We start from the raw sequence: 72089 nt of genomic DNA, 5'->3' as shown, positions 1-72089 counted from the left end.
AAAGAGTTTATTTTTTTATTTTTTTTTTGTTTCCCAAGCCATTCTGCTCAACTTCTGAAACGGAAGATTATTTTGGGAGTTAAGTAGAAATTGTCTCTCTGTAACAGAGCACTGGGTTTGTCTTGATTTGGTTGATTTACCTGGTTCTGTTAGCAAATTGCTTGGCTGAAGTTCTTGTTAATATTCTGGATGAGGTTATTGAATATTTATTCCTCTGAGGCATAATAATGAAAGCTGTGTTGAAGGCTCTTCTGACATCTTGATCCTGTGGGTTAACTTTCAGCATTGTGATACAGGTGCTCACTTGATTTGTAACAAGAAATCAATTATTTTCTTTTTTTATTTTGTTTTTTTTAACCCTTCCTGGTAAAAAGTTTTACCATGTCCTGATGTAAGAAATGTAGTTCACCTAAACATATGCAATTTCTTCACTCTATGTCCCAAATCCCTAAGAAATTATTGATCTGAAACCTGACATTGAAGTAAATTTAACATTGCAACAAAAACTAAATACACTTTCAGTAATTGAGAAGTTCTTCAACTGAAACATTTTATTGTGGTTCACAGATCTTACAATTACAAGACATCAAAATTAACTCTTGTATAAAACCAGGCTTTTGTATTTTTCTGAGTTGAAATACAGTATTATAGCTTTAGAGAGAAAATATAAATTCAATATGTGTTAAAAAATATTTTATCCAGAATGCTCTACAGTTTAAGTGTTCTATTAAAATGGTAGATTTTGTTGTCAAAATGCATAAAATACAAAATTTATTTCCAATACATGTCATCTATCTTCAACTTCTTGTCAATTGATATTTTTTTTACTTAGAAGTGCATCGTGGTCTTATGTCTTTCCCATATATTTTTACTAAAAAAATGCTTTAAAAAATCTACTATCCAGTTCTTTTGAACCCTTAGACATCCAGTAAAACTCACTGGTGGTAATTCTTCACTTGAGGTTAAACGCTGAAACCTCCCTTAGAAATGTTGAGACCTACACCAGAAAAAAAAAGGTTATTTCAGAAATAAAATAATTATTTATTTCATAGATAAAAATACTTAAAATGTATGTAAATTTTAGGTGATCAGAGAGAATTTTAAAAAAAATTAGGACTTGGGAAAAGTATAAATTTTGGCATTTATGAGTCATTTGTCTTTCACACATAATTACCACAAAAAAACTTCATTGCAAATCTTTAAATAGTTTGCCAAAATCCTTTCTCCAAACACTAGTTCTGACTGGCATTTACCCTACAAATTTCCTTATATTGTTTATTAACTGCTTCAAAAATCAAAAGTCCAGTTTAAAAATATTGTCCCATCTTTCTCCCTCTGCTGATAATGAGTCAATCAAATTAATTGATTTCTGAATTGTCTGTCTAGTTCTCTCTTGTAATTTCAGGTGGACTCTTCAAAGTTATTTTCACCTGCCTGAAATAAGAGGCAACCACAATGTTGTCTTTAACACATCTTTACAACAGGACATGATTTTAAAAAAAATAATTAAAAAATAATACTGAGGCCATCTATACCACTCCAGAGTTTATTTTTTAATGGCAGATTAGCAGATGGGGATATTCTCTAAAAAAGGCATTACAAGCCTCTTCTCTTTCAGCTCTTCTTGCATAAAAATCCAAAATGTGCTGAAAACAAGGTGCAAGTACATAGCACTACCTCAGACTGAGTGGAATGAGACAAAACCTGCTGAGAAACCAGAAAAGAGAGGTCTGTAAAAATATTCTGTAGTACAGAACAAAACCTGCTCTGTCATGACAATCAGAGGTTCACTATCTTAGGAAAATATTGGTGCACAATGAGCAGGTGAAATAAAGTAATTCATGCCTGGGCTTGAACCAGCAAATGCGTGCAAGAGGAATAATTTTTTTCATCTGGACTTGGGAAAAACACAAACAATCTCCAAGCACAGACTGTCCCTTTTTTTTTTTTTTTTTTTTTTTTTTTTTTTTTTTTTTTTTTCTTTTCACCTCAGAGCTCACATTTCATTTCAATTAACCACTCAGGAGAAGAAAGGAATCAAGGGGGAACATTAAACTAAAATTACACTTCAGGATCACTGCCTAGTGGTGGTGTAAGCTTCCAGACCACTGAGAATATAAGTCTCAGGAAAACAAACTGTGGCAAATCTGATTTTGACCTGTGTCAAAACTCTAGATAATTTTCTGTATGATATACAGTTGTTCCCCATAATCAGTAAATAGATTGATAACATGAGGAAGTCCAAGAAAATCTGTGAAAATCTGTGAAAATCTGCTGTTCATTTTTTTTTTTTTTTTTTGAAGTTGATGTCCTGAATCTTTTTTTGACCGAAGAAGGCTGTTCTCAAGCAAAACGTCCACTTGCCTTACAATTTGAGAGACTGAGACCTAGCAGATTAAATAAATAAATAAATAAATAAATAAATAAATAAATAAATAAATCTTTCTAATTTTTAAAACAACTGTGTGGTTTTTTTTGGTTGAGACAAGGCCTTCCATTTTTTCTGATAGCATACAGATGGAAACATTGGAATAATTACTCTAATGGTAGAAGTTTTTCATAATCTTTGCTTTGTGAAACCCTGTGTCTTGGTGCTGGAAAAGACTTTGGTGCTTATCTCCAGGAGGATCACAAACAAAAACCCTGAATCCCAACCCCCAAACCACCCAACCAAAAAAAAAAAAAAAGAAAAAAAAAGAAAACAAACCCCAACCAATCAAAACAAAGCAAAACAAAATAACCCTTAAAACCAAAATAAAAAAAAATAATTCTCGACAAAATGAGTATTTTTCCTTCTAAGGAATAGTGTTTGTTTAAGTTGTTAAGCTTCTTAAATGAAAGATTAAAAGTGATTTGGTTAAATCATAGGTGTTTTGGTACCTATAGAAAATGTTGACTTTGGATAATTTTTCTGTGTAGCTGCCAGGACATTATAAGCCATCACCTGAAAAACAAAGGTCCATTAGCCAAGAAGATAATTTCTGCAGACAGGAGAAGGACACAGTCCTGGAATAATTTAATCCAGTGTGGGATTTTTTGTTTATTTTGTTGTTTTGGGCTTTTTTTTTTCAATAATTGTGAAAATAAAGAATGCAAACTAACTTTTCCACCCCAAAAACTCTGTAGTGAAGGTTGTTGCATCTCACCACGTCATGAACTACAAAACGTTTAACAAACTTCTGTTTCATTTTTGTTTCAGTTGGCTTTATCGTTTGTCCTAGGAACTGTTTGATAATTTCCTGGCAAAGAGTGGACACACTGTTAATTATCTTTAAACTTTCATATAAATTAATACAGATTCTTTACCTTTTCCCTTTTAAGGACCACCTGGACTGTATCTGATTAAATAGTAAGGCATATAATTCTTAAAGACTTCTCTAAATACAAATCTAAACTTACTTCAAATTTTTTTGAGCATTACTCTTATTGATAGAGTTATTACTATTTAACCTTGGCCTACATTATTAGCTGAAAACTTTACTCCAATAAATAACTCAAATGATTCTGCCACAGACATACCATTATTTTTGTGAGTTCATTATTAATTGTAAGTAACAGTTTGCATACTATAGCTTTAACAGGTCCATATTATATTGCTGTCAAATAAGCATTTTTTTAACAGGATCCCTTAAGATCTAGTTTTATTGATTTCTTAAGTTTTTCCTCTGATATGAAAAGGCAAATCATTAGAAATAAAATTAAGGGTGCTGTATCCATACAAGGAAGTGGTTCTGCCTAAACCTCAGAAAACTTTTTTCCTCAGGAAAATGAGGAAATCAGAGCCTTCTACTTGCATTAGGGGTAGAAATAAATAACCACGGTCTTGTACAAGTTCCATGTCACAGGTGAACAGGAGAAAATTTTATGGTATTACCTATATTCTTTCTTTTTGAAGAAATACAATGAAAATATATTGTCACAAGCCTATGTGCCTTAGTGTTAACACAGGAAAAGATCCCTTGTTGGAGGGAAAAGTCTTTATCTCTGCTATATCCATAAAGGATTTCCTTTATGAAGAAAGAAAAGAAGAAGAAAACAAAGAAACACACATCTGAAATGCATGGATTTGTTAAGTGCAGAGGAGTGTTTGTACTTCGCTGGGTATCTTCAGCACAGTTAACTGAAATATTTTGTGAACAGCTGTGTTAAATAAATGCTGGCTCAGTATAAGCTCCATTTTTAACTCTCAATGAAAAAGAAATCTCATGTCATGAGCTCTCCCATAATTTAGGCAGTGTTGATTCACTGGATTCTTCATTAAAATACTAGAGAAAAGTGACCTTGCTTTTTTTCTTCTATAGAATTAGTAGCAGTTTCCATCCTTAATTTTATTAACTTTTTCAGGATGAATGGGTTTTTTTGTTCATTCAGGAAAATGCAACCTCCATTTTGATTTCCCCAGTGCTTATATTGACACTATTCCTGCCCTGTAAATATTTTATTTTTTAAATTTTTTTTATTTTTTTTTTTTTAAATCAAAACTCACAAAGATTAAATTGACAACACTGTGTCTAGGAAAAGAATACTATGTTAGTTTAGTATCATCTAGCTTTGGAAAACTCCTGTCTTATAAAGCGGCATTTCACGCCTGATGCAGCATGAAATGAATTCTAATAGTTCCCCTAGTGACATTAGTCAGAAGTAATTGTTGAGGTAGAAGGTAATTTTAGTTGAGTGGAAATCTGCCTGAAATGTAACATCATTAATTTTTATTTTTTTTTATTATCTACAAATTGATCCTAAAAAAAAAAAAAAAAAAAAAAAAAAAGAACAGAAAGAAAAAAAAAAAATCACGGTTTGTGGTACAAGCTTCCTCCATTTAAATCCTGGGCCAGTTTGGGGTTAATTGGGTTAATCTGAAGTGTATTCTAGTACAGTCAATCTCTTGATTCCTCCACCTCTATTTCCCAGCTGCTGTTTGAGCACACCCAGTCGTTGACTGCTGTTGAAATTGCGCAGTGGAATCCCAAAACTGACATAAAGTTTGTTACCCATGTAGGATTACTGGAATGTTCCTGTCTGTGGTCCATAAAGTGCTGAAATGAAACAAATAATAGTAAGCAGCCTCCTGGCCACTTTTAGACATTTTTTATATTTCCAGACGCCTTTTTTTATGAAATCTAGCATTCTAGATGCAAGTGTTCAATAATGGAGTGAAGAGAAATTAAGTGCCTGTAAAAAGCTTTTCCCCTTAAACCTCAGATTACACATATTTGTTACCAGCCTGGGCAAATTTGGCTGTTCTTTACCTTAGCAATACAAAAATTACATGGAGATGAAAACTTCATTACTTTGACTGCACATTTAAAAGATATTCCACCACAAGAAATGCAGTTAAAAAAAAGGGGGGGTGGGGGGGGGAGAGAGATAGAGAGAGAGAAAAAATTATTAAATGTATCAGTTGAAACACAAACATGAGAGAGAATGCTATTTTGGTAGGCTAGAATGGAGTATGAGAAAACAAAGAATGAAGGAAAAAGACCACGCTAAAATTCAGCTTGGAAGAAGAGGAAAGGGAATGCTGTTGGATCCTCTTCTGTGCAGTTTATAGATATGCCTGATGTCACAATACCTTTCTACAAAATCTGAGTGTCTTGAAGCAGAACATGCAGCAAAGAAAATGCATCCTAATTTTTTCCAGATTCATCATCTTTGGGGAACAGCTATGAGTTCACATCTCTTGGTGGCATGTATGGAAGAAAACTCACTGTTTTTGTTTCACTCTGCTCGACTGTAGGGAATCTGTGTGGGTGCAGTAAAACAGACAGAACTATAAAATCACAGAAATTAGCGATTCCTATGGCGCAGATTCATGAGATACAAATTTCCTTTCTTTTCTAAGGGAATTTTCCTTTCGATTTACATAAATTCCACAAGCTGAGCTGCTTGCCTCGCTTCAAAAGCTGAGATTGCTGTGCAGAGTGTCAGAAGGCTCCATCACCTTTTCAAACGCAGGCACGGCGTTTGCCATGATGCCTTTTTTGGCCCAGATGTACAAACATATAGGACTAGTTTTATAAAGACTTGTCTGGTTTTGAGGAACACTTCAAATTTCCCTCGTGATTTCTGAATTGCGGCTTTTGCTGTTCAAACATGCACAAACCAGAACAACAAAACAAGCTACTAATATAAAAAAACATAATTTTCCTACAAGTTCCTTCATTAAAATAAATAAGTAGAGTTTAAAGGATATACAATCATTGCAGGAAAACGTTTCTTTTTAGCCTTGACACAAGACACTTTTCATGCAAAAGGAAATTTTACTATCAATCAGAATCTGGATGACTGAGAATTTATTTTGATTAGACCAATGTTCTTAAATTCAAGAATAAATATAACTTCAGGCTTTCTTTAAACTTGCCTAAACAAATAGCATTGGACCCATTATAGTGATGTTTAGGCAAAACATTAATGTCTTCTGCCTTTAAATTTGAAAATCTGATTATCTTCTCCTACTTCCAGGAAATTCTCAATCTGTCACTTTTTATTTTTGTCCTGTACTTGCCTTTCAACTTTTTTTTTGTTTGTTTGTTTTGCTTGCTTGTTTTTGTAGTTTTTTGGGGGTTTTTTTGTTTTGTTTTTTTAAGACTAATTGAGAGATAAGGTATTCTGTAATTCTGTGAAAGTTTTAGAACATACCTGATGAGGATTGTAAACATTTTGCCCTGATGGATAGTGATAAATTAGACTTACATTTTGCTCACCATTATTTGGCATCCATATTGGGTGTTATGAAAATAATCTTTAAAACATTTTCAAATGTTTTCCTGTGGCTTCTCCAATACATCTTTATCTCATCATTAGGATGCAACAACATTCAAACCTTTAAAGCTGAAATAACTTTTTGAAAAGTTTGAAAAAGGCATAACATGTAAAAAGCAATTTTATTTTACAGTGCCCCTGATTTCTCCTGCTGTGCTTCTCAGCCACATCCAGAACATCTCTGAAACATTACTTCTGCTTGATCTCAGAGGTATTTTCACAGAATCATAGAAGCATTTAGGTTGGAAAACACCTAAATGAAATCATCAAGCCCAGTGCTTGAGTTACCACCCTCTTGTCAACTAGACCATGGCACTGTATTTCTAGCAATATTTTTGAACATTGACTTGGACTTTCCAGAGTAATTTCTTTAATTCTGTAAATTTCTCAGGTCCTATCACCTTCCCTTCTTTCTCCTTTTTTTTTATAATGGGATTTTTATTAGCCCCATTTAACCTTCCGGCTATCCTGCTGCATGTGCACCTGATTGTTTTTGCATAAGAGGGAGGAAGATAAAGGTGCAGAATTGCCTGTAGCTGGTTGTGGTCTTCTCAGGTGCTCTCCACTGATGCTCATGAGTTCTTAATTAAGTTGGGAAAGAGATCAAAAGCAAAAGTTGTTTGTGACTCTGCACTGACTTTCTAAAAATTAGGAGTTTCCTGCAAAATTAGTGAGATTTAACATGAACACATTCAAGGTCACCAAATATTTTAAGATGGATTCTGTAGTTTCACTGGTTCAAACTATATCTTTAGGTCTATGCTTGGTTTTTCTTCTGTATCTTGTATATTTACTGGGTTTTATACAGCAAATAACCAGTGTACATGCATAATTCCTTGTATGTAAGTTCTCAATAAAATTTTAAATCAGACATATTTGTTTAAGGCTCTTCAATATCAGACTTTAAAATAAAATAAATAAATAAAACCCACAAAACCCCACATACATACAATGAACCTTAAAGCTCTTTGCTTTAAATAGAAATTTAACTTTGGATACTGCAGACCATAATCAAAAGCATCCATCTGCAAGACCAACTTGAGCATTTTAGTTATAATTCACAGGTCATTGGCTCCTTCATTACAGGCAGCCCTTGGCAAAAGCAGTTTTTAATACAAAGGCACCTACAGTAACCAAGATGCAGTTCCCCTCTGACTGCAGGGCTGGAATATGCACTTAATAAACATTTGCATTCCAACTTGATCTTGCAAAAGAAAAATCAGCTCCTGCTGGGAAAAGGAAGCGAAGGAAGGGACAAATAAAACCAGACAACACTCTCAGTGCATTTCAAAGTACCATATTTTGCAACATTAAGCTTTAGTGTCACTGGAGACCCATAGTGCTTTTATGATCAAAATACTTTTTTTGAACACCAAATGTATGGAATGGGAAAAATTTTCTCAGCACCTGATTTCTGACAGAGTAAGATAAGCAATGTACTTCATGCTCAGTAATTACTTGCATTGATGTCATTCTTCTTTCAGTTTTGCTGAAAAATTCTGAGTATTTTTAAACTTTTTTTTTTATTTTTTTTTCTCTAGAGAAGTCTGTAACTTAAGGCAGCATAAAAATGGAAGCAAAATACTGTGCATTGTAAAGACAATATTTTATGCAGCCTGAAAATAACTTCACCTGCATATGCTCTGTTCCAAGGCTTCAGGAGGCAGCAGATGTGAAGGCAAGCAAAGCCACAGTCCTGGTGAGGATGCTCTGTGGAAGGGAGGCAATGCTACATCATCAAAAAAAAAACCCCACTATATTATTCAGCACAGTCCAGAGGTCACAGTATTTATGCTTCCACTACAGGGAATAAATTTTAGACAGCAACCAGAGTTTAAGTAATTTTTAACTCTCATTCTTAATTCTCCATCATTCTTCCTCCTTTTGCATGGGTATGTGATGACCCTGTATAGAAAAGTGGTTTGGTTTTCCTAATTATTTTTTCTTAAGCTAAATCACCCTGGGTCGGCATACCAGATATTCTCTCATATAAACTTTGCAAACAAGGAGGAAAGTTCTGTGACTCACAGAGGTCTGACCACAGTATTTCACTTTTATGGAGTGTCAGACATGACCACAGGGGTAGACATAAATGATAAAGGAGATTTTTAGTCTCCATTACTTTGGGACTCTTTTTGAGTGAAATATTAGTGTGTATTAGACACAAATGTCTACTAATACAATTTTCATATCAATTTTTTTGCTACATAGAAATCACTACTTTACTTTTAGAAAGATACTTTAATTATTGTGCAGTACTGGAAATATTTTTTTTTAAAGATGTTAGATTGTTTTCTTCTAAAATTCACAAGTTCCATTGAAATTAAAATAGCAACCAAACTGTGAGCAAGTTCTTCACAAGCTAATGATTAAACCACTCTGCTCCAAAAATATTCCTGTATTCCGAACTCTGCTCCAGAAAATATGCAGGATTTTTAAACACTCTTTATCCCATGCTGAGTAATACAAATCTAAAAAGTGTATTGAAAATACGCAACTTCATAGCCAGAATTCATCTGAGACAGATTCAGATTTTAAGTAAAGCCATAAACTGAAAATAAAAAGGATATTTGAATTCCCGAATATATGTCTGTGACATTTACATTGCAGTACACAAAAACAGAAAACCTGTGCCAAAGGTCTTAAATATTGGTAAATTTTGTTCTTGAATTTACTACTCTAAGCATTCCACTCATTTTCTGCCTCAGCGTATTCACCTAATTTTTATAAATCTGTTCCTGTGATGACTTTGCAATTCAAATTAAAGGTATTTACAAGTTTTTACTACTTGCTTATTTCTGTAAACATTGCATCTATTTCTACTCAGCCCGTAGATGCTTCTGAAGTGCAAATCATTTTTTTATTATTTTTAATTTTTTAAAATGGTTTAATTTTTAATTATATCTTTTTTTTTTTATTTTATTTGCAACGTGCATAGATACTTTTGGGAAGCATTTTAAATAATTTCTTGTGAAGTCTGGCTTCAGAAGCAGCTGCCTGCTTGAAGGAGGTGACCACCCAAAATTTGCATCTCTTCAGATCACCTTATCTTTTGACAGCACCCTGGAAAATCTGCTTGCATGGTCAATTACACAAACTTTCCTTTTTTCCTCACCTCAAGGCATGCAGCAAATACTGTCAGCATCGTATGGCAAGTTGCTCATGGCATGGAATTAATTCTTTCAGGCTCCTTGCCCTAAAATGGGAAAGTAATAAGTATCAGGCGAGGCTTAGGTCAAGTGTTCTTCAATGCAGACAGAGGTAGATGATGTGAACTAGCCAAGGGTAATTTTGTTCAGACAATCAAGACCACCTTGCAGCCTCAGGTTTTTCAGACGGTCCAGAGCACTTTGCAGCTTCAGAATTTTAGTCAGGACTGCTTTTTTATCTTCAGGCCTGACCCTCTGCTCCAGCCAGCATGGATTGCCTGAATGTAAGATGAAGCCTCTGAGCACCCATTCCCACCCTGCTGGATGGGGTTGTGGATGTCTCCAGCTGAATGAGTTTTCTTTTGTTCGAGAAACCAACTAAAACCTGCCAGGAACCACAAGCATTTCAAATGTAAAAGCTGTTATTGTGGGAGGAAACGTGATGGAGAGCACCGGGTCAGGCAAGGGTGAGGTGAAGCCCGGGCTGGTGGCAGTCAGGCCCTGCCTGCTCCAGCAGGGAAACCAGAAATTTGTCCTTTGTAGGAAAGCTCCAGCTTCTCCCATCTGCCTCAGATGATCTAATTCTTGGTGCGATCTGCAATACAGGATGTGACCAAAAAATATGTATTCTATCACCATCAGTTGAAACCAGGTGGGGCAGTGATCTACATCGTCCCCACAGCCCATCCTCCCTCCAGGGGATATCTCCTGTTAATGGACCATAGAGTCCCACTGCATGGATGATAAAATTCCATCATCCCAGTGGGAGATGCTCCACCCAGGGGGAGGAGCCAAGCATTTCCTACCTGGATATAATCTGAGATTTGGAACATCAGAGCAGCCTTTTCCCACTGGATTCCAGAGGAAAACCAGACCCTTCTACATCATCACTGGAGCCTTGGAGGAAAACTGCACCTTCCACAGGAGCACTGCTCCAACAGAACCACATCTGTCACTGCAGGAGTGCAGCCACCATTTAATCAAACTGCTGCCACCACCCTGACTGACTGATGGGGTGTCGGGTTGGATTCTGACTCTGTCAGTATTTTGGGTTTGTTCTTTGTAATACTGTATTTCTATTTTAATTTTCCTCGTAAAGAACTATTATTCCCATTCTTATATCTTTGCCTGAAAGCCCCTTAATTTCAAAATTATAATAATTTGGGGGAAAAGGGGTCTATATTCTCCATTTAGAGGCTCCTGCTTATCTTAGCAGACACTTGTCTTTCAAACCAAGACAGGTTTGAGGGAATAAGGCTTTTTGGAAGGTAAGACCTACACCTGGTGAAATAAGGGATCAATGGCACCCTGACACACTCTTTTCTGCTTGGTTTTAAGAAGTCACCCCTATGTATGCATAAGAAGGGCAACATATTTCTGAAGCCATCATGGCAGGCTTTATTTTTTTTTCTGTGATTTCAGGAATTCCTGTACATTCCTGTGCTTTGACCTTTCCTTAAGGAAAAACAAATAGCCAACCAAAAGAAAGCAACAACACACACACACAAAAAAAAAAACTAACAGCAAAAAACTACCCACAAAAAACAAACAAAACAAACCCAACAAAAACACAGAAATAAACCAGAAAAACAAACAAAAACCCCAAACAAACACACCCAAACAAGTAAACAAAGAGAAAAAACCCAAACCAACAAAAAAACCCCTAAACTAAACAAATAAGCAAAGACCCCTAAACTGATTTCTGGACAAAGGTGACATTTTCTGGGATGATCTTCTTCAGCTGATTGAAGAGTAGAGCTGAACTGACCATATCAATTGCACAGGTTTTTGGGCTACAGCAAATACTTCAAGGATTATTTTTTTTTCAGTGTGCTTCCCTCACCTAACTACATTATAAACCTCAAATTCTGTAATTGAATCTTGATGTTTCTCTTTCTCTGTAGATACCAGCCAACTTAATCATAAAAGAAATGTCTCTAAACTTCACAGTCTGCAGACATTCCTACTTCCTAGAGCTAATATTTTCCATTCTTCCAAAATGAAAAGTCATTGACAGAACTGCCTGGGTTTATCTATAAAACTTGCTCTCTAATCAAACACATTAAGTTATTATTGATATAATATTGACACTATCACAGTTTGCTTTGTCAGTCTTGCCTGGTTTGTGTTGGTTTGGGGGTTTTTTCCTAATTATTTTCCCTTTCATTTAAACTAATGCAGCTTAAAACATCATCATGAACAAAGTCCACCTTGCAGAAAGTACAGCTTTAAAAAACTCTTTAACTCGGTCAGATTATGAAAGTTTAACTTCAAGGTTCTAGTTTAAATAGGTTGTTACTAATGAAGAACTAGAGAACATGAAAAAAATCTAAGTACAGAACTGACAACCACTTTCATAGATGGGATGGTTCTGATTAGAGATAACCAGAAGTCATAGATCAAATACAGTTTGCTACTTTATGTGATTCAGAATAAGATTTGGCTGTGTTCAGGCAGAGCACCAAATAAATTTACTCTATGTTCATGGAAATATATGAAAAAGTTTTTTTTCTACTTCCATTATAGATTATAAGCATATATATGACACACATACAAAAAGAAAAAACAACAAAAAACTAAACCAAACCAAAAACCCAAGACCCCAGAAACAACAAACTCCTCAATAAGCAAAATCTCCACCCCAAAAACAAACAAAACTCTACAATGCAAATAAACAAAAAATTCTCTCACAGCACCCCCAGCCAAACAACAAAATAAGCAAACAAACAAATGAAAAAACTCTAAAAAAACCTACAAAAAACAAACAAAAAACCCCAAAAAGCCTCAAAACACCTCACCACACATTTAGAACAGATCTGATTCTATAGAATAAAGAAGCACAAAAGCAAAAATACAGTTCTGTTGAAGCCTCCTTGATTAAAAAGGAACACCAATCATATGTGAACATACATTCTTTTTCTGCAAAGACCTTTCCTTCTCACAGTGCAAAAAAACAGATTCACATGAAGACTTCATTAGTGTTAATTCATGCAGTTCCTAAAAAAAAAAAATCTATGATGTTTCAGCTCCTATATAAAACATTGCAAATAAAATACATTTTAGAAAGTGTTGATGGCTTTCAGTAATTATTTAGTTCAAACCAATTATTTCCATGGTCAGATAGTCTTGTATATGTTCAAAAAAGGGATTGCAAATCTTTTGATATGTTCAGCTTGTACCTCAACCTAAGATTTTTGTTTGGATTTAATGACTTGGAGAGTTTCTAAAACACAGGATATGAAAGCAGATGTTACAAAAGAATAATGAGAAATACCAAAACACCTGCTGAAGATGTAATCTTCAGTGACAATGAAGGCTCAGGATGGTGGCACTCAGCTGTAACTGATCTAGGCACATTTCAGAGATGCCTGGAATCAAAGTTGTAATTCTCATCATCATGAATGCAAGAGAGAAAGAAAAAAAAATAGGACGCATTTTTTAAAAAATTAAAAATTAAAATATTAAAATAAAATAAAAAATAATATATATTTTTTAAAATTAAAATTATATCTAAAAATTGAAACATAAAATAAATCTAAGTTAATACTTTTAGAACATCATGATGGAAAATTTTGACCTGCCAAATGGCACCTAGACCTATGAGGAACATTTATTTTCAACCTGGAACAGCATATTTTGCCAGAATTAGGTGACACGCTAGGAAAACATTGAGACTACTTTAGAACTAAAAATATTTCCATGTAAAAATCTGGATAGGAACCCTAATGTTTGCACTTTAGCATTTAGGGCTTAATAAACTTCAGGAGCAACATAAAATAAACACTTTCCAAAATATCTATCCAGCCTCCCCAGTGACAGTGAAGTTCTGATGATTCCACTTATATTGGGGCTGTTTTGGGGTTGTAGATTTAAATAATTGTGCATTGAATAGGGAGAACAGTACAGGAAAACACTTGTCAGCAACAGATACACCAATGCACTGGCAAAATTTTGGATTGAATATTTTCAGTAACAGAGCTATGAACAGAATTGTAAAAAGTGTAGCACTGTGTGGAATGTAAGTAGAAGCATCATGATGTGCACAAATACTAGGAGATAGTAACACCCAAGGGTTTGATTTGTGGCCTGCTTTTACCTGCTAGTTTTTTTGTATTTCAGTCTGTGACACATTTCTTACAACCTCTGTGACTTACTGTGTGAAGTGTAACTGGAACAAGTCATAAAACCTAAGTGTATTACCTGAAATAGATATATCCACTTTATTCCAAGGCAACCGACTTTTATTTTTGCTTGATATCAAGTCTGAGAAACAGTTTATTGCTACAAGAGATTTCTTGCTTTAAAAAGGCACTGCATCTTAGAAATGATTAGAATTGAGTAAATTTGAAGATAACATAACATGGTCTTCTTCTTGATGAACAGCTATTTGGTCCTTAATTATACACACAGGTTATTAGATCCATACTGATCATGATCAAAACCCAAAAAAAGATTAAAATGTGTGTTTGTAAAAGACCAGAGTGTACAAGAACTGATATAACTCAGAGCTGACCAAATAAGAGCATATTTTTCATGGAGATAGCAGATAGCTTCCCAGCACAAAGGCAACATGTTAGAAAATATTCAGTTCCTCCTCTGAAAACTCAGTGTTACAACACCAAACACAAGACAATGGTTTAAAATGATCAATCAGTTGCTCCAGTCTGGGATTTTTAAGTGTAATTAAACTGATTCAAAACACATTCTAAAATACTTAAACCTTGTTATTTAATTGTGTTGATATCATTGAGTACATGTACAGCATGAAGAATCCCTACTCAATATATTGAATTTTTATCTGAAGAAATGGAATAGTATCTTGTAAAAGAAATAAGAAAAATGGAAGCTGGAATCAGCACTGTGATGTCTAAGTTAGAGGAAGAATTAACCCCCACACAGAATAATGTGGGCTTTATGTTGGCCTGTGGCTTCATTTCAAGGTTTTCTCAAAAATATTTTAGGTTTTCTAATGCAGATGTCCAAAATAAATGAAGAATATGTGAATTCATTTCACTTCAAAGGAGTTAGGATTCAGATACTGCATTCAGTGGAGTTGTACCATAAGTGTATGTACCTCCATATAATATAAATTCCCATGTAATATAAAACTGTGATTTATGCAGTTCTCAGATAAATATAATGTATGTTGTATATGGACATTTTCCTTTAGGACCAAGTTCTCCTTTCAGAACTCTGCACCATAAAGGTGTGCTGCCTGCTCAGCACTTGTTCTGCCAGAAATTAACTTTGATAAATGCCCACAAATAAAAGGAGGCATTCTCTGAGAAAAAGAAGTGTAGCACTGATTAAAAACAAATGCTCAGACAGATGCCTGCTTGTCCAAGGAAATTTTTCAGTTCCTGGCTTGTTCTATGATTTGACCATCACATTTGACCATTTCTAATGATCTGACCAAAACAAGATCCTAAACCACAGTGCTTCATGAACAGTAGTCAATTGTAAATTAAATTGGTGATCTCAAGGAAAACGACTATTATACAAACAACCACTATCTGTTAATAACTTCTCCCTTATTAGAAATCTCACAGAAAGATAGGAAGAACATGTGTCTTTATTTACAGAATTTATCATTTTTGTTGTGAGAAGAACTGATTTTTTAATTTATTATTTGATTTGCAGATAATTAAAACTCTCTTTAAAACCAGAAGATAAAGGAGGACAGTGAATTAAATTCCACATTCTGACCTTGCTCTGTACATTTAAAAAAATTTCTTTGCTTTGTTCAGAAAAGCATCAGGTAGAGAATGGACACTGGATTTCTTCAGCAAAAAGATTTTTCTTTAGTCATCAAACTTATTAAATAGCTCATTCTTAATTTATTACCTTCCTTAGAATGGAGAATAATACTCAGCAAATGTGTAATTCAAACAGCCACTGACAGGATGAGAGCATCAGGTTTCTGTGTTTTAAGTCTATGCAAACACAGATAAGGTAATATGGCAAATTCAGATGACCCAACAGGATGTCAGAGTAGATGTCTCATTGAAAAGAAAGGCTGGAATTCCAGCTGAGGGTAATAGTGTGCATCAGACTGTGAAATCATGGTGTGTGTTGGTTGAGAAGTGTAAAAACTGCAGGACTTCTCCCAGAAACCACAGTTTCAGTCTTCTTGGTAAAATACACCAGTGAGTGGGGGAGCCATGAATGATTTGAGAACCCAGTAACTATGGGATAACCAGATAAATAGAAATAAATTAGTCCTGGCAGATTCATCTTGGACTGTGGGCTTCTGAACTGAAATCCTTCAAGTCCCAGCACAAGTGAAGATTTAAAATAACGTTTCCTTTCCTTTTCCCCTTTCCCTTTCCCTTTCCCCTTCCCTTTCCCTTTCCCCTTTCCCCTTTCCCCTTTCCCTTTCCCTCTCCCTTTCCCTTTCCCCTTTCCTTTTCCCTCTCCCTTTCCCCTTTCCCTTTCCCTTTCCCTTTCCCTCTCCCTTTCCCTTTCCCCTTTCCCTTTCCCTTTCCCTTTACCTTTCCCTCTCCCTTTCCCTTTCCCTTTCCCCTTTCCCTTTCCCTTTCCCTTTCCCTTTCCCTTTCCCCTTTCCCCTTTCCTTTTCCCTTTCCCCTTTCCCTTTCCCCTTTCCCTTTCCCCTTTCCCTTTCCCTTTCCCTTTCCCTTTCCCTTTCCCTTTCCCTTTCCCTTTCCCTTTCCCTTTCCCTTTCCCTTTCCCTTTCCCTTTCCCTTTCCTTTTCCCTTTCCCCTTTCCCCTTTCCCTTTCCCTCTCCCTTTCCCTTTCCCCTTTCCTTTTCCCTTTCCCCTTTCCCTTTCCTTTTCCCTTTCCCTTTCCCTTTCCCTTTCCCCTTTCCCTTTCCCTTTCCCTTTACCTTTCCCTCTCCCTTTCCCTTTCCCTTTCCCTTTCCCCTTTCCCTTTCCCTTTCCCTTTCCCTTTCCCTTTCCCCTTTCCCCTTTCCCTTTCCCTCTCCCTTTCCCTTTCCCCTTTCCTTTTCCCTTTCCCCTTTCCCTTTCCCCTTTCCCTTTCCCCTTTCCCTTTCCCTTTCCCTTTCCCTTTCCCTTTCCCTTTCCCTTTCCCCTTTCCCTTTCCCTTTACCTTTCCCTCTCCCTTTCCCTTTCCCTTTCCCTTTCCCCTTTCCCTTTCCCTTTCCCTTTCCCTTTCCCTTTCCCCTTTCCCCTTTCCTTTTCCCTTTCCCCTTTCCCTTTCCCCTTTCCCTTTCCCCTTTCCCTTTCCCTTTCCCTTTCCCTTTCCCTTTCCCTTTCCCTTTCCCTTTCCTTTTCCCTTTCCCCTTTCCCCTTTCCCTTTCCCTCTCCCTTTCCCTTTCCCCTTTCCTTTTCCCTTTCCCCTTTCCCTTTCCCTTTCCCTTTCCCTTTCCCTTTCCCTTTCCCTTTCCCTTTCCCCTTTCCCCTTTCCTTTTCCCTTTCCCCTTTCCCTTTCCCCTTTCCCTTTCCCCTTTCCCTTTCCCTTTCCCTTTCCCTTTCCCTTTCCCTTTCCCTTTCCCTTTCCTTTTCCCTTTCCCCTTTCCCCTTTCCCTTTCCCTCTCCCTTTCCCTTTCCCCTTTCCCTTTCCCCTTTCCCTTTCCCTTTCCCTTTCCCTTTCCCTTTCCCTTTCCCTTTCCCCTTTCCTTTTCCCTTTCCCTTTCCCCTTTCCCCTTTCCCTTTCCCTTTCCCTTTCCCTTTCCCTTTCCCCTTTCCTTTTCCCTTTCCCTTTCCCTTTCCCCTTCCCTTTCCCTTTCCCTTTCCCCTTTCCTTTTCCCTTTCCCTTTCCCTTTCCCTTTCCCTTTCCCTTTCCCCTTTCCTTTTCCCTTTCCCTTTCCCTTTCCTTTTCCCTTTCCCCTTTCCCCTTTCCTTTTCCCTTTCCCCTTTCCTTTTCCCTTTCCCTTTCCCTTTCCTTTTCCCTTTCCCTTTCCCTTTCCCTTTCCCTTTCCCTTTCCCTTTCCCTTTCCCTTTCCCTTTCCCTTTCCCTTTCCCTTTCCCTTTCCCTTTCCCTACAGAGCAGTGAATGGGCAGAGATCATGAGGAGAGGAGCCAGTGAGAAACACTGATATCCATGACTGTGGCTGGAGCAGTTTTCCAGGACAGTCATGGAATCCCATGTCTGCACTGCCTGAGTTCTGCCATCACCTTCTGATAGCGTTGTGATGGTTCATCAGGATCCAGCTGTAGGTTGTTCAAATTATATCAATTTCATCTGTTTACCTTTACCAAGGTCATAATCTCTCTAAGGGAAGATAATTCTGCAGGGGTACAGATCAGGCCAGGAAGACCTGGAGTGATTGCTGTGAAATAAACAGGGAATTTTAAATCTTGCTTAAAGTTAAAAAAAAAAAAAAAAAAAACTACTGGGAAATAAATAATACCATGAAGTTATTATAGTTAAATAATTAGCACTTGAATTGAAAAGACTGCCTATACTCCCTTACAATTAACTTGCTGTCACATCTGCTTAACAAGATGTAATTTTCACCCACACACACATTTTACTTTCAGTCTGTGGCTTTTGCTGCACAGAGTTTGAAAATAAGGCAGTACAAGATGCAATACTGCTTTCAAGAATGCTTAAAAATGACATGGTGAGAAAGTCACTTGACAAGAGAATGTAAAAACGTGTCTCAAACCAAGATACTCCCTTTTATAAATTAATTTTGCATTATTTGAGTTACACAACATTTAAATTACATTAGCTGTCCTGACACACAACTCCTCAATTTAAGCATTACTTGAGTTTAATGTTCTGCTTTTCATTCTGAGAACTATGAAAGAAAAGGGATAAAGTTTTGTTGAGAAAGAGAATGAAATATATGTATTCAAAATGTTCTTTTTGCTGTGATATAATGCGCTTGCAAGCAAATGTACTGAGTACAGTTATTCTGATTTTTTAATAATGACTGATTCTGTAAAGCCTCAAAAGAATTTGTCAGACTATATTTTAAAGAACTCTGGGAATCTGAGTATATTGAAAAACTAGTGATTCTCTATTCCATAAATCCTGAACATTATAACGAGAAGTAAGAGCTTTTTTTCAGAAGACTTACCTTATTAAAATATGATTTTTTGGACTGAAGACTTCTTGCTAAACATGTTAATAGCTTCCCATAAGAGACCATAGCAATGCTTTCTGGTGTCAAAGTAGGAAAAAAAAATTTGAAATATAATTAAATTAGACTGGATAAGTGTATTGTAAGATTATTTAAAAAAAAAAAAGTAATATCATGTCATCATGACATGAAATGATAACCAGTAATTGAAAAATGAAGATGTAGGTATTGAAAAAAAAAATAAAAAAAAAGAGAGTCCTATACTTAAATTGAAAGCATAGACAGTTTCATGGTGAAGATAGGAAAGAAAAAAAATGCAGTTCTTGGAAGAAGAAAAATCTTTGTTGAGTTATTTCAGGGAGATACTGACTTTATAGGAATCTTTATTGATTATAATAGGAATTAAATCAAGATCTTTAAGAGCAGTGTCTTAGCCAGAAAAGGCAAAAGCAGTGACCAAGAAAGAGAAGCACAAAAAAGAATTAAAGGATAGCTATAGACATTATTAAATTAGTTAGGCTTTCACAATAGAGAACCTGCAGTAAAAAGAATGCATGAGGAAAAAGCAAAATAATAAAGAGGAGATGAAGGATGATATAGGGAAGCAGTTGAGGAAATGTTTATAATAAAAACAAAAAAATCCAAAATGTGTACAACTTTTAACTTATTCTTTCACTTAGCTCTATCAGAGATGCTTTGTATTAAAATAACTCAGATTTATCATGGCCCAAAGCTAAAATAAAAACGTTACAACCAATAATTCCATCATGAGCAAATGCACTGACTGAGATTGTATCCTAGCTGTGGAAACCATATCTTCATCATTTTCTTTGCCATTTTTGCTCCGGAGGAGACCTGTTAATTGCACATATATTATTCTGGAGTATTGATTGTTCTGTTCTGTGAGCACAGGAGAAGAAATCAAGATCAGCTGGGGCCTCTGGGAACAAGTAATGAGGCTTGACTTTTCATAGTTGTTCCAGAGCTCCTGCTGCAGCCATCGATATGAGCACAAGGTACAGGATACTCACTCTGCCTCTGCACTGCTGGGAGAGCAGAAAAAAAAAAGAGAGCATGGCAAAAAAATTATTTACTGGCATTTAAGAGTTAATTCTCAGGTGAAAAACATGGATCAAAACTGCAAATCAGTGAAGAGACATGAACTCCTTCTTATGTTCAAACTGACAGCTATTTAGTTTGGATATTAGCTGGAAATTCTTCCCTCTGAGGGTAGAGAAGAGGCTGTGATGGAATTCCCACAGCAGCTGTGGCTGCCCCTGGATCCCTGGAAGTGTCCACGTCCAGGTTACACGAGGCTTGGAGAAGCCTGGAATACTGGAAATTGTCCCTGTCCATGGCAGGTGGTGGAACTGGATGATCTTTAAAGTCCTTTCCGACCCAAACTATTCTGTGACTCCACAATTTTAAAATGTGTGGAAAGCTCTAATGCCTGGAAATGCCAACCAGCCATTTAACCAGAGCCTACTCTGAAGACTACACACATTAAAAAAGATAAAATTTACAGAAACATAGAATAAATATCCATAACACGCCTGTTTGCTGGTCCCAACAACCATAACACAGTTTTTTGGCACTTCCTAGTTGGTGAGGAAAGGTGAGCTCAGGCAGCTGCTGTGATTTAAAGATTTTTTTTTTTTTTCCTATAAAACACACTTTTCACTTTTGGTTGCAGTCACACCTCCAAACCCACCTTATTTTATGAATACTTCAAAGGGAATTGTCGCAACCTTCACAACCCTTATAAGGTCCTATCTTTGAGTTGTTGAAATCACTTTACCGTTTTATTTCATTTTATCGCATGATATTTCTCTCATTCAGTGGTGGGAGATGCATTAAGATTATAAATATGAATTATGAAGAAAAAAATTCTTATGTTTTTTGAATAACAAAAGTTATAGCTTTGCAGATGTAGTGGAGGAGCTCTGCAGCTGCTGCCCAAAACTATGTAAATGTAAAATACATAAGGGCAATTCAAGAGCCAGAAATAAACAGAGAACAGAAAAAAAAATTAAAGGTATTTCTTACAGGGTTAGGTTAGCACTGCAATCTTTTAAAATCAGAATTTTGTCATTAATGCTGCCAACTAATTAGTAACCAGTCATCCAAAGTCACTCTTCCTATAATTCTCTTAAGGGCAATAAAATGCACCAGATATTAATTTGTCTCATTATGTTCTCCATTGGGATCATCTGAGGTCTCAAATTTTTATTGCAATGCATGAAATTTTAACAAGTATTACTTGAGAAAGAACCTATGACCTTTCTAGCCTGCTATGAGTATGTTAAAACCAAAAGGAATGGTTTTTTGTGTTTGATTTTTCAGAGATTGGAGAGGGAAAGGAATGAATCAGTAGTTGGGGATAATGACTGTTGATCTTCCGATTTTTGATTTGACAAGCTGATCTAGAAATCTGCCCGATTTGCAAGAGAAGAAGGGGTTTTCATGTACTTCATACCCTTGAGGGTTTTTGTCTTTTGTCTTTTGTCTTGTCTTTGCTGTAAGTCCCTTGCACAGGCACCTGCTGAGTGCTCCTCACTGGAAGGAAAAACCAAAAAGAGAAATGGGAACAGGGAAGGCAGCAGTTCTGCAGAAGATGTTCTGAAGTTTGTAGTGGGTGATGAATGACATTTAAAAAGTGAGGAGGGTGACATTTTAAGTAAATCTTATGGTGGTACACTGAAATATAAGGTTTCATATAACAGGTGTATTCATCTCTGCTCCATTCTGGACTAATCTGGGATGGGATTTTACCTTTGTGAACTGCATCAGATGTACACAAATTGAAGATAATCCATAGCTCTGCAACAGCAATGCTGAAAGGTTTCACTATCCAACATTTGGAGGAAGCTGAAGTGTCAGGCTTGTTGCAATCTAGAGAGAAGAAAACTGAACTGGGGGAAGAATATCTCAGTTTTTGCAGTAGCTCTTGATGTATTATATAAAAAGAGCAATCAGCACTTCTTTTTCTTTTTTCTCTGGAGATTTTTGAGAGTCAGTAACAGTTTGTTCAGAAAATCCCTGCATTGTTCAGGGATCACTTCCAGAAATTTAGTTACTGTTTCTCTCACTCAGTGAAATAATTTTCAGTGAAATGTTACTTACTGCAATTGCATATCTACTGTTAAAAAAAATAAGCTGAAATTAAAAGATGGAGAGTAATTTGTCTTTCAAAGACCGATCTACAATGGCAAAACTGTATTTAGTGGAAGTTTCTAAAACATTTGCAAACACCTAAAGTTTTCTGGAATGCAGTTCTAATGGTCTTTTACACAAAAAGAAACAAATGTGAGCACATATTTAGGGGTAAGCATTCTACAGTGTTTAACCTTGTTATTCTTAAGAAAAACGTTAGAGAAAGCAAACTAAACTAAAGAAAACAACAAAAAAACCTCAGCAACTTTTTAAACTTTTTTTCTTTCTCCTTTCTTTCCTGCTTAAAATTCTTCTACCTGTCCAGCTACCTGTCTCTGTACACAATTCAGTCATATGCATGTCAGGCAGGACCAGTATTTACTGTTTAGGGAACATGAAACTCATTTTAATATTTGTTTCTGTACATTTCTTTAAATTTTGGATCAAGGAATAACATCTGAATCACTGCTGAGTTAGCCTGATCTGCTGTGTATAATTTTATTCATACTAGGTTTGATTTCCTAAATCTCACTGTGTAAAGGTATGGAAGTGTCTTCTTTCCCAGATGACAAATTATCATCTCACTATAAAAACATATGATGCCTGAAATTCAAAGGAGCAGCCAAGACTTGACTTTAATGATACAAGCACTACGACTTGCCTGGAATAAAAAGCAGAGTTGACTAAACTCTGAGTTGCAATTTCCTGTCAATCCATCAGCTGGGATTAGTCAGCTCACAGCAGTGTAAAGATTGTCTAGTAGGAAACACATTTCTGAGGGATGAGGTGCCCTAAGAACTCAGTGGTAGTCAGAAATAAAATCTAATTTATGTTGACAGCTTTCTCTAGAACAGGTAAGCTTCAAACCATCAGAGATATTCACCCAAGATACATTTTCTTATTAGAAATCCTGTCTCAACAGCACCATGGTCCACGTTGGTTTTTATTTGTTTTATTTTATTTTATTTTGGTTGGGTGTTTTCTTTCTTCTTTTTTTTTTTAATTTTTATTATTTTGGCATTTAAAGAATTTGCTGTCAATAAAATCAATACTGTCAGGCTAAAGAACTTGAAATCTAATGAGCATCTCCATTCTAATCATACTTATTAGTGCAATTTTGGTTGTAACTTCTGCCTTATATTACTCACGCATATTTTGAAAACTGACACAACTGAGCTCTACAAGTGAGATGTCAACCTTGTGATTTCTTCAATCACCTAAATATAGCAACAATTTTTCAGTTTCTTTGAGCTGGAGACAGCGTAGGGATATTCTTTGTGGTATTATTATGCTTCTCACATCCTATGGTTGTCCATCTGTACAGCAATTGTTACGACTTGTGCCAAATTTTATACTGTTCTATCTTCTGCCTTGCTGCTATAATAACCTACTGAGTGTTTAAATCAAGGAACAACTGAAGGATAATATTTCTTTTGGCATTTTCAATGTGTATCAGTCTCTTTAGAGCCAAAGAAGTGGTGTATGGTAGCAGAGAATTCTCCAAAACACAGCACCTTTACAGGCCATTATTCCAGCTATTCCCTAAGCCAGCACTGTGAAAGCTCTCTGGACTGAGGATAGCTGTGAAATTAATTCGAATTTAGTGGGTGGAAAACCAAAACATTGCAGTGCATTTCACAGACTTTCCACAGTGGTCTCCTTTGGTTTGTTTAATTTTTTTTTTCTTTGTATTTCTTTATATTTCATTGCACCACTTTACAACCTCTTTTTCCTTCTCAGCAGTGCTAGTGCTAATGGTTTTTACACAAAGTTAATGTCATACCTCCAATATAAAAGTTAAATCAACCCCCAAGGGGAAATTATACATATAATTGCACTTATTTGTCAGTATTACTTCAATACTCCAGTAAAAAAAAAAAAAAAAAAAAGAAGAAAAAGGCAAATTAAAACAAAAAACAACAAGTTAACTCCAGCAACTTGGAAAAATCCCTTTAAAATACCACTTTGACTCAGATAATTACTCCCTGTTACTGTGGCCACAACAGTGCATTGAATTAATAAAGAAATTATTCCATTGCTTTCACTGTATAATGTGCAGAATTTATCCAAGTGCAGTTTGTATTCTGATCTGACTTATCCCAGCCTAGATGAAGAGATTTTATTTTTCTCTTGGGTTGTTGCAACTATGCAGATTTTGAACTATCTGATCTGTTTTCATCTGATCTAAAAAAAAAAACAAAAAACCCAGCTCAACATTTTTCATTACTGAGAAGCAGCTAAATACAACTATAAATCTAAGCAGAAAAGGTCATTCTTAACTTGTTTCCTGATTTAAGTATCCAGTGGATTAAAGAAGCAGATGGGCAGACTGAAAATGTTTGTTGATGTGCCAGAACAAAATGGATGCCACCTGAGCTCTAAAATAAATCTGCTGCTATTCCCAAGATCAGCTCCCTCTGGCCTCAAAAATGTAAAAGCTAAAAGGATCAATATCAAATTTTCAGTGATGTAGTTTCTCATATTGAAGAACATGCTCCATCTGTTGGAATGTGATTTTCAAGGGACTGGAAAAGACAGGCAGAAATTCAGCTTCCTTTAAAGACCCCTATGTCAGTGCATTAAGAACAGGTAAATCAGGCACAGAGGTTTTTAAGTGCATGAAACTGGTAATCTCCTGCTTTGTGTCTTCCCTTGGTAGCTCGATTTCCTCCTTGGAGATGCTTAGACGTCCCAGCAACATTCATCACAGGGATGCCTTTTTAAGTGTATATCCATCAGCTTAAAATTAAAATGACAAATGGTATTTAGTTGCTGCCTTAGGATTTTAAATTGGTTCAGCAAATTAGCAATGGAGATGGAGATGCTGCTTTTTACGGAGATTTATCTGGTACAGTTTGAGAGAAAGTAGCTTCTCCTGACTGCTCAGTCAAAATACTCAGAGATGAAATCATTACACCGCATTTAGCATGCAGCCCAAAGTTTTAATTGGACTTTCATCATTGCCTTGGAACAGACAATAGGAGGGAGAGCAAAGAGCTCCACATTATCAAAGGTCCCCCCAGCCAACCTGCCACAGACATGATGGACACAATGCCTGAAGATTTTTTGGCTTTTTATATATTTTTCACGTATTTGTAGCTTTGTAGACAGCTAGTACATAATTATAGCTTCCAGTATTTTTCCTGTCCTCTCCCATAGTTTAACCCTTACTAATACAATTTTGAAATTTGCTTTTATTCTAGCAAAGACACTTGGTTTTGCACCGTGTATCAAAGTCACAATAAAATGCAGGGCTAAATGATTGGTGGGGAGGGGGGGGTCTCCTATGGAGCAGAACCTGGGTGGAAAAAAACAACTGCTCATCTAACTGGAAAATATTTGTTAGATATACTAATTAAATAACTTCATAAAAATTGTAGAAATACTGTATCAAGCGTGCATACCCCGACATTGTGAGCTCAAAAGCTTTCAATTAAAAATTTGCTTTTATGTTAGAAATTTAACACTGGAAAATTTTCGTGTTTTATTCCAGGCAACAGAAACTTGCCTAACCTGAGGCTGAGAGAAGCACAATAGGAAAAAGATCCTGTTTGGGTTTTTCTGGAGAAATGGGAAATAAAAACCAAAACCAAAACAAAAATAAAACAAACAACAACAACAAAAAGATAATTTATTAGCATTTAAGTGAGAGTTTCTGGATTCTGGAGTAGAAAATACCTTAGCCTTGCCCTCACTTGCCTTGCCTACACTCATTGTTTTGCCACTTGTGATGCTTGTGCATATTTTCACTAAGGTCCTTCTCCCATCAAGGAAAGGCTTTTGTCACCATCAGGAGCTGTGGATGTGCTGCCCACTTTGTTGTCTGACCTGAGAAATTGTGCTGAAAAAGCATCTAGCCAAAAAAGAAACCCAAGTTCACACCAAGTGTGAGAAGATCCTTCTCTAGGTTGAGGGAGTTCCTTTGGAAATGTGTCACTTGCCTTCATGGAGGGAGTGGGCAAATGGAGCTTTGATGTTACCAGAAGGATTTCTGTGATCTTTACAAGGAAAAAAAACCAAAAAACCAAAAACTGTTTAAGACTTATCTAACAAAGTCTGCAATATATTAAAATGCATTAAAAAGATGAGTTTAGCACGGTGGAGACAAGTTCTTGGAATAAGATCCTGATTATTTCTTTGTACTGTGTCTTGAACCACTGTTTTTTGTGATAGAGACATATCAGATACTTCTGGTTTTTAATTTTCCCCAGACTTTTCCTACCCCGGTGCAGCTGTTAGAAATTGCAGGGAAATTTGATCTGCAAGGGCAGTTTTCACGTGGTGTTGTCACACAGCTTTGATAGAAAATGAATTTTCCCAAGAATAAATAGATCTGGTGTATTTTCTACAATTTTTCATCTCTATCATATGCATAGTGATGAGTTAATTAAATATTTTAGTGACATTTTCCAAAAAGCAAGGATGGGATGTAATCTATATCAGTTTGGGCTAAAGAGTCTGAAAGCTACTTAACTCTGAATAAAATAATTTAGCCCTTCCTAAACTTTTTAAAGAAACATCCTATCTGTAGTGAGGGAGAGATTCCCAGCCATTTCTGATGGAATAATATAGATAACAATAACCACGAATAAAATTCTTAATTATGGAAGAGAGGGAGAGAGAGAGAGAGAGAGAGAGAGAGAGAGAGAGAGAGAGAGAGAGAGATTTCAATAAAATCAGTTCCTTATTTGATTAATAACTTTTATTTTTGCAATGACTGAAATATTCAACATAGAACAGCATAAAACCAATTATATCACATTGAACTCTTTCTGCTTTTAAGCCAATTATTGTTTTCAATGAGTTCTAATTGTGGTCAGATTTTCAAAGAAAAGTCACTCTGAGCTTCCAGTTATAATAGGCAAAAGAATCTTCGTATGGTGTTTAAACTTTTATTTCTTTTGAGAATTCTGAAAGTTACTAAAAGACAGTTTATTTTCTAAATTCTCACATTTCCAATTCATTTAATAATGCATGGAACTACCAACTCAATAATTGCAGCTGTATGAAGATAAAGCACAGGTCTTTGAGACCTTGGAAAATAAAGGTGCTTTTATTTTATTTTATTTTTCTTCTCCCCACAATGTCACCTTCGGAGCTTCCTTACAAATTATTTGAAGAACATAAAGTTCTCTTAATTTTCATAACAAGCTGAGAGCAAGGATCACAAAGCCAGACTGAAAACACTATTTCAGGTACCATACTAGTCAACAGAAATTGTTTTTATATGGAAACTTTCTGCAGGAATGGGAATTTCAATTGGTGACAGCATCAGGGAAAGATCAGATCATTTATAATAAGTTAAATATGAGGGTACCTGTGAGATAATAACAAAAAGAACCAAATAAACAAACAAACATTAACAAAAAAAAAACAAAACCAAAATGAACAAATAAAAAACAGAACAAAACAAAACAAAAAAAAAACCCAAAACACACCCCCCCCCCAAAAAAACAACAACAACAACAAAAAAAGGATCCAAACAAAAATGAACACAACAGGAGTCATTGAAAGCAGATCAATATTTTAGGCAAAGTTACGCTAATTTCATAATTCATTACGATCTCAGTTTAAGCAAAACACCTTTTCTATTGATAGTGGGACTGTTGTCCTGTGGGACAGAAGAAGTAAAAGTTGTGGGAGTTCAGATTAAAAGGGTGGAATTATGGTGAGAGTAGGGGAAAGAGTTTTCTGTGAAACACCCCCCAAGTTAGGATAATGGTGAATATCCATGTGTGAGGAAAATAATTTTGGGGCAATAAGGAATAAAAGGAAAGGGAGAAGGCTGGAGAAGCAAGAGTTTTGGTGTTGAGTTTGGCAGACTGGACATGTTCAGTGGGAATGTTTATTTGAGTCTCAGTTGTCTGACATCAAGAAACAGCAGTGAAAACTCTCATCACCTGGGTCCCAGGGTTAGGCCACCAAAAATATGTAATTTATGCATTGGAGGTTTATACACTGAGGTAAAACTCTTCACTGCTATTGGTAGGTTATTCATGTGGACACACTTTTGCTGTACCTGTTGTAGATATAATTAAATTGCTTTATAATAACTACAAACTACAAGGAAGGAAAAGAAAATTCAACCCAAATAAATTTTTATTCTATTCTCTCTATAAAGGTACATTTTTGGGGGAGCCATCTTAACTTTGTTCTTCTGTTGAAATGCTTTGTGAGAGAGTGTTTCAGCACAAAGTCACATAAACAACTTTTTTTCCCACGTGACATAATGATAAAATAACCTGATGTTGGAATGAACCCGGGTCATGCACCTACAGACATTGCTGCCCGTAAATTCAGTGAGGATAAAAGAAAAAAAAACAGAATGATTTAAGGACATTTCTATAAAAGGAGGAAGGAAAAAAATAATGCTTGACTATGGCAGAATAAAACTTTCTTAGGTGTATGTATGGTTCTTTCTCTTACTGGTCCCATGAGACTCTAGATCACCTGTATAAATTAACTTTGTTTTCTGAAAATTCCCTTTATTCCTTGTCAAAGTATATTTTGGATGGATAACAGATTTGTACAATCCAAGGTTTCTAAATAATTCGTGTGACCATTAAATCCAAAAGTGTCTTAAAACACATTAAAAAAAAAAATAATAAAAGAGAGCAAGCCCTGAACATCAGAAAAAAAGTCAGGACAAAACAGAAAAGCCATTGTTTTTCTATGTGTACCTATTATTGTGTCACTAAAATCTACCATGCATTTCTGTCTCTGGGCAAGGAAGCTCCACGTGTATTTGACAGAAGGAATGGATATTTTACAGGGCCAGTAGGTAATTCTGAGTGAAATGTTGAGGTACACAGTCCCAGAGGGCTTCTTATGAAATTCGTTACATTGGAAATCAAAATGGAACTAAATGAGACACAGAAAGGGAAGAAAACCCAAGGGACAGTGGAGATAGTGTTGCTGGCATTGCTACCTTATACCTTTCCTCTCTCTCGGAGAAAATCAGATTATAATCTGATAATTTATAAACTCTAGAAGGAGGTTCACCACAATAACGAGCTGTACCCTTCCCCGTGTGTTTGTGGTGCACGTTCACAGGCACTCCTCCTTTCAGGGATATATATTGGGGGCAGGAATGAAGAATCAGGGATATTTGTAGTGGTGCATTTGTTTCCCCAAGCGTGGTGGGGTCTGGGGAGGGCTGAGCATCTGCCCACCCATTGGAAGTGGGGGATGGATTCATGGTTTTGATTGCACACATAGCTTTTGATTTATCTAATAAACTGTTTTGTAGCTTAAGCCAGGAGTTTTTGTACATTTAGCCTTCTGGTTCCCTTTCTCACCCCACTGAGGAGTAGTGACCATGCTGCTGCCTGGTGTTTATCAACCTGCTGTGGTTAAAAACAGGAAAATGCAAATGTAGCAGAATTACAGAAGGAAAGGATGAGATAACTGGGAATGTGCACCTGGACAGGAGAAGCTTTGGGCTGAGCTCAGGGTGGCCTTGCAGGGCCTGGAGGAGCTGCAGGAAACGTGGAGAGAGACAATTGCCAAGGGATGGAGGGACAGGACCCAGGGAATGGCTCCCAGGGCCAGAGGGCAGGGCTGGATGGGATCTTGGGAATTAGGAATTGTTCCCTGGCAGGGTGGGCAGGGCTGGCACAGGGTGGAATTCCCAGAGCAGCTGTGGCTGCCCCTGGATCCCTGGCAGTGCCCAAGGCCAGGTTGGACACTGGGGCTGGAGCACCTGGGACAGTGGGAGGTGTCCCTGACATGGAATGGGGTGGGAATGGATGGGATTTGGGGTCCCTCCTGACCTTAAATCACCCTTCTGTTATCCTGTGATTCCTTGATTCTTTGATTTACTGCACCTTATCATGTTGTTTTTTTAATTTATTCCTATCATAAAGCACTTCTACATAACTTTACTGATCAGTCTTCAGTAGAATCTATGACAACAGTTTTCAGATATGCTCTCCTAAAATCAATTTAAAGACAGAGGAACATTGACATTTCTTAAAAAGTTTTTATTTGCATCCAAGAAGTAAAACTGCTGTCTCAGAAGGAACATTCCTCCATGGACCTGGTAAAGGTGTTTCATAAGAAGTGCTCACAGAATCAAATATCTCTCTGTGTAAGATCAGCAATTTCTGATTGAAAAAAAAAAAAAAAAACAAACAATGTTTTCTAAGTGTTTAGCATACTTTACTTAAAGGCAATATGAATTACTCTCATGCCTCCACTGGTATTGATTTGTATCCACTAATGTCTAAACCAAAATGGAGGATCTTCAAAGGGCAATAAAATCTAAGAAGCTTTCAGCATGAGGTGCAAAGTCATTAAGTGATTCAAAGGGCAATACAGATCATTTATCATTATACACACCTGTGCAACCTGGATACCACCCCAATTTAGAGTTTAATTCATTATCCTGAAGCATGGAGATATTATCATTGCAGAACTTACCTGGGATTCGAGGGTTTACTGTAAAGATTTTTAAATATTTTCAGTCAGCCATACACGTGAATATGCTAACAGAGGATCTTCTCCATTTTTGTTCTGTAGCATTATTGTAATCCCACATCAGTTTCAGTACAGATAGGAGTACTCAAGCATCATCAAAGTGTGTTTTTTCCCCTTATTTATTCCATTTGCATATCTGTGTGTATTCCTCTGGGTTGTTTTTCTATTTATTATATAAATATATGTAAATATATATATATAAATACAAGGAAAAAAGCATGTTTTAAAGGACAATACTTTCATAAGAATTTCAAATGTATACAAATATAAGAAATTAGATAGGACAATATTTTGTTATTTTTTTCTCCCTTATGGTATACCTTTATTACTGATAAGATTATTTCCTTAAGAGGCTTCAATTTACAGCTTCAAAGAGTGAATACAGAGCACAAATTTTATTGAATGTTCATTATTTGTTGCTGGTTTGTTTTGGTTTGGTTCGAGTTGTGGTTTTTGGTTTATTTGTTCTTGCAATCATCCTTTTATTTTCCCAGATGTCTGTATTACATATCAGCAAATTAAGTCTGATATTTTGTTTTAAAGAGAACACCACAAACTCTTGACATCTTCATCTGTAAAGAGGGTTAGGTGGAACAGCCCAGAACACCTTCGCAGCAAAACATTCTGTTACAATATTCTGAACATAAATAAAGACAATTCAGCCAGGCTTTCATCTTCTGCACCACAAGGAACCAGTGTCTTCATCAAGGTAGTAGATAAATATGAAATATGTTAAAAGAGGAGATAGAATTCATAGGCCTATGGGATCAAATGTACCTGACAGTTCATTTGGTGATCCTAACTTGAGATTTTTGCTATCGTTCATTATTGTATTTTTAGGAAAACTATGCAAGTAAAAAAAGAGAAATTCATTAGATCCTTGCCCCAAAGCAAAAAAAGCAACTTGAAGACAAAGAAGATTCTTTCTTTGAGTTCATAGAAAGGAAATAATTTTGGTAAAATCTTCTCCAGATTCCAGTTGTCTTTACATGGAATAAAAGTTTCAAAGACTGTTGTCGCATAGCCTGTTTCTTGCATGAGTGTCCAACTTGTCTTTTTAAGCTCTTTAGAATAGTCTCAAGGGATTATAAATTTTTCCCCCTTTCCTCAAATATTGTCCCTCTTGGGATTAATGAATAGCATAGATTTTTTTTTGTTATAGTTTCATTTGTTTTTTGGGGGGGTTGTTTTTTCTGTGTTTTTTTTTCTTTGTTTGTTTGGGGGGTTTTTTGTTTGTTTGGTTTTTTTTTTTTCTTGTTTGATTTTTTTTTTTTGTGTGTGTGTTTTGCTTATTGTTTTGTTTTGTTTTGTTTTTTATCTTTTTATATCACTTATTTTCAGGATGGTAGTGGAACAGAGGAAAAAGTAGCCTTTGAATACACATAAAAAATTCCTAACAACAGTCTTGTGGTGATGTAAAAAGCAATTTTGGTCTGGTAAAGAGAAGATTATTCTGCAGTAAAATTGAGCATTTTATCCTTCTGTGTATGAACACATTATGTCTTTCTATGCTTTTATGCTATGTATGTATAAAAATACCATTAAATTCCCCTCAAATTGAAATACTGGAGGCTAAATATTTCTATGTTCCAGACTGAAGCAGCTAAAAAACCTATTTCTACTAGACCTGCTTTTCTGCTTCTATGAGATTCCCAGTTTCTTTTATTAAGAAATATATATAGGGCCTTAAAGAGTTTAAAGAGTGTGTCAACTAAATGAAATCACTGCAGCGTGAATTATATGCAAAATGAGAAAACCCACACTCTTCCCCAAAGTTTCATTGAAAGAGTTCGAGCCGTGTAGAAGAGATGACTGAATGAGCACCGTGGCAGTTTGGAATCATTCCTTTATGCACGGGGAATACTCTGCCTTGACAAAGAGATGGGAAATTGAAGGAATATAAACACACGCCACTGAGACAAAGCTGTGGAAGTGACTGGATCCTCAGCTTCCTAAACAAGCAAGAGGAACTGAGTTTAGACCTAACAAATCACATGGTTTACTTTTCTCACACGAATTGAAATACTGAAATAAATTAGCCCTGAGTATATTCTACTTAAAAAAAACCCCCTCCGTTTACAATTAATTGCTGCATTTATAAATATCCCCAGAAATGGGAAAAAAAGGTGATAAGGTAGCCAAGAGAGGATATATAATCATAGTCCCACATAATTTAACGTTTTCATTATAGAATATGATAAATGCATTTTATGTTAAATAGTTATTTATTAGTAGCTGTACTGAAGAGGAGTCAAAAATCAAAAAACAAACAAACAAACAAAAACCCACAAAAAAACCCCTGAGCAATAAGAGTTCAGGGGTCTGGAGAATATTAATAGATATCAGGCTCAGATCTAGAGTTCCTTCTCCTGGCAGAGAAAAGGAAAGATCATGAAGACATTTTTGCCCACAGTTGTGTGTAGTACATCATAATAATTAAATTAATAACTGATTAACCTTTTTTCTTCTAAAATAACTGCTCCCTTATAGCTGGACAGACAGCAAAAAAAAAAAACCTGTCCTGAAATCCCGTTTTCAGTATCCTCCTCTTCACAGTAAATGGATTTCTTCATCTCTCTTCAATTTAAGAATATTGCCTGTGTCTCTTACTGCACCCCTTGGCATGCACTTTTCACTTAGTACCTTTCCCAGCTGTCATTCAAATGCAATGCTATAAATTTTGTCTCAATTTTCAGGCAGATTGGTGCACACACACACACACACATATTAAGAAACCATACTCTTCCACTCACTACTGCTTAAAAACATTTTACTCTATTCTCTTTTATGTTGTGCTCAGTGAGATTACTGGTTGAAAAATCCCATGGTGTCTTCTTCAATTCCTGATTATTAAGGCCTTACAGTTTAGTTGTAATTGGTGCTTGTAAAAATTTAGAATGGAAAAAGTGTCCCTTAAAATGTCCTATCTCGTGTAAATTTAATGATGTTGATTAGCTCCATTTTGTATGAAGTCTTCATATCTCTATCACCTTCCCTTTTCCAAGAATATGGATTGAATTATGATCATCATATTAACGACGTCTGACTAGCATTGAATTTTACTGGCTCTATCTTCTTGTCCTTGTGCACTCTGTGGCAGAATTCAAGGAAAATCACTTACTCAAACTGCATGTTTTTCTTTTCCTTAGGGACTCAAGGTAAGAGTATTAAAAATCATTCATTGGTGTTGCTCGTTTTATATTTGTGAAAAATACCTTAAAATGAAACCTTTCTGAGATCTGCAATTCTGAAATTGCAAACCTGGCAGGCTTTGGTTTCTCCAGCTTTGAATTTGGAGGTTGATGTCAGTCCTGCTGGACACAGTTTTCACCTCCCATTGTACTTTAATTTTCTGCAACGACCTGGCTGGATTTGGAGAGGCTTCTGAGAAAAAAACTTACAGAAATTGTACTCATTATGATACATTGTAAAGGCTGAAATTTGAATATTGACAGACAGTATGCTTTTGGAGACTGATGGCTACCACCATTTTTGTTTATTTGTTTGTTTGTTTGTTTGTTTGTTTTTAAATTGAGCTTTCTTTTCTTGTTAGTTTTTAATTCCATGATACAGATTTATACCTATAGAGAGAGAGATATATAGAGATATATAGACCAAAAGAGTGAAAATGGAATTTTCAAACCAAAACTTAATGAGACATGGTGAAAATTCCACTTCTCTCTTTTTCTTTCAATTTTAGGAAACTTAATAGGATTAGAATGCTGATTTAGCATATCTTTGCAGTTTGATTCTGCTATTTGTCTGCTTAATATCAACCAGAACTTCGAAAATTAACATAAAGTGTATTGAAAGATCATATTGGATTCTCAGTCAGAGGTACATTTCTAAAGAATACAAATATTTCCTGACATTTCCTGAAGAAAAGTTTAATCAAGGAAACTATCATTAATTCAGCCGACGTAGAAATTACTTCTATAATTTTTTTAACCTCCTACAGGAACAAGAAAACACTGGCAGAAGCATTTTGTTTGGATTATTTTTCTTAGTCAAATTACTTTTCCATTTGAATTTTGCTAAACCATAGTTTTTCCTCTGAGAACAGAAGTGGTGTTTAACGTCACTGAGCTGAGAGGTGGTGTGACAAAAAAGCCATGGCACATGTTTCCCAGAGAGGTCTGGGTCCTCCATCCTTGGAGTTATCCCAAAAAATCTTGGGATGTGGTCCTGGTCAGGACCTGGCCTGCTTCAGGTCTCCAGCCAGACAGTTGGACAAAACGTAGTCCAGAGGCATTTTCAATTCCTAAACATTCCGTGATTTTTTAGTGCATTAGGGGCTAAAATTTAACGGTTCTCTGGTTCAGAGTGTTCTGGTTTCATTGCTCTTACTTATTAGAACTCCTTTCCCTTGGTAATTCACCTAGGTGTGATTAATTTCAATAATTTCACTTTTCTGAACCTGAGCCATTAAATCAGTGTATTTTCAAAGTACTTTCTGTCCTAACGTCACCACAAACCCTCAGCAGCCACAAAATGTGATTGATGGAGTCAAACCCAGGCTGTTGTTTCGCTGTCTGATCCTAACACCTTTCTCACGGAATTATGATCTGAACGGGGTGTAACTGTTGATGACACAGTGTCAGAACCAGGACAGGGGATATTTTATCAAAAACTGGCTCAAAGCAGCCTCCTGTGAGAAAGCTTGCACGGAATAAAACACAGTTTTGCAGATTGCAGACTCCCTTCTGTTAGTAAGGTCTGCTGCCCAAATTTTGGGCATGGGCCACTGAGGGAGATCCACACCTTACACACCTCCCCAGGTGAAGCATTCACTGTCCAGGTGAAATCTGGCTGCTCAAAGGTAGTAATTTCCAGCCCTTCAAGCCCAGCTCTCAGATTATGCAATGTATAAAGGAAAAATAATATTTAACATTGGAGTTTTGTACCACAATAAGGAATAAAATAGGTTTAGATTAAATAATAGGAAGATTTTTTTTTTTTTTTTTCCCAGTGAGGGTGGTAAAGGACCTGGAATGGGTGAGTATTCACATTTTTTATATTGGCATTAAAAACTTAGAGAGTATTCTTTGAGAAGTGGCTATTTATAAATTAATTTAATTAGCAAAACAAACAAAAAAATAGTACTTTTCTCCAAAAAATATTATTAAACCTAATTGCTAAGTGGCTGACCTTTTATTTTGTATGGCATTCTGTTCCAAGTCAATTAGCAATAATGGCCAATTGTATTTAAAGTGAGGAATATGACATTTAGTTTGAATGTGCATTTTTAAGTGTTAATAATTGCAGGCAACACAATGCTTGAGAAAGCATCATTTTACTGCAGTGATAAAAATATAATATTATATTTTTCAAAAAGCAAGGTTCCTGATTTGAGGGGAGAGTACGAGGGAGTTTGAATTACAAAGCTGCAGAACTCTTTTAATAATTGTTCCCAGCTCCAGAGATATATTGCTGCAGTGCAGACTCACAAACCTTTGCCTACAGTTACAGTCTCACTGAACTCAGAGGTGTTAGATACTCCTTCATGAAATATAGAATTTCTTTAGCATTTTCGTTTTTTAAAAAAACATTATTAAGGCTTTTATTATTAATACCTTTTCCAGTCATTGCCAGCCAAAAAAAGGAGCTTCTAAACTGCATTCAGCCTCATAATGTGCCATTCGAAAAGCGAATGTTTGCTTTTAATTTATAAGCACACGCTGACGAAAAAAGAAAATGATGGAAAAATACAATTGCAGGCCCTCTGAGCACAACAGTTGAGAGATATATGCACACTTTCCCCAAAAATGTATTTGGGTGTTCAGACATTAGCAGACTTCTCTGGAATGAGATGTCACTGTTTTCACCTTTAGCACCCGACACATAAAATCTTCAATATCTCTATAGTCACTGGATGTGTGTTCTCAGATAGCATCATTTTGTAGCACACTTTAAAGACTTAGGGATTTATACCTGGGTAATACAGCCACCCTCCATGAAATTTAATTTTTTTGTTTTATTTTACCTAAAAAAAAAAAAAAAAAAAAAAAGAAAAGAAAAGAAAAAAAACAAATTCTGCAATTTACCCTGAAAGAAACGAATTTGACCACGACAAAAATTCTTCTAATTCAAATAACTGCATCTTGCCCATATTGCAGGAATGCATCTCAGTGTCACTGAACTTTTGGTGACAAGTAGCTGTTTCTCTCCATCTCAAAAAATTGGTGTTCAAATAAGGCTAAAAAAAAAGAAAAAAAAAAAGAAAAAAGAGAAAAAAGGGTTCTTTTTTTTTTTTCACCCCATGGAAATCACAAGATTTGAAGCGGGTCTTATAAGTTAAATTTAGAGGAAGTTTAGAAATTTCTTTTTCTCTTCCCTAGAGCTGGAAATTGCCTCCTGGAATCTTCTTACTGCTCATAATTAGTAATGATGTTCATAATTAGTAATAACTTATAATGGATTATTTTAGTTTAATAGATTTACTAGATTATTATTTATCATTAGTTCTCTGTCATGGCTTGGTACTACTGACATTGACAGCAGTTCCTTCAGCTGAGCTTGCCTTCCTCAGTCTGAGATTGCTCTTTGCCTTATTTCTCCCTGTCTCTCCCCAAAAGCTACTACAAAACATCAGCAGTTGAGATTGAAAGAGAAATAACTAAGTAAAAATTTTAATGACCATTCCTGTGGCTATATTTATATATATTTATATTTATATTTAAATTTATATTTATATTTATATTTATATTTATATTTATATTTATATTTATATTTATATTTATATTTATAATTACAGTTATGGTTATATAGTTATAGTTATCGTTATAGTTGTAGTTGTAGTTGTAGTTACAGTTGTAGTTGTAGTTGTAGTTATAGTTATTTATTGTGCATCACTTATTGCTTATTATTTATTTCTATTATTTCTATTTATATGCAGGTCCTTCCACTGTTCCATTGACATATGGAAATATAGAATAACATGCAAACAAGACACAGAAATGCTCATTTATGGAGTTCTAGTGAACTTCATGGTGTCTTTTTTATTAAAGAATTTGAGTTCTCCAGCCAAAGAGGAAGAATATGATCACAACAATTACAGAACAGCATAAAAAAAGCTGCAGTGGCTAAAACACTTCAATTTTCTCCAGGCTTATGACTAAACTACAGCACAACACACATTGCTTGGATATGTCCCAGAGTTAGTGGCCAAGATAAATCCATTTAAACGCATAGTTCAGAGTGTCTCAGCCAAACTGATGCTCTACATGCCCAGTAAAAGATTGTTTTTTGGCTCTGCAATATGGGAGAACGTATTAAAGTCTGGTTCTTGAGAAATAACTGACAATTTTAATTGTTTTATTCAAACATCTACAACTCATGTTTGTTTGTTTGGTTGTGGTTTTTTTTGTTTTTTTTTCCCCTGAGTTTTTGTTTTGGGAATTTTTTTTTTATTTTTTAGGTTTCTGTGACATTTCAAATGTATAGCAGATGTGTAGTCTAGAGATGAAAAAGAGTACAAATTCCAAGCAAACAAACAAACAAACAAAAAACCCCCACCCCTTGGAGTGCAATGCAATGCATTTGGAAAGTAAATCCATGTAAATAATAGAAAAAAATGCATAAATAAAACTTAGCATCCATTTCAAGCAACTACTTTGCCATGCTCATCTTCTCCAAATTAGGAAAAAATTAAGCTTTACAATAAAACTGTTGGAATTCATAGTCTCTGACAGTTTATATATCCACATACTCAGAGTGGCTAACCTGTACTACTAGTATGTGTGCTTTTTTTGCATTGATTCACTTGGAATGAATGAAGTTCAAAAAGCAGCAAAGAGAAGGAAACATTTGAAAAAAAAAATAAAAGAAGACATTTAGAAAATGTTTATGATCACAGATATTTAATCTGTTGTAAAAGCATTACTTAATTCCATTTGTAAAAACATTATACAGGATTGAAGGTTTATTTTTATAAATGTATGCCATAACTGAATTTCAAACAGCAGTGCTGGAGTTTGTCCCATTATAGGATTAAACTGACATTATCAGTCAAATGAACAGGATTTGCATCAACAATTTATTTTGTTGCTTAGATATAGCCAGTACACAAAAACGAAAAGGGGCTCAGCCAAATAATGCTCTGTGCAACTGAAGAGAAAGAAATTAAACTGAGTCATTGACGTTTGGGGATTTATTTATTTATTTTTTTTCATAGTTTTCATAGAATAGAGTTTCAGGGAACTCACCTAATGAGTCAGGGAGCTTATCCATGTCTCAGATGCCAAACTTTCACCAGAGAAGAGGGATATACCAGAAAGGTCATCGGCTAAATTGAGTCTTTGGGTTGTGGGCTGCTTTGCTGCTGCTCTTTGCAGCCTGAACTTTGTAAATCTTGCCTTGAGCAGCAGTTTGCAATTCCTGTAAACCATTTATGAGCGTGTTTAAATGTCAGCTCTCCCGGGAAACTGCATGGGCGTGTGTGGGTGTGCGAGGGGAGGCGTTGGAACAAAATCCCCGTGCCCACAAGTGAGGCTTTGGCCAACAGTTTTCAGCAGATTTTGTGTTTTTACTAACTTGTCCTTATGGAGAAGCAGTCTGTTTAGCTTTCTCAGTGCCTCTGTGTGATCTTTCAAAGATGGACATCTCTGCACCCACGGTGCATTAATACAGAGAGATGAGCACTCAGGAAATGGGGGTGTGTTTTGTGCTCCTCTCCAACAGCCTCCTTCCAAATTGTGGCTATGTGCTCCTGAGAAAGTGCTATTCCTCTTGCTTTTCACGTCTCAGAAATTTAATTACTTGATCCTTTGAAACAGCACTGCTGACAGAAGGAAAACGCTTCCAGACATCCATTTCTGGGTAAATGACTCCCAAAAAAAAGCAAAGCTAGTAACACGAAACGAGTCAAAAAAGCTTCACAGGTTTACCCAGAAAGGTTCCACCTCCCCTTCCTTCCTAAAAGGCAAAACAATCTGCACATAACTCAGAATCAATTTTGATGGAGAAGCTGCCTTTCCACGCAGCTGATCCTGAAGAAATTGGGAATTAACCAACTCTTTACAGGTCAAAGCCTGGGCTGATAGACTGAGCACTGGGAATACAAGGCTGCCTGCTCTGCACTGCTGCCTTGCTGCCACTTTGCTGTGTGAGGACACCACAATTTCAAAGCACACCACAATTCCAGCCCCAGAGCACTCACCTGCAGCCTGCCAGGTCCCGTAAAAAACGACAGCAGGGAAGCCCTTGAAAAAGGATGGATAAAGGGACAAAAAAAAAAAAAAAAAAAAAAAAAAAAAATCACATTTTCCTCTTCTCCTATCACACAACATGTGATGAACTGAAAGCCAGGTTCACTCTGTGAAATATATGAGTAATGCCACACAAAACAGCCCTGGCAAAGAATGGGAAATTGAAACATCATATCACAGATTAAATCACTGAATTCTAGAAATTATTTGAATACTTCATTCTCTGTGGGACTCTGTCCCTGATCGTTATCCCAACAACAGATGATGTTGAAAACTTATTTCTTCAGCAAGAGGCTCCTGGACCTGTAACTACCTTCCTGCACTTAACTCGAGTATGATTAAATTTTTATGCTCTGCTAAACTGTGAACAAATCTCTTCATGTCTTTTAAGGGATCTCTGCAACAGAAAAGGCATCAAAGAGATGGAGCTGCATGGGTGGAAAGTACCGTAAAAGGATGAATATGTCTGTCTGCTGTATTAAAATATTGGTATTTAAAACAAAAATTGCATTATATTATACAAACTATTAAAACTATGTCTATATTTCATGTTTGAGGATGTTATTAAACTCGTGCATAAATCCCTATTTTTTGTATATGATTTTTGCATTCAAAACCAGTAGCCCATGTAAATAGGTGGCTTTGTGCTAATTCTGGCTGGTGGTTTAATTTCAGTTTCCCCTTATCTCGGTCAACCTTAGTTTGATACACAAATTACTGAGAGAAGAAGTTGTTTATTATCAATATGCTAAACAACATCAAATTAAAATCACATCATGTAGAAGTGTTTCTATCATCCTTTAACCAACTCATTTTGTAATATAAATTTCATCCTTCCAGAAAGCTGGCAAAAGGTGACATTAGCAATTTAGGATGTTGGATATTTGTTAAAAATCTGTGTGTTGTCTATAATATTTGCTAAAAATTTACAATGACTTCTCTCCAACATCCATGACAGAAAAAGTAACTGTTCCTCTATTCTTTATGAAGAGCTACTCCTGAAGCATATCTGAAGATGTTTTTTTCAGCAAAATTCTTCAGCTTTTCGCTAATAATCTTAAAAAGTAGATATGATGCATGTTTTTACTAACACTGCAAATCTGATCATATTTCCAAGGCCAAATCCTACACTCATACTGAACATACACGGACATCTCTGCGTAGACTAGTTGCTTCCACAATGCCTTTTTTTTTTTTTTTTCCTCATAAAAGACCACAAGCCTGTTAACAAGCCTTGCTCATGAGGCTGAGAAGTGAAAAGAGCAAGAAGTAGCTGTGACAGAAGTAATTACCTCGATGCCTGGAGATGATAGTCTCACACAGAGTGTTTGGACATATGCAAAGTGCCTGGGTGTTTCGCCAGATTTCTCCTGAGGCTGCTGTTGTGTTGTTGCTGGAAACTCACAGATTTTTCTCTTTTCAAAAAAGTTTTCTCTGCAAAACCCAGATGAATAAGTTGGGGTGTTTTGAGGATCATCTTAGGTGTTGGGATTATTGCGCAATCACTGAGGTTGGAGAAGACCTCCAAGACCAACATGTTCCCAATGCCCACCCTGTCCCCAGCCCAGAGCTCTGGGTGCCACCCCCAGGAATTCCTGGGACACCTCCAGGGATGGGCACTCCAACCCTCCCTGGGCACTTCCAGTCCCTGAGCACCCTTTCCATGGGGAAATTCCTGCTGCTGTCCACCCTGAGCTCCCCCGGCCCAGCCCGAGGCCGTTCCCTCTGCTCCTGTCCCTGTTCCCTGGAGCAGATCCCAAATCCCCCCGGCTGTCCCCTCCTGTCAGGGAGTTGTGCAGAGCCACAGGATCCCCCCTGCTCCCCCTTTTCTCCAGGCTGAGCCCCTTTCCCAGCTCCCTCAGCCCCTCCTGGGGCTCCAGCCCCTTCCCCAGCCCCGTTCCCAACTCCCATTCTGCAGCTCTGAATCAAACAAAAACCCCCTTCCCTGAGTGAAAACTTTTCCCAATATGACAGATTCAAAATTTATCTGAGGCTGAATTTCCTTCAGAACAGCAGAGTACATGGGGCTGCAAATTACTTATGTCAGGCAATTCGTAACAAACCGAACAATGCAAAAGAATTCTTTTTTTATCATGAGTTGCACATGTAATCCAGCTAAGATAAATGATTGTGTTTAGCTCAATGGATTCCTTGGCTCTGGCTCACCAGCACTCCTGAGACTATTTATTGCAGCAGTTTAAAATATTATCCATTTTATAGTCTTCTAAATCATTTTCTTATCAGAAGATGGTCTCTGAATTGGAAAAAAATATTGCAGTGGCGTAGTTCATGAAAAAGTCATTAGAAAACACAGAGGATAGTGAAACTAGGATCAGGAATGCTACGTAACACTCCTCAAATAGCATATTTATAGACCCTGTGTGACACTTATTTTCTGATGATGAGAACTGACAGTACCCTACAAATTCACAGGGGATCAGGGTGATTAGCAGTGACTGAAATTAAATCACTGTTATTTTGTTATTTTGCTGATCCTGGAAATCTTAGAACCCTTAAAAAAAAAAAAAACAACAACAAAAAAAGTAATTTTCTTTTTATTTTTTTTTTCCAATGAAGAAGATTCCCAATGAACAGTTTTCCACAGCAAAAGATGTTTATGCAGTAAGGAATACATGGGATAGATGTTCTCACTGAACCCTTAATAAGGGCATAATATTTAGTAAGAAGAAAATTGTTCACTGCATTTTAGTTTTAATAGCCAGTCAACATTATGTTAAAAAATTATAAGAAACAGCAGTGCTGTTGCAATTGCAAATATGCTGCAATTTTTAAAACTTTGACACACACAAAAAAATACCAGCTTTTTAGTTTTCCTAGTTCCTTACAATCTGCTGAAATTTTTAGTAAGCTCTAAATTTCTCTTGAAGACTGAAGGAAAAAAAATCTCAGCTGTTTTGTCAGACACAACTAATCATATGTACTCACTGCTTGAACTGCTACTGTTTTGGAATTACACAGAGAAATTAAAAATTTATACAGTCAATTTTCATTTCCCATGAAAATAGTTGTACTGAGTCTTTCAGAAGAAAAAAAACCCACAAACAAATCAGCAGATATTTCTGCCTCTAATGATCAAATTTAATTTTAAAAGTGCATATTTCACCTTTCAGAAGTAAATATAAATATGCTAATAATTCTTTCAGTGCCATCTTCACAGGGGCTTTTACATTGTGAAATCAGTTTAACTACGTCAGATTCTAACACCTAACATTTAAAGTCTGTGTCTTTTTAGTAGTTATAGCAACCTCATTTATATCAAAATGAATATTAAAGTAGGGTGAAATACTGTTTTGTTGGGTTTTTTTTGTTGTTGTTGTTTTGTTTTTGTTTTTGTTTTTGTTTTTGTTTTTGTTTTTGTTTGTTTTTTTAAGACTGCTGAACAGCTTTGCTTTTAGAAATACTGAATCAGTAAACAGACACCTTGATCAAAAATTCAATTTTTCATAATTTGGAACTTAAGGCAGTAACACAGAAAAAGAACAGGCATAAGGAGATGAGTTCAAAGTAAATCCACAGCATTTTCAAATTTGAGACCTCCAAGCAGATCAAAATAGAATATTGAAGCAAAAATCTTCCACAAAGTTATTTATTTTTTCCAACTACTGAATCTCCCTCATTCCTCCAGTACCTCACCCTTCCTCCTCTGCACACTGAAAATCAGAGAACCAAAAAAAACATAGGGAAACACATTTCTTTTGAACTGGTTATAATATTGGTTAAATCCAGGTTTTCTGTAGTTGTTGCCTAGGTAAAAGTACCTGATACACTTCATATTTTTTTACAATGCTTTTCAAAACCAATTTTATTTCTCTTCAAAGTTATGAGATTTTTCAGTAGCAATTTTTCCATTCTTGTTTGAATTGCCTTAGCTCTGTATCTTGTTTTTACCTATTAAGGGACGACAAATATAGTGTTTGCTTCTTGTATATTTTCATATGTTGCTTTTAGCTCATTTTTATTTTTGATATTAAAAAAAAAAATACGTCTCTTAATCCTAGAGATTCTGCAGACAGTCTGAGAGGCAAACCAGTGTGTTACAGTGAAGGTTAATTACCCTTAATATACATTTGCTGAAAGCACCAGCCTGCTAAACAATTTTCCAGTTGTCCTAATGGGATTAGAATTAAAGATTTGTGTGGTGAGAGTGAAAAATTTGGACTTTGAAATGTATTTTGTCAGAAAAATACATTGAAAAGAAGCATTAAAAAAAAAAAAATCCTTAAATACAAGAAAGCAAATGTTTCCATGACTCAAGATGCCTCTGTAGGTGTTGTAAAGATGTTGGAGCCTCTGCAGGTGCCAGGATCAAATATCCTGGGATCTGGCAGCCCCACTGTGGTCCTGAAAGGACAGAAAAGGAGCTGTGGCCCGCAAAACATCACAGTGCTCCTAATCCTGAAACAGAAAATCAGAGGTATGACATGCCAACAAGTTCTACCCTGCTAAAATGCGAGGAATTTTAATAAATATCACCACATGACCACCTCAGCCCTGAGGAAGGATGAAGGAGATGTCAGTGGCAGGTGCACAAGAGAGAGTTCACACATCCCCATCCAAGGGCATTTTTAAATCTCAAAATGTACTCACAGGTTGGAAAAGACCTTCAGGGTCATCCAGCCCAACCTTTGAGTAAGACTTTTTGCAGGTGTGAAGGACCAGGTTCAACTGGGAGAAACTGGAAAGCTGGTGGAAATACAGAGGGAATACCAATTTCCACCTTCCTCATCGGCTTTCCTTCTTTTTTCCACAGTGCCTCACCATCAGTATAATCCTAATATTTAAATCACAGAATCCTTGAGGTTGGAGAAGACCTCCAAGACCAACATGTTCCCAATGCCCACCTTGTCCCCAGCCCAGAGCTCTGGGTGCCACCCCCAGGAATTCCTTGGGACACCTCCAGGGATGGGCACTCCAACCCTCCCTGGGCACTTCCAGTCCCTGAGCACCCTTTCCATGGGGAAATTCCTGCTGCTGTCCACCCTGAGCTCCCCCGGCCCAGCCCGAGGCCGTTCCCTCTGCTCCTGTCCCTGTTCCCTGGAGCAGATCCCAAATCCCCCCGGCTGTCCCCTCCTGTCAGGGAGTTGTGCAGAGCCACAGGATCCCCCCTGCTCCCCCTTTTCTCCAGGCTCAGCCCCTTTCCAGCTCCCTCAGCCCCTCCTGGGGCTCCAGCCCCTTCCCCAGCCCCGTTCCCTTCCCTGGACACTCCAGCCCCTCCATTCCTGTCCTGAGGAGTCTTTCCCAGGTTTCCAGCCCCTCTACCCCAGCCTTGAGTGTTCCATGGGGCTGTTGTGCTCTTATCGATCTCCTTTTCCAAAATAAACCACTTCCTCTCTTCATGGGGTGTTTGCTGCTTGTGCAACATCTCTCCAAACTCCATCCCGGCGTGGGACTCAAGGTATGGAAAGTAACACAAAATATGGCCAAAATATATCTTGAACCATTTCCATCTCAAGCTGAACATACAACCCACACCAGTCACTCAAAACTCATGTCAGGGTTGTGTGGTTTTTGATTTATTTTTGCATTGTGGGCTGAATTTTCCCTTTTTTTTAGTGTATTTTTGTTTTGTTTTGTTCATGTTATTTTGACTTCCTTGTTGAGGCTTTTGTTGCCTTTTTTTTTTTTAACTACGAATGTAATTTTGAAGTCAAATTCTTTTAGAGACCATGGCCATACCAGTAGAAAGCGCTATTTTCATTTTGTTTTGTTATGTTCAAAATCACAGGTTATGCTGTTTCTCAAGCCGTTTCCACTCTCACACTTACTGTCCAGAAATTCTGAACACATGACAAACACTTGTATCAAAAAGACAGCAGTCAGAACAGAAATCTTCTAGATAACCAGCTCCAAAGCTCTTTCACCTGAAAACAGGAGTCACCTATCATTGAAATAAATGAATAAAACCTGAGCTTAACCTTGTGGTTGATACACAAAACAGTGAGCTATGGGCATACAGGAGGAGAAATCCTGTGTAATGTGCAATTCTGACCTGCAATCAATTGGGGATAATAAATGTGGACTCCCACTGTGATGTTTTTTAGGGAGATGCATCTTTAGGATGGAAGAAAAATCCTTAAGAACCACCTTTGAGTCATGTAACTAATCATGGCACCGTGCTAGACTGAGCTGAGTTTAAGTGCTGTGCTGGCAGCATTCTGATTGCATTGCCTCTGCTCTTACCTATCAGAAAAATGTCATTTTATGTCAGCAGGAGACTTTTCCACATCCTCTGGCCTATTTACTGGTTCCAATTCACACGTTGCCACGGGGCAAGACAGTTCACAAACATTTGGTGAGCTTTCATTGATGGGCTGATGAAGCTCTGGTTTTGCAGTCACTGGAGCTTCAGATTGGTTCAGCTGGGATCTGGTCAGATGTGTAATGGCTGTTAGTTGTAAAAAGCACACTAATTTTCACAATAAAAGCATTAAAAAATCAGACAGGAAAGGGGAAGTCTTAATGCCTCCAAGTTTTTGTTCCCATATTGAGTTATATCTCTCTGACTAGAAAATTATTAATCAATGATTTTGGTGTGTTCTGGGAATATGAATGTCAGCATGCATTCAGGAGCCAATCTGATTAATATTTCTTTTATACTCACACAAAATGCTATCATTTCTCAGGAATCAAATGTATTTGATGTGTGACTCTTTCCTGGTGGGCTACTGACTCCAGCAGTGCTTTGTGGAGATGTTAAACTTTGTTCTGTTCATCCAATGCTCAGCTGCTCAGCTATTGGCAAACCCGAGCTAAATAGCCCCAAACTGCTGTAATACCTCTTCCCTGACTGTCAGTTTATCACAGGATGGATTTTTTCCTGCAGGCACCTCTCCTCAGTGGCATTCTGTTGAGCTGTGAGCATGGAGGGTTCTGTTGGATCCTCTTCACAGGCACCAGAAAATCTGAGGATGCACTCTCACAGCGAGGCACGACAGCAGAAAACGGTTTATGCATTTCTGGCCTGATTTCAGTTCGTATTAACATGTGCCATGGATTGACTTGCTTTAATTTTTCATTGTGGGCGGGGTGTGGGACAGGTTTATTCTCACCCCGTGGCAATCCTTACCAAAGTCATTCCAATGACAAACCTTGAAGGCAGATAAATAAGTAAGTAAGTAAGTAAGTAAATAAATAAATAAATAAATTATCCCTTTCCCAATTCCCTCTGAAGCACATACCTTTTATTGAGATTTTCTTGGTTTGTTTCACATGCTTCCTTCATATCTGGGCCTTTCAGTCTGCCATGACATCCTTCTTTACTCCTTGACCCATAGGCAGCTCATGCTCTAAGGGATGTATTCAACACCTCCTTTTCTTTTCCCCTCTCCTTTCTACAGAGTTTGATCCTCTCTAACTTTTTTTTTTTGGGGGGGGGTGGGAAGGCATTTTTGTAATGAATACAACCATAAATTATCAATTAAACAGTAATTACAAATATTTTATGCTTTTAAATTATTTATACAGGTATTATAGATGCCTGGAAAAGTCATGGTTAGTGCAAAGTCTCCTCCCTCCTCTATCTCCTATCATGGAGCTCTTCAAAGCATGTTTGTAACAGTAGTAAAAATCACAAAAAAAGGAGTAATGTGCAATGGAGAAGTTAAAAAAAAGCTGAGTTTCGGGGCTTTGTTGTTGTTTTGGAGTGTTTCTGGGGGCTTTTTTGTTGCTTTTTTTCTTTTTACTTTTTGGTTTTGTGTTTGGTGGCATTCTGTTGACTTTGGTGTTTTCTCCTGTTTTTGTTGTTCACTTTGTTCGTCTGTTTGTTTGTTTTTTTTTTTTTGAAGGGGGGTTGTTTATTGGGTTTTTTTTTATGGTTAGTTGGTTGGCTGGCTCTCTTTGGGGTTTTGTTTTGTTTGGTGTGCAGTCCCTGGCTCAGTTTCTGAGGGTTTACATCATCGCAGGATGGTTGAACAGTTCAGGGAGATATTCCTAATTTTTAACTTCAGTATGATCATCACAGTGAAGGAGGAGAAAACAGTACTAGAGAAATCTGGACTAAAATGACCACTTAGGAATCCAACTTTTTGTCCTGGTTCTGGTCAGAGTTATGAGCTTCAAAATTTGGAGTTTCCTGACATCTGAGTGAATTGCCTGTACACTGGTGAAGGCACAGGCAAACCTATCTGTCTTTGGCCATGTAATTTTCAAATTATTTAATTTATTACATTTGGCGACTGCAGTGCACTCTGCTTGCTACTTCCATTTGTAAACACTCAAAAAAAAAAATCAGATGTGATTTTTAAAAATATTTATTCCCACTTTATTCCCACTGGAAGAATGTTTTTTGGATTTTTTTTTTTCTCTCTAGCCAGTACTGTCTTCCAACTTTCTTTGCCTAGAAAAGCAATTGTGTTTTTTTAATATTACTGAGATTTTTGGCACATTTCCTTCCACGATTTTAGTCAGGTTATGGGACAATGCTCATTTGTCTACATCCAGAGAGAAACACTGTCAGGAGGAGAAGCTCACATTCACCAGATTCTTGTTGGATTTAACATGATATATTTTTTCTAACCATTTCAGTAAAATGCTTTTGAGAAAGCTCGTAAGCAAAAAACTCTTGTCAAAAATCTCATAGTACTCAGATCTGATCAAACAGATCTTCAAGATTTCTTTTCTCCTACCTAATTCAGGAAACAACAACAGATTTCTAGACGACTTCCAAAAATCAGCAATATGTGTTTGGAAACACACAACTTCTAGTGAATTTTAAATTTCAGACTTGTTTGAATAAAACAGATTATAATTTCATTTTATTATAATGAAAACATTGTTATATGTTATTTTAATCCCTTTCATAATAAAAAAACAAACAAGACGATTTTTAAGTGTTCTAGAGTGAAAAAATCTCCAGTGACACAATATTTTTGACTATATCCCTGTTTTTTTACTTTCATTTTAGAAACATGCAACTTTGGACTCTCAGGTAGAAAAAAAAAACCCCTTGAGTACACTCAGATTAAGTTTTTATATTAAAGAGTGGCTTGAGTGTTCATTCTGAATATTATTCTCTTTGTAAGTTATGTGTGACAGCATTGTCCTAAACCCAAGAAATTTTGATACTTTAGAAGTTTTAGAAGAATTTATCATGTTCCCACCTTGCTAATTGTAAATTCCAGAATCTTAGTGAGGTTTGTGAGCAGGGTGAGGAAAAGGCAAGGTTGTGAAGACTGTGATGAAGGGACAAGAACTGCTCAACAAAATATGAGAAACAATATGTTAATATTATAAAAATAAGATCCTTGACCCACTGCACTTACAATAAATGATGAACAACTTTCTTAATTTACTGACTTGTTTCAAATTTTAAATCACGTGGCACAACCAGATACTGAATTCTTTTCATGGATATTTCATTAAAAAATTAAATGCAATAAAGACGTTTAGACCTTTGGATAATATGTGAATTAATAAAATGAAGTTAAAACCAGCTGTTTACTAAACCTTTTGTAATCACTGTATGCAGGTGATGGTACACATTCTCTTCTCCTAAACACTTCAAATATGTAAGATAAGACTGTGTAGAATTTAATAGTCTAAATTGCAATATATAAACTATTTATGCCTTCAAATCAATCTGACATGAGTATTACCTAGAGAAACAATGATCTGCATCTGCTGTGGCATTTTGAAATGTTTAAAAACTCACAGATCAACAGTGCTTTGTACGGACACCAATTATATTTATGTAAATACGGCCTGAAGATTTCAGCCTTGTTCCATGACAACATATTGGAGAAGTTACAAGTAGAAAATGCAGGTCGTTTGGTCAAGTTCTTCCTTGTTCAGTCTTCTCATCATTCTCTGCTGCAGCTATGCCAGAGCTGTGTCTGCCTGTTGAAGAATGATGTGCAGCCATGAACTCCTTGTGTTTTCCTCCTCTCTGAGAAATCCACAGCAGCATTAACCAAAGCTTCATTCAAAATGAGCTGCTTCTGCAGTAGAACATCATCATGAGAGCTGCAGTGACAGCCCTGAGGGACAGGGGGGCATCCAGAGGGACCTGGACATGCCAGGAGTGACCCTGGGGACCTCAGGAGGTTTAACCAGGCCAGGGGCTGCTGCTGCCCCCGGCTCAGGGCTGGATCCAGGCTGGGGCTGAGCAGATGGAGCAGCCCTGGAGGAGCCCTGGGGGGCTGTGGGGCAGAGCTGGGACCCCAAACCCTGTGCTGGGCTGAGCCCCAGCGTGGGCAGCAGGGCAGGGGGGATTCTGCCCCTCTGCCCCAGGTGAGACCCCACCTGCAGAGCTGCCCCAGCCCTGGGGCCAGCACAGCAAGGAGCTGGAGCTGCTGGAGCCAGGCCAGAGGGGGCTCCAGGATGAGCAGAGGATGGAGCAGGAAACGTGGAGAGAGACAATTGCCAAGGGATGGAGGGACAGGACCCAGGGAATGGCTCCCAGGGCCAGAGGGCAGGGCTGGATGGGATCTTGGGAATTAGGAATTGTTCCCTGGCAGGGTGGGCAGGGCTGGCACAGGGTGGAATTCCCAGAGCAGCTGTGGCTGCCCCTGGATCCCTGGCAGTGCCCAAGGCCACGTTGGACACTGGGGCTGGAGCACTGGGACAGTGGGAGGTGTCCCTGACATGGGTGGGGTGGGAATGGATGAGCTTCAAAGTCTCTTCCAACATAAACCCTTCTGTGGCTCTGTGATTTTATGGTCTTTATTAAAGGATACCTAATAAAGCCTAATAAGCCTAGGAGCTCCTTTTCCTTGTCATATCTCCCCTTTAATGATGCTTCAGGTAGAGCAGAATTCCTCTTTGCAAGCACCTGGCACAGCTGCTGTGTCCTCTACCACTTTCCAAGTATTTGAGAAAAGCACTTCTATTAATCAGCCAAAGTATACTACAGCAAGGCTAAATGCTCCTTCCAAATGTATAATTTTCCTCTTTTATTGATAATGAAAATATATATTTCCTATTAGGATCTATTAGGAGACTTGTAAAATGTACATGCTTAAACATGGGGCTGTATGGAATGCCTGCTTTTGTTATCCTTTGAGGTATCTGATATTGTTACATGTACATTTATACATATTTATGAAATAAATTTCCAAATGTAATCTATATTCTATAATATTTATTTTGAAAGGAATTTGAAATCAGGCACTTGGATATAAGCTTGCACAAAAAGACAAACACCTGCCCACCTACATAAAATAATTTTATTTGAAGCAGTGTGAGGGCCTTTAGCTAAGGGTGTTTGTTTGTCCAAATACTGGCAGAGCTGCATGTGGCAAAGTTTGCATTCAGGACATAAAAGGGCATATTTCAATCAGTTCAAGCTGCAGAAAGCACAGATAAATGACATTAAAAACATGATGCTTTTAATTGTCAGGAGAAAGACAGGAAGGCATGAGTGCCTGGGGGCTAAACACTTTCTTCTTCCTTGATGAGGCATGCAAATAAATATATGGGGTTTTTTTAAATTCCTTTTTTAAAGAATATATTTTAAAAATAAAGTTTTGTTGAATGCCCCTTGCCAAAACCACAACAGACATGAGAAGCAGGAGGACACTTTCAAAGCAATGTTCAAGTCCATCACTGCAAAGCACTTCCTTGTCTCAGTCTCCCTACACAACTTTGAGAGATTTCCCAGAGGTTTTGTCTGGTGTTCTCTTATTCCTGAAAAAGGAAAAAAAAAAAAGGTATTAATCTTTCATGGCAGAAATGAAAGTAAAAACAGCAAAGGCCGAAAGAATGTGGTCTGTGCAAAACAAGACAAAGACCAAATAGCTCTGAATGGACAAACAGCTTTTGGTGCAGCAAAGAAAAAAATACATACCTGGTGGATATTTAATTCCTGAGAGTAACCTGACATCATTCTACTCCAAGGTGACCCACTGAGTGGGTGAGGGAGAGGCTGTGGATGATGTCTGTCTGGTCTTGAGGACTCCAGGAAGGATTTGGACACTGTGTCCCAGAGTTTTCTCCTGGAAGAGCAGTCTGCTCATGGCTTGGAAAGCTGTGCTCTTCCCTGGTTAAAACACTGGTGGATGGTCCCAAAGACCAGTGTCGAGTGGAATTCTGGTCACCAGTGCTGTGTCCACTTCTGGGCCCCTCAGGACAGGAATGGAGGGGCTGGAGTGTCCAGGGAAGGGAACGGGGCTGGGGAAGGGGCTGGAGCCCCAGGAGGGGCTGAGGGAGCTGGGAAAGGGGCTCAGCCTGGAGAAAAGGAGGAGCAGGGTTTGGCCCAATGGTCTTAGAGGGCATTTCCAACCTAAACAAGTCTATGGTTCCATGATTAGATGGAAAAGTTTGGAGCTAGTCTGTCATTTAAGAGCTGCTCCAGAAGCTCTCTAGACAAGAGGACAATTTTGCGTTAATTAAGAGGTGCTAGGAGGTGTTTTCCCTCTCATAGCTGCTGAGCTTTCAAGGCACCAATGCAAGGAATGCACAAGCTCAAGGACTCCAGGAAGACCCATCCATAATGTGGAAGTCTTCCAAACCTCACAGAACATTCCATGCTGTCATTTCCAGAAATTTCTCAACAGCAGAGACATTACTGGTTTGTTTTGGCACAGAATGACAGGAACACTTCTGAAAGGAACGTGATTTATTCCACTTCTGAGAAGAAGCAGGACCCTTGACCAAGTGCTGCCTGAACCAACAGCTCCACTTCTTGCTTCAAAATGAAGCAGTGAAAAGCTCTCAGGCTTAGTTTCAGAGGTAAATCACTCACTGCACTCTGATATTTATGGCCTAAATACAGAAATAGGAGTAAAACAGCAGAAGGAATATGGCCCTCCTTGAATGGGTGAAAATTATTGTTTCTATAACTCTACATCAACTTAAATTTAACCATGAAATCGTGCTTCTCTGCAACAAGTTTGCAGCTGTTTTCTTTTAAAAGACCCCATATTTTATCATGTTACACTGCTCGTAAGTGAAATTTTAGGGGACTACTCCAAAATATTATATTATGATTTGAAAGCTTCATGGCACAAAATGGTTCTTTAGCAGGGATTTGTAATCCTTAAATCTGTGGGATAAAATGAAAATATTCTACATATTTGATAAAAACACAGGAAACCATATTAAAAAGAAAGAAAAAACTCAGAATAAAACAAACCTGCTCTTTTTTTAGACATTTTTCTTCTGTTCAGACTTATCTTGATCACAACTTACATTTTGCATACTTTAATTGTGAGTTCTGAGGGTGACTCATTAATTATTTTTCTGAAATCCTTTCAAGATTTGATTTTATTTGTCTCAACTTCATGCATAATTTTGGTCTTCAGTGAAACCCCATGCCACGTTTTATTAAAATATCCAGATATCCCTGTAAGCACAATTTTTAATGTCTTAACATCACAAAAAGGTTGTAGAGTGATACTTTAGTCTCAAGCTGAAAGTGTTAAATGGGAGGTCATTTAACAGTTTTATTTATTTTCAATAGTCAAAAGAGGAGGAATAACACCTTGTTCCTGCAGTTAGCATTGGTTTCTATGTAGTTATATCTACCAGAATAAAAAATAAAGCAGTGTGGACATTCCCCAGATGCTTTTTTAGGCAAAAGAGGTATTTTATGGGCTGTCTTCCTTTTGTTGTTCATCACCATTTTGTTTCACTTGCTGTTATTTTGGTATTCTAAGAATTCATTGCACACATACTCATTGAAACAACGAGCTGACAAAAAATAATATATAATATACCATATTATAATTTTGACAATTACCAGGGTACATGCAATATGCATTTCTCTTAGGGAATTCCATTGGTTTAGAATTGTTTATTCTGTTCATGTGTCAACAGAGGGATCATGCAACTCAGTTGCCACGTTTTGTATATGAACAGCTTTTCAACCTTCTCAAAACTGTTCAACAGCCACCTGGTTCAAGGAAGCACAACAGCAGAGCAGTCCACGGCTGAGAAATGAGGCAGGATTCTGCTAATTTACTCATTCCATAAAGCCTACCCTGCACTTTTAAAAAAATGGTGCTGCTTGTTAGAAAGGACTAGGAACCTGAACAAATGTAATAAAACTAAACCTGCACAGGGATTGTAGAGGTAGACTTAAATGTACTTGCTGTCAAAGTCACTTCATCAAGGGGGTTGATCATGGACTGTGAAAGAAAAAGCAGGTTGTTTTCTAAAAAAAAACCAACTTTATATTTTCTGATAAAACCCTTTTAACTTTCTAAAGACCAAGAACTGATGTGTAGGAGCTTTATGCTGTCTTTGAGTTTCTTTTAATTCAGTAAAGTGATTCATGGGATTGAAGAATGTTTTTATTTTGTGTGGGAGGGACATTTAAAGACCATCATGTCCAGCCCATGAAATGAGCAGGGACATCTTCAACAAGGTCAGGTTGCTCACAGCCCTGTCCAGCCTGACCTTCAGGGGAAGATGCACCCACCACCTCTCTGGTTCTCATCACAGAAAATTCCTTCCTTTCATCAAGTTTTAACTCTTCTCTCTGTCAGCTTAAAACCAGTATCTCTTGTCCTTTTATTACAGGCACTGATGGAAATTGTGGATTTTTATCTTTCTTGTAAGCCCCCTTTAGGCAGTGGAAGGGGCTCTAAGGTCTTCTCAGAGGTTTCTTTTCTCCAGGCAGAACACCCCAAGCTCTCACAGCCTCTTAAGTAACTCATCAGTAGTTTAAAATCAGCTAAAATATTACAGAGAAAGTTGCAAGAAGTTTGTTTTTTTCTCTTTGAGGCATTAAAAAAGTCATAAGATGGTTTCCACAGCATCTCTGACATTACACACCATTATAATTTTCAAGCCTCCTGAATTTATTTATTTATTTGTGCCTGCAGCTTTGCCTCTGGCATAAACCTTTGCTACTGAGCTGAAGCTTATGATGCATGTCATGATTTTTTTTTTTTCCACTGCCAAATCTAGATCTGACCAGCTAGTTTAAAGGGGAGAATTCTCATAGCTAAAATAAGAGGGGGTATAAAAAGAAAAAAAAACCAAAAAAGCCAAAAAAAAAACCCCAAAAAACTTACTGTCAGGATTGCATCTACAAGGACAGGGATACAGAAGTTAATATCCAGTTTTCAGAATATAAATTTTTAGCTTGCATGCCAGGGTTAGAAAGAATCCACAGTGGCTTAGTTTAAACTTCATGTACAGAATGACTTGTTTTACATGGGAGTGAAGGTTGTTACCAAATGACGGCTTCAGGAACTGAATTGTTGTGGAATGCAGAAAACATAGAAACAGCAAAATATGGCCAAAAATAAAGGCTGAGGAGAGTAGCTGCTGCAAATCGTGCTAAGGCAAGAAGTGCCTGGGAAATTCTGGTTATTTCCTCTGTGTCCAGTAGAGATAAATGCGTGTGGAATTGAATGAAGAAGAAATTACAAACTGTGGTATTCAGCTGAAGGGTGACTTTTGTCTTCTCCTTTGTTTTGTGGTGAGGAGGGAATGAGTCAAGGAGGAACCATGGTTCCTATGCATGAAGCTGTGTAAGGAAAACCTTGCTAAAAAGTAAAAATAGAACTCAGCTGTGCACTGAAACCAGAATTGCACAGACATAAAGCTTCATTTTCTTTTTCCATTATTTTAAATTATAACTACAGCAAAACAGGTCTTCATGCAGATGGTGAGACACAGTTCTCCACAGAATAAATAGATCATAAAGTAGAAGGCCAAAAGAAAAATAAAACCCTAGGCCTTGACTACATAAACATTTCCTAAAAAATACAGTTATTACATTCTACTTGTATTTTTATGTCTACCTACCTAATACTCTGTCTCTCTACTCTTTTGTCTTGTTTGTAAACTTCATCTTGAGTTACTGGCACAGTTCAGATGGCACAAAATTCAGCAAATGCTTTTATCTTCAGCAGCAAGGTCTGAAATTTTTTTTGCATATATTCTAAAACACTAATTCTGATGGCAATGTAACACCAAACCTGTGTAAGACCTGCCCTTCCCAACTGCAAATACTCAGCTGTGACATGGTGGAACTTGGGAAATAAAAGTGGAAAATTTGAGGATACGATAGCCCAGATGAATCCAAATAAAACTATATGAATTTAGTAATTTTGGAGGATGGGAGAAATCTCAACCAACAGAATGTGACATTAGTATAGTCAGGATTTTATAAAGGAGGAAGTTACCTGGGGAGGTTAAGATGAAATGGTGACCTGTCCTTTTGAAGAGGCAGCAATGAGGATTAGTGCTCCAATCACTGCTGTCCCTGATTTATCTTTATATCTTCTGCATTTTCTTGTCTAAAAGTCCTGAAGTAGGATGTAAGGTTTTAGACTTTACCCAAAGGACACGTCTTGGTTTGCTTCTCATTTTCTTTCAGCTAAAAGAAGAGAAAACTTTTAATTGCTAAAAAATACAAGGTTATTTATTTATCTATTCATAGGGTCCATGAAAAGATGGCTTCAAACTGATCCTTCAAAAGGCCCCTCAAAAAGTCCATCTTTTATAAAGAAAGTCAGTTTTCTTTAGAAGGGGCTGTTTATTTCATTATTCCAAGAAATTCCTCCTGGGTATTATAAAAAAACAACGCACCCTCCAAGTTTTGCTCCAAATTTCTGTGGTAGTCGGACTTTCACGAGTTCTTGTGGCAACAACATTGCTGTTCAAAATCCAAAGAAAAGCAGACAAAGCATCCTCTTTGTCTTTTCTTTTGGAATACCCCTTAAATGTATCATGGTGATTCAGTATTAGAAGCTCCAGCTGTAATAATGTCTCTTGGATGCATGGTTACTCACAAATTATGTTGAATTAGACTCTCTTTTCCCTTCCTCCTCCTCCCCCCTGTAGCTGTTTGCTAACTTTTAACCTTTTGGAAGTTCTTTCTGCCTCACAAAATAGGCTGCAGGAGTGCTCCAAATAGGCTCTTCTAAAATAAAGGTGTACAAATCCAATTTTGCCCTTCAATATTCCTCTCCCTGTTGTGAAATGTTAAGGTCAAAGCAAGGTCAGAATTGATTTTTAACATGTCGATGAAGGTATAGAATTATGAATGCCTCTTTAACTGTGTGTCAAATAAATTTTGAAATATAGATTATCCACTTACAAACAAACATAAGCTGCTTTATCAGGCAGAAGTTTAAATAACTAATTGTTTTCAGGCATTCAAAATAAATTCAACTCTGCAGGGTGAGGCTGGCTGTTAAGTAAGTGCAGATTTAACTTCTTGGTAAATGGTGACTGTAATGTAAATGACATAAAATGGTTCCAGCCACTCAGGGAGCTTTACTCATCAAGTAAAATCTGCAAAAATATCACCATTATTGAAAGAAGGCAGGCTTTAGTTAAACGTACTCTAAAAAAAAAAAAATAAAAAAATTCTTTCCCCTCTGCCCAAGATGATGACCACAGTCCTGCTTGGATCAATGGAGGTTGGAGAAGCACAAGAAGAATTAGTAAAAAACTTTACAAAAGGCAAGATCTAAAAAGAATCATCCTAACTTTACAGAATACTGTGGGCTGATGATGGAGAATGGCATCTGAGGCAGGTGACTGAAACAAAATGCCTGAAATTAAACCACGTGTCAGCAAAGTGACTGAGATTTGGACTGGGAAAAAAAAAAAGTTGCTTTCTATTTCATCTTAATGACTGAAATTATTTTATATTCTTGCCTCAATGTTAGTAGCACATGATTATTGTATTTTGCTACAGGGTTGGTTTTTTTGGTTTTTTTTTTGTTTTTTTTTGTTTTTTTTTTTTTTTTTTTTTTTTTTTTTTTTTTTTTTTGTTTATTTTGTTTTGTTTTGTTTTTTTTTTTCCCGGGAAAATTGCCTAATGTCTGTCACCATCTTCATCTGGCTGATGTTCCTAGTCACCTGTATAATTCCCTGGTTTTGGAGTTTCCTTGGCAGTGCTGTGTATTTCTCTATAGCCAATACATCTCTCTACCTTGGCATTGCACAAACATGATGGATTTTTGCCAGAATGAAGACGGAATTAAAACTCTCAGTGCTCTTAGGCTAAAATGAATTGTAATCAGTGTAATTATAGCAATTTTTGTGTGTTATTCTTCCATATGTTTGAAAGAAGTTATTTTATTATCGATTTCCTTCGGGGAAATTTTTTAAAATAAAGGGTCAGGTAGTCCAATCTTTTTTTTTTGCAACAAACAAGAACTGCAAAATACCTATAGACAGCTGGTCCTACCTTAAAGATCTCCATGATTTTGATTGTATATTCTGCATTCCCAAGTGCCAAGAGCAAACTATTATTAAAGATTAATTCATCATTTCTGCCCCTTAAAAATTATTATATTTTCCTTGCAAGACATTACAAGGAAAAGGATAGTTGTGAGGCATAGAATAGTAAAGAAAAATACAATTTATTGATTAATATTGATATTTCTGTTGACACTGATACCTCACAACTAACAAATAAAGCTATTGCCTACATATAGAATAGACAGAAAAAAAGGGAAGCTGTGACACCAACTCTGCTGGACAACATGTATTAATAGATTATCTTATGCACATTCTAGGGAAAGGTAAATTTAAAAAGGGTTTCTTGTCAGAGGGATAAAAACAGCATCAAACCCCTGTTCAAAATGGCTAAAATCATTAACTTTTGCAATTAATATAAGAATATATGTAATTTCAGTAAGAATGCCAGACTAGAGCAAGAAAAAGATTATGGTAAGAAGACAGAAACTGAGAAAATTAAAAAAATAAAAGTTAAGAGAGGACAATTCCTGCTAACAATTATGTAAAGTTTCTTATTAGTTCAGTCACTGTAACTGTGTGGAAAAGCTGAGAACTAGGAAATGAACTGCTTAGTGGTCAAAAGAAGAAGAAAATAAAGCTGTTACTCAGACATACACAGACTCCTAATTAATAAATAAATAGGGATAAATGCCAGATCTGACGATAAAATGATTACAATATTCATCATACCAGACACACCCAGTGAGTGTGGGCCGAGTCCAGAAAAACACAGGATATTTTATATACCTGTGTCTAACGTGAAGATAAAATAATATTTTCATTTTTCATTTATTTGCTAGTTATAAAATAAGAGCAATTCTTCAATTTTTGTTTTTTATTTTTGCTTTTGAGATGTAGAAACACAGAGTCCCATACAACTGAATTTCACAGAATTCCAGGATGGTTTGGGTTGGAAAGGACCTTAAACCTCATTTTGTAAACCTGCCATTCTTTATTCTGTATGTTCAAATGTTAAAAAGTATTAAAAAATATCAGATCTAGTCCACAGAGATGAGCTGTCCACTTTTTGCTAAAAATCCTGCACAATATCTATTAATGGAAATAAAAGCTTTGCCTCTGTAGTGTCATTTTACCAGGTACTGGCACTGTACTTAAAATCATTAATCTCAGGGCTAAACCCTGAGATTTAAACACAGAAAAAAAACCCTAAAAAACATAAATGCACTGTGGATGAAGTCGCACTCCAGGAAAAAAGCTTTTGTCCCTAGTGAAAAGAATAAAATAAAGCTAAAGTGCAGTTCTTATCAAAAAGTCGTGGATTATACAGAGAATAGTGACTTACTGAATACTCTGCTTGGATTACTTAAGTAGCATAACTGTCACGAAGCTGGGGCAAGGATGGTTTGCCATTCTGATCAGTTTCTTTTCAAAAGACAACATTTCTGGAGAGCATCCTCATGCACAGAGAACTGTACAGCAAGGGGGTGGTTGGGCAGAGTGGTTTTTTTTTTTTGGTCAGTCACATTGCGTTTTGGGTAGGGCTACTCCACAGATTTCCTTTATGAAAACATACCTTATTTACCTTTGAAAGCCCGCTTTTGATTGTTTGCATGATTTCTGAAAATGGATTTGCTAGGCCCAGGTTGCCCAGGTTCCTATGAAATTTTGTTATTAGTGACTTGACTACAGACAAAAAGAAAAAAAAGAACTCTGTCTAAGGAGAGAACTAGAGTCAAAAATTTGTTCCAAATTTGTGGCCATTGGTACAAAAAAATACCCCTTACCCCCACAAATCTGTTATTATCATTACTTAATGGGACCAGATGTTATTCAACTAATTTGCCATATTTGAAAACACATAGCCACTTACACATGTGAACATAAGAGGATTTGGAAGGAATATTTCTTACCCACATGGTAATCTCTTCCTGTGGCTGGCTGTCTCATGCTAATCCAAAAATGTTTTTCTTAATAAAATCCTCCAGAAAAATGTTTGACCAAATCAAATCAAATCAATTCAAATCATATCAAATCATAACCATGAATGCTTCTTAATAGCAGTGCAACTCAAGAGAAACTTTGGTCTTCCTAAGTATTCCACAGATTTTGTTTTGGGGTGTCTCATGGGTGTAGTGAGATACAAATTGACAAGTTAATATAGAGAAAGTAAAAAGGGTTTTACAGGGATATTTTCTAGAGGTGTGTTAAAACCGTGAGAAAACAGAAAGATGCTCTTGACTTCTTGACACCAGAATAACAACTGTCAAAGATGAAGAGAAGGAAAAAAAAATGGGGGGAAAAAAAAAAAAAACGAAAAAGAGAAATTATGATTCACTTAGTACAAAAGGTCCAGTGGAAAAAAAAGAAAAAAAAAATTAAAGAACAGTAAAGGGTAAAAGGAAATTGTTGGGAGAAACAGCAAAGCAACTCTCCCTGAAAACAGTGGCCAAGTCATGCTTTGGCAGCTCTGTGCAAACCCTCAGCCTGTGACAGAGCACTTAAAAGGGCCCCAGCTCCTTCCCTCATCTGCCCTTTCCTCATCTGCCCTCCACACACTTCTGTCAAAAACCACTGAAGGTTTTCACACAACGATTTCCATGGCTGGTTTATGACGTCTCTAAATTCTCAAAGGAGAGGATTTAATTGTTCTCAGCAAATGACCTCAACACTTCTAACCGTGGAAAATATTTTCAGTTTGCATTGATGTGTGTGTTTCAATTTAGAGGTGTTGGTTTTTTTTCTTTTGTTTGTTTTTTTTTGTTTTGTTTTGGTTTTTGGTTTTGGGTTCTTTTTTTTTTTTTTTGGTGTGCTTGTGCTGCAAACCTACTTGGTAACAGGAAGCTCGCTATTAGCTCTGTCATCTGAACTGCCATTTTCCATCATTTAAAAAAATTTACAATTAAAATCCATGCTCTTTGCCAGCAATCCCAGAGCCTGACAGATTGCAAATGAGCCCTCTGGTTTTCCAAGCACATCTGTTGCCTTTGTCATGTTAAAACTGATTCCAATTCTCTCTCGTGCCTGTAAATTAACTTAAATGATAGTCCTAAGGACAACAATTTAGCAAAACTCTACAACCAGATATTATCAGTGTGGTGTGACTGTGCCATGTCCACCAGGGCTTCATCTCTCATAAACCTGCATGTCCTGATCTAGAACAAACCACAAATCGCAGTCATTTAATTGATAAAATTGTACCACTCCTTGGCTCCTCAACATGTTTTCTACTGACCTTCCAAAGAACAGGAAATAAAACAAGATTAAAGAAAATCCAGGTGCAACTAAATTGTCTGTCTTTTGGTATTTCTTTTTTAACGTTTACTTGTTTATTTGGGGGTCTTTTTTGATGTTCTTGTTTTCTTTTGGTTTGATTTTTCATGCCTCTTAGTATACGGCTATCGCAATGAATTGCATTAGTTCAAACATGAAATCGATTTACTTTGTTGTATTTTTTTTTTATGACTCTTTTACTCTGTGTTAATATGAGATTTTTCTGAGCAGATTAGAAAAGGTTTGCCTGAGAATGAAACAGAAATATATCTAGGCATGTGTATGTGCATAAACTTGCATAAACATTGATATAAACTTGCTGCTTTTCTGTTTGGCTTTGAAAATATGTTTCAACTTCTAGTGAAGTCATCAATAAACTCCATATACCCAAAAGGCCTAATTTGAATTTAACATGAAAACTAGTTGAGTGCAATCAACTACCTACTACTTATTCTACATAGAACTTCTGCAAAAAGTAGCTGCTTCAGGAGAGAAGAATACATATTTAATTTGGATTTTGCTAGGAAGGTGTCTAAAGGTTGTAGCAGAATGAGTTTTGTTGGACTAAAATTACACTGTTGTAAAAAACAGCGAGCTGGTAGGTACTGAGATTTCATTGTTGTCTGTAAAATGTGTTAGATTTTCTACTCTAGAAAAATCTTAAACTGATGATTTCCAAAGTTCTACTATTAAAGTGGCTCTCTCTTTGCTCATTATTTGAACCTGATATTTCTCTGCATCTGGAAGAGTAGTATTGTATTTGCTTTTTTTTAGAGATAAACATGCAGGTGCAAATTACTGGACATTTTGCCTCACATTGTTCAGAATTTTATGGGATCATGAGAGGCATTTTTATGTAAATAATATCAGAAGCCACACAGACATTTGGGGGAAAAAAATGATTAGCAAGGAACTCATAAAAAGATGATCTGGAAACAAAGAAAATTTTACTTGCTCAGAGCCAAAATTATTGTTTACCTAACCTCATGAGATAATGAGATAATCTAAAAAGCTGATGCCTCCAACTCTTGCATTTTTACACCCAAACTGACTATAACAAGATGAGTTTCCTGTTCTACTTTTTTCTTCCTCTTCTTCTGACATCCCAGAATGCAAATTTTCTACAATCACAGCTAAAATCTTCAGTGACTCCTGTAGATAGCTTCTAAACCCTCTTTAATCCTTTTTTGTAATTTTTTTTATTCTTTATTCATCTGTCAAGGGTCAAAATATAATATCCTTTTCACACTTGCAACTTTCCATATATGTACTTCATAGTTTCTTTAGACATCTTATTTCACTAATATTTTGTCTCTCTGACATAAAAATTCACCTTACCTACTATAAAGAAATTTCTATTACTTTTCAGAACCCAAGATAAAAAAAGAGAATAATACATCATGCAATTCATCCTGCCAGCAGCTGGCAATCTAGTAAGTAATAATTCTAGTGCATTCATCATATTTCCAAGAAAGCTGATGCTTAAAAAAAATGTTATAGGATGATTAGGAAGGTGATTTTTTTTTTTTTTTGTCCCCAGGGTAATTTAGTCAAGATAGTGAAAATAATGGATTATTTTAAAAATTAAATTAAGTAAAACCCTGGATCGCAAAATCCCAGAATAAATTTTACATGGACAGTTTTGAGCATATATAACAGTCCAAGAAATCAAGCACACACATGCATGAGACAAATATCAAGCCCAAATAAATTTCATCAAACTCATGATGATCAGGTGATCAGTTTCAAAAGCAAACAGAAATTAAGAAAGGGTTTAAGGAGTTTTAATTTCTTAAAGTTTTTAATTTCTTAAGAAATTGAGAAGTTCTTAGAAAGGGAAGCACACACCGCTTTTTGCACAGCAGAATAACAAGGTAATGTAACTTACACAGTAATTGAGTAAATTGAAATATAAATGAGGTTAATTTTTAGGACAGTATGAGTAGGGCTTGTTAACCCTACTGAATGTAGTAGGAATTATTAACCTTACTGAAAGTTAAATGAGGAATAGCTGTTTACTAAAATAACAGTGAGCAATTAGCAAATAAAAATTATCTTCTCAGCTTTATCTTTCTTGACTGACTTAAACTTATTAGACCAGGAAATGTCTTGATATTCTTCTTCTACTAAGGGCTGAGTTTACACCACACAAATATGCTGAATAATGCATCAGTCCAGTGTCATCTTGGGTCAATAAAACTGTTTTGGGGCTGGAATAATATTTACTGTGAGAATTTGACTGTTTGCAATATGCACAGCTGGGGAACAGACCTTGTTTTATTCTGAATTATAAAAGTGAAGCTTCTGTTTTAAGGTGAAGCATAGGGCACACTGTGCCCTAGAGGATTAAATACAGGAGTATTAGTATTATCTAGTCCTACTAATATTGTCCTAAAAATTAAAAGTACCCTCTGGAATAAATCTATTTTGGGATTCACTACAGTGCTCAGAAATTCCTTTTATCTTATTTGTCCCTGAGAAAAAATTATGCATAGTTAAAATATTGACAAGGCAATAGTGTCTCAAATACGCATTCCTTTTAATATCATAGGTTCCACTCATTCCCATGGTATAATACTGATACCCTGTGTATGTTTCTGTAAAGATTAGTTTTACATTAATGTAAACCTACAGCAAGTTTCAGACACGGACACTGCAGTAACCTGAATTTACACTGAAACAAGGAAGAAAGGCAATTTTGGAAACCGTCAGAAAAGTTTAAAAAAAAAAAAAAAAAAAAAAAAGACCAGAAAAACTAACCCAAGCACACTTCACTGTTTGACATGAGCCTGCCACAGAAATATGGATATACATAAAGGATTCTCTGTTCCCCTCTTCCTCTGCTGGCTCTGCTGCTGTTGACAAAACTCATTCATTTTCACCTCTTCTTTTCAAGTGCCAACTGTGCACATTAAAAAAAAAAAACAAAAAAAAAAACCAAAAATAACCCACGAAACCAATGTCTGCCCAGTTCATACAGTGACAGTACGCAAGTATTTAGAATGTCGTTTGTGTACATTGGTCTCTACAATAATTCCTGGGTTTTCTTACAGTAAAAATCTTCAATAGTCTCTTTTTCTTTTTAAGCTGCTGTAATGTTTATAGATTGCTCCATTGAACCAAAGTGAAATGGATGCGTTGCTTTGTGGAGTAAAGAGAAGCACCACCAAAATCAGTGGTAAAATGGAAGAATTTAAAATGGACTGGTGCATTTCCTCACTGAAAAAATATAAAACAGACCAAGCCATTTGTGAAAATGGTATCTTTAAATTCTTTATGTAAACAACTTTTTTGCACAAGTAATGAAATAGTGAAAAATACATTGAATATGTGCAATTTTGCCATTGCATATCATTGTGCACCCAAGTGCATCACCTGAAGCAGGGAAAGAGCCGTATTTTGTTATTCTAACAGAAATTACTCTTTTGTTTTAAAGTAGAAGCCTGGTTTTGTACCTTTGACTATCAAGTTGCCGCAGAAAAAAAGATTTTTAAAAGATTTTAAAAATTCTGTATCAGGAATGGTGAAGGACAAAAGCTCTGCTCAAAGTAATCTTTTATCAATGAGGAATATTTTTTTGTTTCGGTTTAACTGAAAAATCTGACATTCCAGGGCAGGTAATCCCTACAACGTTCAGCATTAACAATATGACTTTTTCTTCTGCCAGCCTGGCATGGTTGTCTGACTGCTCTTCTGGGCAACATATGGTCTGTCCAAGGTCACTTAAACAATACACATACCTTCCAATTTCTGATTTGAGAGCGAAAGATCGTACTTTAATTTTATATATTTCCTCTTTTTTTTTGTTGTTGTTATTTTTTTCCCAAGTTACAATACAAATATTTACTCTTTGGAAGAAAATAAAATAACCTGCATGCTTACACACATTGAAAATTAATGACACTGTAAAGCGGCAACCCAGAGCTGATAAAAGTATGGGTGGGATGAAAATGGCGTGAGTTGTAGGAAAGGAGTTTAGAAGTTTTTAGAAGCTGTTAAAGCAGCCAGTTCCTCAGTATATTTCCACCCCCGAGTAGTAAAATCACAGGTCACAGTGCGGTAACACCACAGCTTTCACCACAAACCCACACGCCAAACTCAGACTGGAGTGTTCAGGAAATCAAGGAAAACCTTGGAGTCCAAGCTATGATTTTGCAAAGTATGAGAGGTACACAGGAATCTTCTGAAGCTTTGCACTAATCGCATTTTCCCTTTTACAGCGATATTCAAAGCAGGACAGCTCAAAAACCTTCTCACACCTTCCCCTTGCAAGCACCATGTGGTGACACCACGTCTGCTCACAGTCTGTCTTGCAGGAGGAGGTGGTGTGGAAAGAAAGATATGAAAGCAACTCCCTGAGAGCTGAGGAACATGTTAGCAAAAATAATTTATTTTTTCTTTTGCTTTTTTTTTTCTTTTTTCCTTATCAAGACACTGAGAAATTATTATCAGCTCCGTTTTCCAACAAACTTATCCCCAAAACCTTAATATAATATATGAATACTATATTTTAATATAGCTATAAATATCTTCAGGAATGATCAGGAAGGAGAAATTATATTTCAAATATTTTTTCTCTTCTTTTTTTTTCCCGCAATGGGCTAAGAGTAGCTAAGATAAAAATCTGTGCTTCAGTGAAAGTGAGTTGAGCAGGGCAGAGCAGAGGCTGCAGTTGTCTATCCACAGTCTTTTACATTTATCTATTGCATGAAATAATGGACAGCTGTGTCTTAATATGTTTAGTGAGATGGATCAGGACGTCTTGTTTCTTAAGTTAGAATTTCAGGGCTCTCAGTTCTAACACATCTTTGGTTCTTTTTAAGGGGAAAGGAGAAAAATAACCTCGCTTTCTTGAAGTCTTTCTATTTGTGTTATACACTGCAAAAATGCCAAGACCATGAAATTACAACATATTAGCTGTAGCCATCAGAATAAAGAAAGCAAAAGTCTGCAGTCTACATCAATCATATCTTGTGCAACAAGAAAATCAAATTGAAACAAAAAAAAAAAAACCCAAACCAAAACAAAAGTGTTAGAAAGAGGCTATATCCTATTCATCAGGTCATCATTCCAACTCTGATAGCTTTGATGTCAAGAAAATGCCGTCAGCAAACGTGTATTTGCCAGGTATTGAAAGGGCAAAAGGACAAGGGACAGCAATTTTCCTACAATTCACAGGAGAATGATTTTCAAATCATGGGGAACTCAAATGTGGAATAATCATGAAGTGACTGAGTGTTTTGGTTACTGCTTTGAGCTGAAAGAGACCTAAATTCATTGCTTGACTCAGAGATGTCAGGCAAGTTACACAAACACGCACCACTTTTTTAAGGTCACTATATACTGTAGCCTAGAACTGCAGGTGATAAAATTGCTTCATAATTTTATTTTAACAAAAGTAGTAGGAAAGGTAAAAGACAGTGTCTTGGCTGTTAATAAGACAAATATGCAGACAAGAGGCTGGTGCCTAGAAGTTAAAAAAAAAAAAAAAAAGAAAAGGCAAATATTTTTTCCCCACTGGATATCTAGATGATAACATTCCTCCACCTAGAACTGATGGCATTCTATGATCATTAAAATTCCCTGAACTTTTAAAACGAATTATTTTTCTTAAATTAAAAATTTTACCATTTAAACCTGTCCATAAAATCTAAAGGTTGAGGATACCAATGTGAATCCAAGCAAGGCTTTTTTGCTTTCTACTCTACTCAAGTCCTTATGATTCATGGTTTCCTCTGAGGGTTCGCCTTCATTTCATGCACAGAAAAATGAACAACTGTTCTCATTCACGGTGGGAAGAATAATTGCTTTGTTTTTTTGAAGTCTCCGGACTAGTTCTGTACCAACCCAGGCAATTAACTACCCCTAACAATCTTCACAATGGCCCCGTAAATATTCCATCAAACATCAACCTGGCACAGCAGAAGAATCAGGGAGCTGCTGAAGTTCATCCTTAATAAATTGTGTCCCTGCAAAGGTACTCAAGTGTTACTGTCAACTGAGCTTCACGTCCTTCATCACCCTGATGATCAGCTTTCTGCTGAAGATCATCTATAACACAGGTCTGCCATTTGCAGGGCTTCACTGGAAAGACTGATGCCCCCAGTGACATAAATTGTGACCAGGATTCTCAGGCAGTGAGGCTCGCAGAGAAATATGTGCTGATATCACATTTCTGCACTTTACTGTGGCACTGACATTTATGCCATTTACTGCCAAGTGAGGGATGAAGGAAAAATACAGGCCTAATGAAAGATGTCATTTAACTTCCATGGGAGTTCAAGCCATGAATTTAAATGGAAATGCAAAAGAGATGTGCAGGAAATGCGGCAGTGAGCCACCCCAAAAACCCCAGATGTGAGAAGGTCCTTTAGAGATGGGCCCTTGAAAAGTACATAAACACAAGAAGTGAACATATAAACATGATGGACACTGAATCTCCTGTATCAGCCTCTGGTTCAGGATCATGGACCAGTTTTTCTGGGCTCTGTGACACCAGCCAAATTCCACAGATCAATAAGTAATTTTTTGTCAATTTTTTTTTCCTTCCGATCTACAGAGAAAAGATGCTTTTCTCATGAATGGAGAAAATCTGACTGGATGAGGAGGAGACATCCAAACAAAGTGACAATGGAAGAAGACCTTTGGCCTTCAGCAAGGAAACTTGACTTCTGTAACAGAATTAAGACAAAAATTAATTAAAACAATTTCAGTATTTAGGTTTGCAATTTTGGAATGTACCGGTGTCTAATCCTCAGGTTTTTTTCTATAGAACACATTCTGATTTTCTGAAAATGGCATATCAATAGAACAACAAAAAAAAAAACCAACAAAAAAAAAAACAAACAAAAAACCCAAACAGCAAAAGGGAAACATGAAATCTATTTTCCTGCCATACTTCCCCGACACACAACAGGTTGATTTCTGAGACCTACATTACAAAGAAATAATTTTCCTTAAACTAAAGAGTGTCAGGTTTATTGCACCCTTGAAACACTTTTCATAATGCCTGTATCTCACATCTTATCAGAGACATCTCCTGTGGTGTAGGATATGTGCTGCCTGACTGCCTCTGCCTCAGTCACTCTCAGAAATAATCTCCCAAACATCACACACAAAAAAGCTGACATGTAGATGCTTGGTTTAGCCAGGCACAGCCTTCACATCTTTTTATTATCCCAATACATTAAGAAAATGACAGAATTTCTTGTGTAGTCTTGTGACATTTGTGAGTGGCTGTTCATGCAAAATGTAATAGATTTTGCAATTTCACACTAACTTCAGGTAATGCAGGTGTGGCTTCTGGGACCAGAATTTCCATTTTGAGAGACCAGCAATACATTTTCTTTCCCATGTGCATGTCTAAAAAATAATGGTTAAATAGAGCTTTCTTTCAGTGTGCCAAGCAGTTACACACTGAAAGATGGCTGCTTTCTCAGTCCTTCCTTCACTCTAAACTTTTGCATTCTATGAACTGAATAAAAGGTCTGGAAGCTTAACAGTCTCTGCTACAGTTGTGAAGTGCTCTTCTGGCCTGGTAAGAGAACATTACAACAGATTTTTTTTTAAGGGTTTTAATCATTCAGCTGCAGGAATTGGAATTTTCTTGTTAAATGGTAGAAAGCTCTCTTTGTTATGAAAAAAAAAATAAGCAAAGGTGAAAAGGTTTTAAAATGTGAGCATATATACATATACACATATACGCACATACATATACATATATACATACATATAAATATATAAAACATCACAGGGTAAAAGCTGAGAGGACTAAGGCAAGAAACAACTATATCAGCATTTTATCAACATTATAATAGGTGATGTACTGGATTAGAAACCACATACAGAAACTGTGCTCAGAATTCTTAGGGGCAGGTGGATTTCAACTGAGAGTGCCGAGAGAACAAGGAGAGTATGAAATGACAAACACCGTGCAATGAGGAGAAGGTCCATGACAGCTGAAAGGGACATCTTTAAGGAGAGCAAGCACAAAAAGTCTTCAAAACATACCAACTATGGGATTTTTTAAAATCATTTCATGTGATTCAATATGACAAATGGTACCACTTAGTCCAGAGTAGCTTTGAACACTCTAATATTAATATTGAATTTCAAGAAACAGAAGTGCAGCCTTGGTCGCTGTCATCTTCCCAGTTGAACTGCACTGAGGGTCTTCCCTCATCTTTCCCTTCAGAAATGGAGGAAAGGAGGGAAGCGAGAGAAGCCTGGCGAGGCCCAGGGGAACGGGTGAGGGACCTCCTGGGGACACAGAAAGGGCCCTCCACCCTCTGAGCGTGCAGAGGAAACCCATTATGAGTGGCACTCAGAGGGGCAGGTGTCCCTGAAGACCAGATGGGCTAGGTGGCTCCGGGCGTGCAGAGGCCTGGACATCAGCATGAGTCACACATGGATCAGAGAGCGCGCGGCTCCAGTGTCAGGCCCTGGGATCGGGGAGCACCCTGCTCCATTAAACACCTCATGGATCAGGTCAAGGCTTGGGACTGGGGAGCACGCCGCTCCAGTAGTCTGGTGTGAGTAGAAGGGGCAAATGGGATATTGCAAATGCCATTGAGAGAGTTCCGGCCGGAGGGTGTGAGTGGATCCCATCCTTACCCCAATATCCTACTCCCAGGGTGAAAGTAAAGGTGTGGAAAACTGGTTGGGTGAAGAGAGTACTAAAGAGTCACAGCTACTGTACTGCATGTTTGAAGGTTCCCCCGTTAAGTAAGGAAGGTCTAAGTAACTTTTATTTTTTAGCAGTTGTATTGTCCATTTGTAGTTTTCCATTGGAGAAAAAAGTAAAGTTTTAGTAAGAGCCCAACTGTTGAGTTACCAGTTAGTGATTTTCTGTATAGACAGAGGTACTAGTAAAAGGAATAGATATGGGAAAGTGCTTGAGTAAGGGAGGGAGTTCCCAGAAGAGAAATAAGGAAAAAGTAAAAAATATTCCCCCTAATAGCTTGCTTGGGCAGATGCTAAATCAATGGGATGCTCAGAAGGTCACAAAAGGCCTAGGCCAAGTGAAAATGATTTATTATTTATTATTCTAAAGAAGTCTGGCCTAAGTTAGACCTACAAGGAGAGTGGCCTTGGTATGGAACACAGGATCTGTGGATGTGCTCTCAGCTAAATCAATATTTAAGAACCTGAGAAAGTCCGGACATGGAAGAGTTACCCTACGCAGATTGTTGGGGAAAAGTGCCACAGGCACGGAGACAGTGAAAATACGTAAACTACAACATCAAAGAGTGAATGGGGAAAAGAACTAGTAGGAGAAGGGACCCCACTGATTACCTACCTCCTCCTCCTGGTTACCAGAAATGTCTCAAGCCCCTCTCCCAGATTCCCCAAGTCTGCCCTGAGGAACTTCGGTTCCCCCCTTAGCCTCTTCTGTCGAGCTCTCAGTGTCTTTCCTTTCAAGACCCTCAACCACTCCAATCCCCTGATGATCTCCTTCTAGCACCCCTGTCCCAATTCAAAGCCCTAACCCACTCCAGCAATTTCTCTTCCAATCTTCTCCTAATTCAGCTATACCCTCAGTCTAAGCCATTGCAAGAGAACAGGAAGCCCAAGAGAAACTTCTGAAGGGCAGTGATTAGGGGTGTCAGGGGCTTTACACATTAGGGGACCCAATGAGCCATCAAGAAGAGCTCCTGGTAAATTTTGAAGTGGGTCTGTCAACAAAATGAAGAGTCTGAATTTTTAGTCAACTCTGGAGCAGGTAGGTCTAGTACAAAGAAACTCCCATCAGGAGTTACCATAGAGTGGAAAGTCTGTGAAGTGATAGGAGCAGATGGGAAACCATTTAAAGCTTAGATAGTAGAGAATGTCAAGGTAAGAGGAAACTCGCAACAATGCTTGGCTGATCTTATCTACCTGCCCAAACTGGAAAGCAATTTATTAGGAAGGGATTTACAGGTTCAAGTGGGGGTAGGGGATCATCCCAAAGGATGGGAGAATGATGATTATTATTATGACGATAACAAGTAGAGATCTAGAAGAAACAGATCCCGAAGTCTGGGTGGAGGGAGGAAAAAGGGGCTATCTAGGTACCCCTCCAATAAAAGTAGAAATGCAAAAAAGGCAGAGCTTACTTGGGGGATGCCCTATGGGAGAAACCTGGCTCTGCCTTGAGCATGAGGCCAGAAAGGATTAAAAGATCTAATGAAAGAAAAACAGTTAACAGTGGTAACTAAAATGGATGATCTGGAAATACCCGTAGGAAAGAATCTATTCACAGATCTAGTCAAAAGAATTAGTAAGGAGTTAAATATAACTAATTGCTGGGTTTGTGGGAATACTAAAATGAAAGAAATGTGGCCTTGGGAAGGAATCAGTCTTGGGCCATTACAAATCTTAAGGTGGAAACAAATAGAGCAAAAATCTCAGATTTTGTGGAAAAGGAGAAGAGAACAATGGGACCTGAAGTCCAAAATAATTGGTGAAGAATGTATAATGATAACAGGGAAAAGGTGAAACACCCCAGTAGGGAGAATGGCATACAAAAGGTACCTAGAAACCAAAGATTTAGATACTAGATGGATTCTTTGGGAACCAAATTAGTATTGTGCTACTGGGAAAAAGGATGTATTTACCATGAAGGGTACAAACTCCATGAATGTGCTGACAGAGGAATAAACCCCTTCTGGGGATTAAGACAAGCATCAAAATATTGGGATACCCCTCAGAGGTGAAAGACACATTTTGGGAAGACCCTGAATGCTTGTTTTGGATTTGTGGTAATACAAGATATACCGCTTTCCTGGGAGACTGGACAGGGAGTTGCACTGTAAAAATTATTATACCTGCCTTCTTCCTACTCCCAAAAGAATCAGGATCAAGTTTGGGAGCTCCCTTATATGATAATTTAAAAAAAGTAAATTGGGAAAAAAAGGAGTACTACCAACATGAGGAGTACCCAAAGGTGGAAGGTAA

Source organism: Cinclus cinclus, chromosome Z (assembly GCF_963662255.1).
Source record: "Cinclus cinclus chromosome Z, bCinCin1.1, whole genome shotgun sequence".
Lineage (NCBI taxonomy): Eukaryota > Metazoa > Chordata > Aves > Passeriformes > Cinclidae > Cinclus > Cinclus cinclus.
This window is presented reverse-complemented; position numbering follows the sequence as displayed.